This window comes from Drosophila suzukii, chromosome 2R (genome assembly GCF_043229965.1).
Source record: "Drosophila suzukii chromosome 2R, CBGP_Dsuzu_IsoJpt1.0, whole genome shotgun sequence".
Lineage (NCBI taxonomy): Eukaryota > Metazoa > Arthropoda > Insecta > Diptera > Drosophilidae > Drosophila > Drosophila suzukii.
This window is the reverse complement of record NC_092081.1, coordinates 12756313-12828401: the sequence shown is the minus strand read 5'-3', so window position 1 is coordinate 12828401 and position 72089 is coordinate 12756313. Positions and strand designations below refer to the sequence as shown.

At 40.7% G+C, this 72089-nt stretch overlaps 2 protein-coding genes, 1 long non-coding RNA gene and 2 other non-coding genes across 8 annotated transcripts; 2 read left to right on the top strand and 3 right to left on the bottom strand.

Moving 5' to 3' along the window:
- Positions 1 to 4723: 4723 nt before the first annotated feature.
- LOC108018783 (organic cation transporter protein) lies at positions 4724 to 10743 on the top strand. 4 transcript variants are annotated; one of them, XR_001767884.4, is made up of 5 exons: positions 4724 to 4799; positions 7872 to 8276; positions 8901 to 9044; positions 9115 to 10296; positions 10361 to 10743. XR_001767884.4 is itself a non-coding variant. In XM_017086368.4 (4 exons), exons 2-4 carry the CDS (start codon positions 7882 to 7884, stop codon positions 10082 to 10084), a joined length of 1509 nt encoding a protein of 502 aa, XP_016941857.1. In that variant the 5' UTR covers positions 4724 to 4799; positions 7872 to 7881; the 3' UTR covers positions 10085 to 10743. The 4 variants fall into 4 exon arrangements, 3 of the variants coding, with proteins under 3 accessions (XP_016941857.1, XP_016941859.1, XP_036669966.1); XM_017086368.4 differs by having other exon boundaries at positions 9115 to 10743; XM_017086370.4 differs by lacking the exon at positions 4724 to 4799 and adding an exon at positions 6605 to 6810 and having other exon boundaries at positions 9115 to 10743.
- Positions 10744 to 30536: 19793 nt separating this feature from the next.
- On the bottom strand, positions 30537 to 30609 carry TRNAR-CCU (transfer RNA arginine (anticodon CCU)). The gene has a single exon. It is a non-coding gene; the product is annotated as a tRNA-Arg (tRNA).
- A 434-nt stretch (positions 30610 to 31043) lies between these two features.
- TRNAR-CCU (transfer RNA arginine (anticodon CCU)) lies at positions 31044 to 31116 on the top strand. The gene has a single exon. It is a non-coding gene; the product is annotated as a tRNA-Arg (tRNA).
- Positions 31117 to 34119: 3003 nt separating this feature from the next.
- On the bottom strand, positions 34120 to 35474 carry LOC108017874 (uncharacterized). Its single transcript, XM_017085035.4, has 2 exons — positions 34410 to 35474; positions 34120 to 34352 (listed from the first exon to the last, which is right to left on the bottom strand). The coding sequence occupies exons 1-2, from the start codon at positions 35437 to 35439 to the stop codon at positions 34156 to 34158; spliced, it is 1227 nt and encodes a 408-aa protein (XP_016940524.3). The 5' UTR covers positions 35440 to 35474; the 3' UTR covers positions 34120 to 34155.
- Positions 35475 to 41821: 6347 nt separating this feature from the next.
- LOC108017895 (uncharacterized) lies at positions 41822 to 43093 on the bottom strand. Its single transcript, XR_001767835.4, has 4 exons — positions 42940 to 43093; positions 42750 to 42877; positions 42592 to 42666; positions 41822 to 42531 (listed from the first exon to the last, which is right to left on the bottom strand). It is a non-coding gene; the product is annotated as an uncharacterized lncRNA (long non-coding RNA).
- Positions 43094 to 72089: the final 28996 nt, after the last annotated feature.

The following is a 72089-nucleotide window of genomic DNA, read 5'->3' as shown; positions in this document are numbered from 1 at the left end:
AATAGCAGAGAAGGTGGAAAAATGAACATGGATCCAGAAAAGGATTTTTATTGCTAAAATATAAGTAACCGAATATCTTGGTTAGGTATTATAAAATGAGATAGACATAAGTGAAAATATGAATATTTAACATACTTTATGTAGCTAGAAATATTTAACAGTAATTAATCTTGTCTATTTAAAATAAATAGTAAATGATAGTTAATGTTAAATACTTAAAGCAAGATCGTTCAAAAACGTAAGTAATAAAAAGCTTTTCGGATTATCTAAAAAACAATTCAAAGGTAAATAAAATAGCTTCCTATTATTTTATTTGATATTGAAAAAATATTAATAATATGATTACTATGTAAAGTAAATATCTAAAGTAAGGACAAATAAACATCAAAGTTTCACCACTTCTCCGATATGAATATGATAATTTAAAATTGATTTAGTGGAACATTAATCACAAAGTAAACTTATTAGTTTTTATATTATTAGTTATTTTATATGAGAGTACCCCAGCACAATCTTATAATTATGGCCATTTACTCAATGATTGAGTATTTACAGGCTGACTGAATGTTTAAGTGGCTAAAAGCAACCCCTTCTCCAAAATCACCATTACCCTTGGCATTTGAGCTGGTTTCTTTGCTGCAAGCGACCATGTAGTTCGAATTTTTGCCAAAAAAAATACCAAATACAGGTGGGGCCAGCACTCACGTATGGAGAAAAGGGGCAAGAGTTTCTGGGCCGTTCACAATATTTGGCTGCATTTGCATAAAGTGCTGCTGCAGCTCCAAAGCAGCAAAGGCAGGGCAAAAATGTCAGGTGCAAAATGGGCAGCCACGGCAAACGCGGCGTATACGCAATGCGGAGCTGAGCAGCAGCGAAAACAAACTGGGGAGTAAACAAGGCTGTGAAGTTGCACACTCGGGGCAGCAGAATGCAGAATGAAGTATGCAGAATGTATGCATATATAGAGGGGTCTATCGAGGGGATCGGCATTCGAGGGGTCCATAAACTGAACGACTGATTGAACAGCAAACATGTCGCCCAGTCGCCCGGCTCCAGTTCGCTCTCTCATGTAAAACACATGTTGCCCCTTATTTCTTTTGCCCTCGGCCGTCCCGCCCCGATATCGGTTAGTATCCCCTTGTGTCCAGGGCATAGCCAATTTTAAGCAAATATTATTGTTTGCATTTATGTTTGTGTCTGATATGGCACTGGCGATAATGCACTGAATGCGTATGCGGCCGACACAGTGACACTGATCTACAAACAAAAGGTTTAGAAAAGTTCCGTGAGTCGATGGTTTAAATATAGTCAGGAAATTTCTAAAGCATCATGTTAAAAAATTAACAAATTGAAATGTATTTTTAAAAATATAAACTTTTCCAACTGCTCAAAAAAAATTATCGATTGTATTTAACGACTTTCTGTCGGTTCTTTGGATAAATATCAAGTTAAGTATCAATACAATAATATTCTTTTTGATTCCATTCAAGTTTTAGAAAGGTTCTAATATAAATGTAATTGTATATATTAATTAATTGACGTACATCAAGCCATAATTTAAATGTTTATAACTATAATAACTCGGTTTATTTTTGATATTTTGAGTTTGCCCTTTCAGAATCCAAACATTTCACATGATTATGTCACAAAGTCACAGCACCAACAACTTGGTAAATTACATTTTGATAACATATTTATGAACAAACAAATTAAATGTAACTTTTCAACTGCATACGTTAGAAGCGTTTTAAATGCCAACTCACTTAGTCAGAGAAGTTTGTGTTGCCATGTGTAGGGTGGACCTGCTGATGCTGTTATTTCCGTTGTCCTAGGTCCTGTTCTTATTATTGTTTCTGTTGCTGTAGTTGTAGATCCTGCTGCCGTGTTGTGTGACTTGAAGCGTGGCACAGAGCAGAATGTAAACACAACCTCAAATTAAAATATGTTTGCTTATGCAGTATGTAGAGCAAACTGTAGGGCAAACTATAACCGAAGCCGGGCCTCAGTTCCCTACCCCGCTGCCAACCTCCTAGGCATAAATTAAAAGTTTGCAACATTTGCACGGATCCGAAGTTTTGCTCGGCAAAAGCTAATTATGCATAAAGCTGCGGCCCTGACAAGGGGTTTATTTACCTTCTGGTCTGCTGCTATTCGAGTCGTAACCGCTTCTCCAGGCCCGAGAATCGGTAATCGAGGGTCGTAGGTCGTGGGTCGTGGGTCGCAGGTCGTGGGCTGTGGGTTATGAATCGCGGCTGCCACAGCGGTATTATGACAGCTGCCCAGCTGACTGACAGGCTGCGGTGAGAACGGCTGTCGGCAGCGGAAATTAAACGCCTCGATTTGCGTGTCCGTCACGCGTAAATCAGGTAACATAAGGCCGCTCGGTACGCTGGCCCTTTAAATCGATGCCTCAATGGAACAATGAAATTCAACTAAGGGTAACGAACACGATTCAATAATTCTTACATTTGGCCTTGAAAATTTGTTAGTATTTTTAAGTCAATAAACTAGCTTAAAAAAGAAAGAAATATTCAAACACATAGTTCTTGAATTAAGAACATTTGTTCTTAAAAACCGTGTAAGTATATTTTGGTATCAATGTTCTCAAATGGTGCGAAGAGAACAGTTATATTGAGTTTACTTAAGAACTTTTTAATAAGTAAACACTACCGACTGGACCAATATTTTATCTGTTGAGATATACAATGTAAATACCGCAAATTCAACTTCAACAATGTTATATTTATAAGAACATTTTCAACTCAGATGAGAACGTCAGAATTTTCTCGGTGTATTATTCAAATTCCGCCAAAAGTTAAATAAATATTTATATTTATTATTTTTAGAATTTAATTTTAATCAGTTCATTAGCGAAATGAGTTTAACAAGTCCCTTAGCTACAAAATTGTTTTCCCCTCAAATTACTAATGTATTACCAAAATTCTCCCTCCAATCAACTTTAAATCTGGCCCTTAATAAGGTAGCTTAAGATTAACAAGCTTTAATAAATCTAAATACATACCTTTAACGATCTTCTTCGAAGTGATTTTCAAATAAATGACTTAAGTGAGCAACTTAGGGGGAGATAAAAGCGCTAATTTCGATTGTTCGAGCGCAGATTGCAAGAAAGTAGGGAGCAGAGGTCTTCTCGGCTTGGAGCATCTGACTCATCAATCTCGGAAGTGTTGGCAGGCCGCTCATCATCATTTCCACCGGCTTCTGGGATTAGTCCCTGGCCCCAAAACCACCGAAATGGGCAACCGCAGTGGATGAGCCGACCGTTGATTTATGTGACACACATTAGGACGTCCGTCTAGGGCAAATTGAAAGGGGCCCGGCTTAACTGCAACATATTGCCGCGTTTTATTATGCTTCGAAATTAACAATTTTAGCTGCCCGCAGCGGCAGCCGCATTCCATGTTAATGCACTTTATCGCCCCCGGCCAGGCGAAATTACTCAAAAAACGGCGCACAAATTGCAAACAGGGCGCGCATAAATTAATCGAAGCCTAGGCCAGCGAAATTAAAACATTAATCTAGGCGCCCGGCCAAGCAGCATAATAATTAATGCCGGCTTAAATTTATTAATTTATTTATAAAGCCAAAAAGGGAGGACAAAAAAGGAAAGGTACTGAAAAAGAGGTGCGAATCGCAGGCCGAATGCGAGTTCTAGAGGAAATGGCCATGATGGAAGTGGCCAAGTGCCGTCCGACAATAAAAACCAAAGACATCTCCAAATGGCCCGGGATGAAGTGGACGGCCATGAGGCAGCTTCTTTGGCTCTGCTCTGCTGAGCTGTGCGCAGTTTTAAAAAATTTCAGTACGCCCTCTAGGGACAGATTAGCGATTAATCTACGGGGCATGGTCACATGCACGCCCTTCGGACCTCGGTCCTGGTCATCCTGCCCCCTGCATCACCCCTTTTTAGCCGAGAGGACGAGGTAACGATTAAAAAATCTCCACATAAAAGACTGAGCACTTAATCAAAGAGGATTTAGAGAGGAATAGGGCGACTGCAGAGGTCGGGGTAGAAAGCCAAGGCAACCAGGGCCAAAAGCGTTGATGCGGCGCTTTGTTTCTAGCTGGTTCTTCAAGCAGTCCATACCCTGCAGTCCAATTTGGGGCATTACTAATAACGGAAAGTATTTGCTTTTCATTAAGGTACAAGTAAGAAATTATTTTTAATATTTACCATTGTTCCTGACACTTATATAATAAAATATTCCCCAGTTTATGTAAATGTGACATCAAACATTATATTATTTAATCAGCCTTAAATATATAAAATATTAAAAATATTAAAATATATATTCACTTTTGTTTTCTAATATACTGATGATAATATTATGCCATTTTGGTTTTATATTTGGAAAGCCACACAAATCACCAGGGATTTGTAATCACTTATATTGTTTATAAATCTTAAAACCGTCGTGATTTATTTGACAACTTTGTATAAAGGACTTACCCAACTTATTTCATTTCAGCTTTTTATACCCCATTCAATAATATTACTTTCTCTCTAAAATAACGTGTTGTCATAGGCCATGCCTCTCCATTAAATTCAACGTATTTGAAGTTATATCTGTCTTTTTCCGAACAGGTAGCTAATTGCACGAGACAGACAGGCAGATGCTCGATAAGTAAACAGGAAGGTTAAGGTGTGTTGTTGCTCCAAGGGTGGTTTAGCAATTTTTCCCTATATATAGTAAGGTCAGTTTATTGATTTTTCGCAGTTGCAAACGAACACTTGGCAGGTGTGAAGTGCTGATCCAGGAAGGGAGCGAGTTTTAGAACAGGTAAGTTTTTACTAGAATTATGTATCTGCCTTGTAACTTGGTATTCTTGGCCTAAACAAAGCTGAATTCTTTGAAAATATATTGTTATAAGTAGAGTATCACCTAGGCGTACTGCCATTATCGTCTTACTTGGACTTTAACTTCATATTACAAGCACTTTTATTTCGCTAAGCGTTGCTCATAGTTTTCGGTGCGCTTTTTCATTCCGATGCTCCCAGCCAGGACCATCCTCATCCACATCCAGCTCCACCTCCACCTCCGCCTGAGATCCCCTCGAGAAAGACCTTAAATAGTGGCAAAGACATCTCACAGACTTGGCCCGCTGCATTTGTCAATTTACTACGAGCTGAAAGGGGCGTGGCCGCGCATAAAGATGATATATGTGAGCGCTGAGTTAGCAATTTTCGTATGAATTGGCAGAGTTGCAGTTGCTGCCGTTCGCTTTATGAATTTCTTTATGGCCAACCTATAAAATATTTTGATTGCGCCCTGGTGTGTGGATGGGGGGCAGTTTGAAATTAAATGCCTGCTGCTTGATTTGCTCGCTGGCTCACAAGTGGATTCCTCGCAATCCGGCGGCCAGGGCCACTCGTCCACTCGTCCAATGGTCCACTCGACCACTGTCCACTTCAGTTCAGCTCAGTTCAGTTCGGTTCGGTTCGGTTTGGTTCAGTGCTGGCCAGCAATTATGGAAGAAAAACCGCAAAGCGCTCCAAAGCCAGCCCAAAACATTTGTTGGCCTTGCCAAGTGCCGAATGCTCCTCTGTGCAGCGCCAGAATTTTGGCATTTCCCCTGTAATCCTTTTGTGTGCTAATTGGAGTGTTGCCGGGCCATAAATACCGCTCCCCCGCTCGGGGACTGCGAGTATCTGGCCTAAACAGTACGGGGCCCAACCCATTTAGGACACTGCAATCGGCTTAGGCCACTTGTCAGGCCACCGAATGTAAATATTAAACGGGGCTCTTTAATTGGATTTAGTTTTTGGGATTCATGGCAGATCACACGTGCATTGATTCCTTTCATTCTGAACAATTTAAAATGTTTTTTGCTTCAATAAGTTTACCAAAGTTATAAGCGATTGAATATTCAGTTAAATAAATATCGAATAAATAGCAATAGTTAATCATGATTTTTGTTAAGTATTCCATTATCCTTATTATCTAAAATATATGTGTATATCGCTAATGTTATATTATGTAAATAAACATCAAACCTTTTTCAAAGATTTATCATGAATGCGTTGAATGATCTTTTTAAAGACAATTTATTATCTTCACACATTAATTAGTTGCTTAGCTGAAAGCATAAAAAAACGTTATTTATAGCAGTTGGTTAAATGCTAAAAAGATTAAACACAATTATCGAACCGCCAAATAAATCAACATCCCGATTCATTTGAATGTTATTTTGGATTTTAAAATATTATGTGAACACATTAACAATTTTGGACAACGCGTGCGCTTCTGCTGAACACTGCGTGCTTATTTTTGAGTTTTATGTTGCTCTAATATCGAGATGTCTCTATTAATTAACGAAAGACCGTAGTGGTATAATTTTAAGTACAGAAGCTATAAGGAAGGCTAAGCCAAATGTTTACTTAAGCAATTAGATGGAAGTCTTACCAAAGGTGAGATATTATTGTAAACATCTATAGACGTCTGTTATCTCCCCTGGACACAAGTTCATATTGTCATATTCCCGACGCTTGTCGAACGCCTCTTATCATCTGGGATTAAAGTGCACGCGACTTTATCGCCGTCTCAGTAGCTTTTCTCCATCGACGAGACGAGTCGAGACGAGATGCTTTTGCCATTGATTGTGGAGCGCTGAAGCCTTCCAGACGTGGTTCAAAAAGTGCGAGATTACGCAGACGGCATTATCAATTGACTGCCTGTGTTATATAAGATTGGCCCCCGACAAGCCCCCGTAAAACTTTGATTAATAATTATTAATAGAATTTGCTGAGCAAATAATTATAAATAAAAGTGATTTTTTGTGTGAAATTGTTGGGTAAGTGCAAATAGACTTAGAAAATACAATTCGAATGGTAATAAAATCTAAAAAAAAACTACAATGAACAGGAGCTACAAATGCTTTAAGGCAAAGGCAAGCCTCCAAACAAAGGCATTACCATAAAAATGTGTTCCTTTTTTTTACACCCAAGTGGGTGCTTTGTATCTTGCCAGATTTATCATGTGGCGATCGTATTATAACGCTGAGTTTTCTCAATGGTAACTCCATTGATTGGCCATCCAATTTGCATATATAATTTATTTTCAATTGTTGTGACATTTTGCCAGCCGCTGACGATTGTGCAAAATGCCTGCGCCAGACAGGTTGTCGTTGCCGTGGGAACCCGTCTCGGAATCTCAGACCAGAAATCTCTGGCCCGCGATTCTCTTTCTCCCTGCTCTACGGCTCAACTTTCACTGAGACAGTGCTTCCTTAATTAAGCCATCTTAATGGGTAACTGGGACTCGCGGTTATCTGCGGGCAGACAATGGCTTAATCTGCCAGCTAGATCCCAGCATCATCGGGCCGGGTCCCCGGGCGCACCTTCCTCCAATTAACCAGGCAGCCGACTTCATTTACCTACTTAAAGAGTAAAAGTTTAGCCCCAGTCTCTTGGCCTTTCGGGCTGACAAACTGCAGCGGCCATGGAGGCCGTACTCCTATTTCCAAATGCCATTTTGGCGGTGGATCCGCGGCCAAGTGCTAATGCCCCCGACCCACCGACTTCCGTATCTCCGAGCTGCGACTTGTCACGCTGCCCCAGACTGAGTCCGCGAAGCTCTCTCTTGGCCAAAAAACCGGTTCCTCGGTGGCGGTGGCCAGTTGCTGGCAAATGAAATCTCTATCTGCCCGGGTTCCATAATTTCACGCCAGTCTGCACTGAGCCGCACCGCTCGATATGTCCAATTTGCGCTGGGGCCGGCAAATATTTGAGAAAGTCCACCCACTGTGAAACCAGTCGGCTCGGTAGGCCTCTGCACTCAAAGAAACAAATTTTGATTACTTTTAGAAAATTCAGATGTTTCGCTTCCATAGCCTGACAAACCAAAATTCTATAGTTTTAGCGAGATGGCCGACAGACCGCAGAATGCGAGGGAGCCAAAACCGTTGAAGCCCCCGACGAAGACGGCCGATCCAATAATCTCGCAGATCGGCGACTTCCGGCGCTATCAGCTGTTCTTCTTCTTCATCATAATGCTGTGCAAGTTCGGAACCGGATGGCACACCCTGGGCCACATTTTCCTAGCCGCCCCCACGCCCCTTTCCTGCACCACGACCAACGTCACGGATCCCTGCAGTGATGAGTGCTCGGAGACCGAGTTCGACACCAGCGTCTTCAAGTCCACGATTATCACCGAGTGGGACCTCACCTGCGATAAGAAGCAGCTGGCCAGCATATCCCAGTCCCTCGTAATGCTGGGCATTTTGGTCGGCAGCCTGGTTTTCGGCATGCTAGCCGATCGGTGAGTACTTTAATCAGAAGCAAGTTTACTGACGTAGAAGCTTAGTATTAGGCATTCATAGGTGTCACTAGGGGGTTACATAACGTACGAAATGTACGAAATTGATTTATTTTGACATATAACGAAAAAGATTATTTTTACCTTTACAATACATACAGACTCCTTAGAACTAGGTTAGTTACTAATTATACTTATTATACCTTTTATTAAAAACCGGAAAAATAACTCGAACTTCCTTTTTTTCATAAAATACTTTCTATCGAAAGTCGAACTTCCATAGCTCGAATTTTTTTATAATTGGAACCCAACTTCAGTCTACAGTAATTTTTTTTTTGAGCGTTACATTGGAAACGGGATACAAATATTATAGTTTTTTTGAATGACAAAATAATAATAATTTATTGAAAAAATGATTAGTTAAAGTTCTTGAGAAGCGTGCGATAATAGGAATACATATTGATTATCCTAAGAAATTAACCAAAACAGTAAGAAGAAAAAATATTTTTCTCTTATTCGATGTCTATGAAACTCAAAATTTTTACCTTCCAGAGTTATGACAGTTCTTCTTAATATTATTATAAATTGGTTTTCTATTTTTTTAATAAACCAATTTGTAACCCCCAGATTTGGACGCCGCCCGGCTTTCCTGCTTAGCTGTTTCTTGCAGCTGTTCAGTGGACTAATCGTCTGCGTATCGCCCTATTTTTGGTTCTACTGCATCTTTCGATTCCTAGTGGCTGTGGCCACGGCGGGTACGATGACCACCAGGTGGGTTCGAAGGCACATCCTTAAAGATTCAAATCCTTATATATCCCCAAATAACTTATCCCTCCCGCAGCTTCGTCTTGCTCATGGAGATCGTGGGGCCCAAGAAGCGCGAAGTGGTGGCCATTTTGTACCAACTACCCTTCAACATCGGCCACGCCTCCCTGGCCGTTTTCGCCTACTTTATCCGGGAGTGGCGATGGTATCAGTTCAGCATCACGATCTTCTCGGCCGTATTCGTGATCTACATTTGGCTGGTGCCGGAGTCTCCGCGATGGCTCTTCACCACCGGCAGGCTGGACAAGTCCATTAAGATTCTGGAGAAGATCGCCAAGTGCAACAGGGCGCCGACGGAAACGATCCGGCCGGAAATTGAGGCGGCTTATGCAACCCTGGCCGCCCGGCAGCCGGTGAAGAAGGGCACCATGCTGGACCTCTTCCGGACACCCTACCTGCGGATCAAGACCATCTGCATGGCCAACAACTGGCTGGTGGTCTGCATGGTCTACTACGGCACGGCCCAGTATGTCTCCAAGCTGGGGGGGGACATCTTCATCAGCAACCTGATCGCCGCCGTGGTGGGTATTCCGGGCACCTGTCTCTGCGTGATCATGACCAAGTACCTGGGTCGCAAGAAGACGCTGCTGCTCTCCAACGGCTGCAGTGCCGTGGGCCTGCTCCTCCTGGCCGCCCTCTCCACCCAGGGTGAGGTGGTCCAAGTGGCCTGCGCCACCATTGGCCTCTTCGGGGCCTCGGTCACCTTCCCGAATGTCTATCTATACGGCGCAGAGCTCTTTCCCACGGTGGTGCGGTCCAGTGGAGTGGGTCTCTGCTCCATGATCGGCAGGGTGGGCTCCATTGTGGCCCCCCTGATCTGCGACCTGGATGCCTATGCCTTGTGGATAGCGCCACTCATCTTCGGGCTGTTCTCCGTACTGTCCATGGTGGGCACTATTTTCATACCGGAGACACGAGGAACTCTGCTGCCGGAGACCCTGGAGGATGGCGAGAATTTCGGTCGGAAGAAGAAGGCGGTGGCATAGGGCTTTTCGCGCAGTGTAGCATATCGGCGGCTAAACGGGAATTCATAATTTTCGGGCCCAACCAAAACGCCACCGCCTGGGCTCTAAAATTATTAAGTTTCGACTTTGGCTGCGATTTATACGATGCGATATGTCAGTCACCGCCGAACTGCCGTTCGTGCCGCAAAGTAAAGGCGAAACAAAAAAATTGAAAAATCTAGCGAATGCAAAAGGTAATTACCGCGGAGTAACTTCCACTTCGTGATTATTAAAACTGGGTTAACCGTCTGAATCCAGCTCGGCTGCAGTTCTCCAACTGGCTTAATGTCGAGGTGCAAGGCAGCCAAATAGTTAACTGGCAAACCCGCCAAGTGACTGGGAATGCTGTTAACTTCGCATGTGAACCCAATCGATAGCACCATTGAAATTATAAAGTAGAACCCATGGAGGATGTGGGAAATAAGTTTAATTGCATCTTTTAAATTATCTGTACCCAAAACCGAGGCTCCTACCCTGGAACATCCCTCATCTGTCGCTAAAGGCCTGCAAAATCTGGAATATAACATTAATTGTTTTGTAGCATTTATAGCTTATATGAAAAACAGAAAAAACATTCCCTTGTAACGTCAGTAATTTAAAAACGAATAAATGGCATCTCAGCGATTCATTTAATAAAACAACTCAGCTGCAGAATCGATTACACACATCAGACCCAATGACATTCACCGCGATTCCATTAGGTTGAATCCAGTCGATGCCCGTGGCAATTATCGGCAACCATCTCATCACACCATCTCCACATCCTCTGGATTCGAGATGGGATAGGATATGATGGTATGACCTTGGCCAGGCAAAAACCGGCTGGAGCACCACTCAAGGTTAATATTCATTGTCAACATTGGGTACGCCTCATTTGTATGCGGCTCTCGGCTGGGATCCTCGCTCCCCATCCTCATTCCTTTTTACACGCAGAGAAATTAGGTATAACTTAAAGTTTTTACATACGAAAAATGGATTTAAAATTGTAAGTAATTTTTAATGAGTCTTGAATCATCAAAAGAAAATTGTAGTTCAATAAAATGTTTACTTTCAAACTTAAATATAGAGCATATCATTTGGAATATACATAGGTAAGGTAAAGTAAAGGATTCCTATTGATTCTTGGCGTACTCCTTATTATTATAGAAGGGAAAAATATTCCTCACTTTCTTTTTTAAATAAATAATAATGATATTGTTCACCATTGCTTTTTCTTAACAAATTCCTAGTTTTACCAGATCTTAATTGTTTTCAGTGCACCTAGCCGTCAGTTGTCGGCACTTGGCAACATGATGCGGCTCACCATCCTTCGAAGTTCCATCGCCACTCGGCCGGAGCTGCAATTGCAGTTGGGGACTCGGACTGGGGCTGAAATCAAGGCCCAGAATGGGCCAAGTTTTTAGCGTCATCGGCGCTGGCAGCTTGTCATGTCAGCCGTACGCAAACTGTCAGAATTCGAGAGGAGCTCCTAGTGGAATGGTTCGCCGAACCGACTGGCGGTGTCGCATACTTAATCAGCGGCGGCGCGTCTTAGTGATAATTACCGGGCATTTTTGCAGCTCCCCAAAGCCGCCCGCTGGTGCTGTGAGATGGGGCCAAATGAATGGCCAGAGCGGCTCCACTGTAGTCACTCGATGATTATTCATTGGGCCCAGCTCGAGAGTCCCCGATGCTCCTCCTACAACGACTGTGGCAATTTGTAGATTTTCTGGTAGCCATTAAGGAGCAACAGGCGACAAACGCCACAGAGGGCAATGCCATAAAAGTTAATTGCTTTGGTAACAAAATAAAAATACTTCTCTTTGGGGCAACAGAAATCCGAGCATGTTAAATAAAACCATGTTGAATTTTTTCTCATGCAAATAACAATCTAAATATATCATCACATTAACTGTGACAACATATATTTTAAATAAGCCAAGCCTTTACTTTAAATTGTATTTTTTTGCTATTTAGCTATGTGGGCAATTAATATTAGGAATTTATTTTCCAATTATTAGGTATTATAGGAATTTAATTATATACATGATATTTATCGTCATTTATTCGTGCATTAAAAAAATACATATTTGATATTTATTGACTTTTGATTTGTTTTAAATGTGTCAATGTGTTTTTAACTCCCGAGGCATTTATGCGGCTTACGCATTGATAATAAAATGCATAAATATTTATTTTTTCCAATTGGCTTCATTATGAAATAGTTCCAAATACTTTGGCATTATTGAAGCTTAAGAGAAACAGTTTTTAAAATTTTTATAATTTCCATTTTAATGAATTATAAGGAAACACAAAGTATATTTGCAGTGTCCTGCAGAGCCCAATAAAATACATTTTTTAAAGGGAAATAGTTTGGGAAAATGACTCATTTTAGGGACTAACAAAGGGGCTGTCAGCCCAAACAGGGCTATGGATGGCCATATTCCGGCATTCAAAAACGCGACACTTGAGCACAGTTGTAAAGGTAAAACTGCCACTCAAAAATGCACAGGCAGCCGACCAACCTTTTGGCCAACACATGGCAAATTTACCGGGCCAAAACCGCAGACAGGCCAAGGCGGCAGAAGCAGCAGCACGGAGACAAAACCCATTTAAGTTCAAAGCAAGCCAACCGACAAGACGATCATTATCTGAGCCGCATATCTATTTGCGATTACCGAGGAGCTCAGTTTGAGCCAGAGTTTGAGCCTGAGCCTGAGCTGGAGATGATGATGATGATGAGGATGAGGATGAGGATGAGGATGAGGATGGAGCTGGGAGCTGGCCTGAATCGTGGGAGTTTGGGATCGCAGACTCCAAATGGTGGCGGTGTGGTGGCAATGGCAACGTGGGCGCATAAAACAGGCAAATGTCAAAATGACGCGCTTTGTTGTTTATCATATTTACCGCAAGCCGGGAAAAAGAGATTGGCGGACTGTGAGCCGGGCCAAATGCAATTAGTATTCAAATGTGGACGCGCCAGCGAGCACGACGCCAAAACGAGTCATCATCATCTGCCAGGGAACGACACTTGGACTTGGACTTGGGATGGGATGGGATGGTACCTGGATGGGGCCAACTTCTTTGGCCACAAAGGAGCCGAGCCAAGCGGGCTCTTTACATGCTGAAAAATGCCTAGGCTTTTGTGGCTCACAGTTCGCCGTAATTTAGCGCACGCATTTTGCATTTTAAATGCGAGCAGCGAACGGCGACGACTTCTGATTAATTCCTCAGCTGGGCGCTACAAATTCGTTTGACTAATTGCGACTGGGAATGGGGATGGTAATGGTAATAGTGATGGCCATGGGAGTGGGGAGCCCAGCCGGAGGATTCCGCGGAACACCTTATCGGCCGCAATTAAACGTGCCGTCGTCCAGGGCAGCGATTTAATGTATGATTTCTTTCAAATCATATCTACGTGACTGTGACTCAGCCTTATCAGCATGGTCATTTCCCCAGATACAAGTTTAGGCAAGCACTCCAAAAAAAATAGTATAAAAAACATTGATATTACGAATTTATCAATGTTTTTTATACTATTTTTTTGCAGTGCTTGCCTAAACTTGTATCTGGGGAAATGACCAAAAGTTACAAAAATTATAAAAATATTTCTGGTGCCCCAGAAATCTAAAAAGAAACACAGAGAGATATATTCAAGTGCATTGTTCTTGAATTAAGAACATTCGTTCTTAAAAACCAAGTAAGTTCATTTTTTTTAAATATCATAACAAAATGGTGAGAAAAGAAAAGTTAAACTGAGTTTGGCAAACATCTTTTTGATAAGAATACACTACTGGCTGGACCAATAGTTTGGTTTTTAAGATAAACTAGGTAAATACCGCCAATTCAACATGATTCAAGAACATTAAAAAAATTTTCATATATTTTCTTCTATTCTTAAAAACATTTTCAACTTAGATAAGAACGTCAGAGTTTATGTATCATAAAATAGCTCTTAAATTGATTTTCATATATTATTATTGACCAGGATTTTGTTCGATTTTTCCCCCTGCATAAATGCAAACTCATTAATGACAGAAACCCCGGGCGGCCAGTCTCTCAGATGATTCAATATGGCCGCAAGTTGCATATTAAGCAGCCAGGCTTCATCATCGAATATGGCCACAGCCTCGCCGATTCCGAAGCTTTCTGTTATATAACCATAAAAAAAAACGGCAAGGCAAACAGACAAAAAGTAGAAACAAGAAACACAAAATGTGTCGTGGGCGCTATCAAGTGACAGCTCTGTGGATCCAAACAGTTGTAAAATTAACAACCGAGTTATGACAACGGCCAGCAATTAAAATTGACAATTGATATGACATGCTGTTGGTCCGCGGGGAGCGGGAAAGGGAATAAAAAATTGCCAATAAAAATGAATTCGTCTGGGAGTTTTGGATGAATGTCCTGGGAGTGGCTAGATTCTGAATGGGGAAGGTTTATCTACCATACAATGGCACCAGAGATGTGTTGATCTATGAAAAATATTAGGATAAATGTTTCTTTAGAAGTATTGTCTTCAAAACTAACAGATAAATTTATATATAAACGTAACAAATACAAATAAATACCGAAGACTTTACATTAGCTTTGGGTAGGAATCAAAACGTTCCACATTAGCCAAAGGGTAATCATAGTTTCCCCACGGCTTTTACCTTAATGTTCAGTGCAGACCTGCTAGGACCAAACGAATGCGATTACTGTTCCATAGCTTTTAATTGCGAACCCCGTCTGGCAATGTTGGCCAAAAGTAATTGCTGCAATTTCGGGAAAAGCGACAGATCGCGTACTGCGGCCAGATCCGTTGCAGAGACAATCTTTTTGGCTGCACAAATATGACAATTGTCGGCATTATTAAAATGTGCTACGTGCGCTAAATCTGCCGACATCAAAAAGCGTCCGAAAAGGGCACTGCGACACACGACAGGGCCAAAACAGGTGGGCCACGATGTTGGCCAGGCCAAAAGCCATTTTTTTTCCGAGGGGGAAGGCACCAACCGACAGTTGCTGATAGCACACTCAATTTACATTCGAGTGGGGCAGGAGAACCTTGGCCGAAATCAAGTGGAATGACTGCCAGCCAATTACTTTTTATAACTTTCTAGCTGGCACTTCAATCTCGGCCAGTAATTAGTTGGCCAAAGAGTTGACGACAGGTGGTCCAGGTGCGTGGGCGACAAAGGGAACCGCACACATTAACATAATGTTATGAGAGGGCTTTAATTAAAAAACCCAAAGCACAACCCTATTATTTTGCTCCTCTACATACATTTTTTTTTGCCTGCCAGCAATTCTCGACAAAGTCGTTGGCCATTCCATGTGTGTGCCCTCCTTGAAGCATTTAAGACTGGCCATCCGGCACAGACAATTAAAAACCCTCTCCAGCTCTGCCATTTGCCATTTTATAAGCACAGATTACAGCTTTACGTATACGTAGCGCAAGGGTTTGGGGGTTAAGGGTGGAAAGTGAGGGCTGACTGAAAAGTGGACGGGGACATCTAGCCAGGACACACAATGCGGTCCGATAAGCGGGGAGTACTAGGTGGACTACTCTCCAAACGCCAGTGGTGCCATCTAAAAATACACTACAAAGATTATCCTAAATTAAATGTACAAATGTAAAGTGAATGCTAAAGATTTAAAATGTTATATTTATTAATACCAGAAACAACGTCATTTGGATTGGGAACTAATAGGACCAAGTAAAATACTAATCATATATTTTATAGATATATATTTTGCTAGCTGTATTCCCTTGCAGACGACATTATAATATCACTTAGAAATTTACTTGGATTTGAACAAAAATATAAAATAATAATACTATTTTAGCTATGACTGCCTATCCCTGTTTCTTTAGTTTTTAACTTTAAGCAAGTAGTATGTAACTGAATAAATAAATAATAATATTTGAATCCCATACTTTGATTTGGTTTTATAAATTGGAATTTAGCTATATATACTTAGCTGACATAAAAACTATAAATATACATATTTCTATACGAGTCTGTGGTATACATTTGGCATCTACGGTCTCTGTAATATTCATACAATTTTAATTTAACAATATGGCCTTGGATGTAAGCTACATAAACTTTGGCTTGCTGAAGCTAGATTTCTTCCTTGCTTATAGCAACATTTATTGTTGAATACCCTTTATTGAATGTTATTTTTAAATTTTATAGCGTTTAATGGTCCATAAACTTATCTTATTTTATAATAAACCTTCTTAGTATACTCTTATTGCAATTATCATCTTTAAAAAGTTTAAAATAACAATTGACAGAAAGTAGCCAAGTTGGCATTACTAGCTCGACCGTCTCCCGTATCTGCAGTGTTGTGATTTTATGTCGGCCATAGTCGTCCTGGACGTCCTGTTCGCTGTTCCCAGTTCTCGGTTCCCAGTTCCATTCTACCGCTCATTGTCTGCTCGCCTTCTTTAATGACATTGCACTGCACTTATTTCGTTTTTGGCTCTTTATACTTTTGCTTTTTTTCTGGCGGAGGAGACACCACCTTGTTCTCCATGTTGATGGCCGGCTGTAAAACCTTATGATAGCTTAATTTTAGAGGTTTTAGATCGTTTTTGCATTTTCTTCTCTTCCGACACACTCACATGACAATGTGATTTGGCCCGAAATCAGTTGCGAATTTGCATGGACGAGCTCAAAATGAAGTCATTCCAATGCCACGCCGAAAATGACAAAACTTGAGGGAGCTGTGGAAGGCATAATGGGAAAAATCGTTGTGGAAAAGCGTGGAAAAGTGGGAGGAAGCTGTTCAATATGCAGTGCACAGCTTATAAGGTGGATAATCAAGGGGTTGTAATATCAGATTTTTTGCATGCTTTGCATTAGCTGTAAAATGCAAAATGAGAAGGTGGCTTGATAAAATTCGATTTTTCAGAAGAAGACCATTAGGTTTGCTCTCAGTTCAAAAATGATCTCTCCTTAAAATATATAAAACTTTAAAAACCATGCTTAGACGCATTACAATTAAAGGGGAATAAGCATTTTCAAAATATACTTGCTTATCTAGGCAAACCATAACCTGGTCATCAATTTGAATACGCAAATGAATTCGTAATAGAAATGGAGCTGTAAAATTACAAGTATTCAGAAGGGGATCCTCATATCACTACCAGCTGAGACCCCAATATAACGAAACGTGTCCGAAATTGGGGTTGAATCTGAGTCGTTATCATTTGCAAAGGCGCCCCGTATAATATGATACTTCATCAATTCAAAGGAAAACCATTTAATATGGAAATGACTCCAAAACAAGGGAAAATTCAGACGGGCAATCAAATTGGGAGAGCACATGATGTGATATGAAATCGAGACCGCTTATGGAAATTGACACACGGAAAAAAATGACGCGATATTCGCTGGTCAATCTTAAACTAACTAATGTAGTCTTGTTAGATTCACTTCAATTCATTGAAGAAAAATTATACCATTTGTTTTGTTTCTATTAGTGACACTTGTATCTGTTATCGGCCAGAAAGAAAAATGTGCCAAGTTCTTGAGCGATAGCATTTTTTCTTTCTGTAAGGAAGAACAATTGTGAGATGTAAATTTGCATGTGTCGAAAATGTACGACAGACATCGTAAAATCTGAGAGTAGTCCAGATATGGCCGCGAGTTACAAGCCGGCGACAAATGAGCAGCGGAAGTGCATAAGCGGCAACCGGAAGTGGAAGTATTTCTGGCCCGGGCGAAGACGAATCGAGGGCTGTTAACGCATTTACAAGCCTCGGCGACGACAATGAAATATCGCCAAAGATTATCAAGGCCATGGAGTCCACAGTCCGGAATCCGGCGCATTTACTTTGCATAATAAGCCGGATTATGGCGGCCCTGGAGCTCCAAGAGACGGAGTGGGATGACGTTGACAATTGATTGCTGGCAATGGAAATGGCACGGAAAAATATTTGCCGGATTTCATCAAGCGTCGCGGAAATGGGCGAGTGAAAAATTTGATTTAGGCACTTGCTGCCTGTTCGAAGGCAGTTCATCAGTGGCCGGGGGCTTGGCACACCACTCCATCCGAATTGAGGTAATGTTTTTATGTCAGAAATCACTTAGACCTTTGGTCAGCGGAAGTGGCCATAAAATAGCCATGGCGCATCCGCATCCGCAGCGAGAGAGGCTCGCATCTCTGGCCATAAATTCGACTGTGAAATTGAAACTTAAAATGCGTAAAGTATACGCCCCATTCGCCGTCCGCCAAGTCCGGAGTTTGCCCGAAGAGCAGTTTCAATTTTTATGTGTATTTTATATGCCTACTGTAAATTGCCGGCCATCTTGTCTGCTGGCTCAAAGCTCAAAGGCCAGAGGCTCGCAAATGTTGCCGCCGTTTCTTTCCTGCCACTTTGGTGTCTATTCAAGGACCTCCCCTCGAAAATTCCACGTTCACGTTCGCAATCGTCATAAATCTTATGGCCACATCTTGAATTTATGTGCCCCCCATCTCCCCTAAACCCCGGCAAATTCCAGCCGGAGTTCGAGGCCCCCCATTCTGCGGCTGTGTTTTGTGGCTTAGATTAGCAATGCTGGCATCTGGTGGCGATTTTCTATTGATTTTCGCAGCGCCACTTATTGAATTTGTTTGGCTATGCTCGGACCCGAAAGTTTTTTAATCAAAAGTCCTGCTCGAAAATAGTTCGCTTAAAGTGTTTAGCCAAATGACAGACAGTGGAGTCCGGCAGCTTGCACTTTGACTGGCAACAATCCGAAACGTTTCAATTTCGCCCAAGACAAAGGCGGAGCAACAAAAGCCACAGTGGCAGAGGCAGAGGCATTTCCAGCTAAAATATTTACAGCAGAAATGTTTTGTGCAGAGATGGCCAACAAAGGGCTGGCCAAGAGGCAACTTCCCAACCCTTCGCGCCCGAGCAGAAGGGCAGATTTCATTACTGGCTGACCAGCATGCCGCTCTAAGACAATCAAAGGTGAGCTGGCATCGCCGACGACAGTTGGTTGGGTGGGGTCTGCTTACTTGGGTTTCTTTTATTTTCCGCCTGGTTGGATCAGGAGGTGGAGCCCGAGTCACGTGGAATCCACCAGATTTGCTGCCCTGGGAAGAAAACGACTACCAGCAGACCAACCTGCAGACGCAGCTGAGCTGCATCCACCGCCATGAAAATTGGCGTCTGCCAAACATAAATAAAAAGGGGAAAGGTAGACAAATCCGGAATAAATAACAGCGTTTGTCTGGCCCGTCCTGCGGCGGTCTGCTATCCGGAATGGGATCGGGTCTGGAGGATTGGGTTTGGGATTGGGTTGGGATTGGGATTGGGACTGGATCCGGGCGTGGGTAGTGCCACGTCAGCACGGGCGTTATGGCAACCGACGGCGTCGAGACACCTGCCCATTGTGGCTCTTCCAGGCACTTTGCCCCCGCGTTGCGTATACGCTCAGTTGCACCGCAAAATGAGCGAAAGTCGCTGCGTCTATTTGCCATGGCAATAGCAACGGCAATGGCATTGGCATTGCCAGCACCATTGGCAAAGGCAATGTGTCTTTTGTAGCGCGCTTTTAATAAAATATAACCATTTAATTGGTGTGGCAACCGGAGGCAGTCGGCCCCTCTGCCTTTCTTTCCACCCACTTAAAGTTTTCATTTAATAAAGAAAGAAAATTGCAAGAATGCTTTTTGTACCAGTCTGCAAAAATAGGGGTTCATATTTGCAAAACTGAATCCTGAAGCTGACAATATTTTGGGTATTTTATTCCGGGGTAAAATATTTTGAATTGTAAATAAAAGATTGCGGACTCGCGTTTGATATACTCCCTGAAAAATACCTCTATAAAAAGTATAGTTGCCGGTGGTTCCGAACTCCCTTATAAAGAAATTCCAACTAATAATATACATACAAATTTAATTTGATTTCGATCAATTAAAAATCTTGTTTTTTCTGAAGGCTATTGCCATTACCATTTTATTTGGATTTCAGAACTTATCAGCTTTCTCCAAAAAAACACTTAATGTTTAGGTGGTATAGATGGGTATAAAACTGATTTATAATTTACCTAAAAAAGTGATAGGGAACACAAACAATTTAAGACCTAAGATATTATATATTTTATTATTATGTATATAAATCTAATTTTGTGCTGACCTTCCGACTAAGTGTGTATATGCAAAGATATAGAATACACTCCCTCTATTTTAAAAGTTAGAAAAAATCTATACTCAAGAACAAAAGTTTTTTGAGTAAAGGAGATTTACTAAATGAAACCATTTGTTCTAAAACTTAAAAAAAACGACCTTGTCTGAAATTTTTTACAAATTCATGGCAAAGAAATTCAGTTCTTTGAAGTCTTAAAATAAAATGTACAATGCGCCTTGATATATTTGAATACCTAACTAAACAACAAAACTTCGCATGCTATTTATAGGCGAGTCTTTTGTATAAACTATTTATAATGGGACAATCTGTAGTGCCAATTCGAAATACTTGTGTAAATTCTTGACTCGTTAGACAATTTCCATAACTTTCGTCTGGTGGCAACTGCTTGCCAACAGCCTGACTTCAAAACACGCTCTTTAATTAATTCAAAGACAAGTGCAAAGATTCACACCACCAGGATGAGGATGGTGATGGTGATGGGGATTGGGATGGGGTATGGTATGGGGATGACTCTGGGATTGAGGGGAGCGATGCCTAAATGGCTGCAATCAATTAAGAGCCAACAAAGTCAGCCGTCGCCGTATCGATGTCAACCAAGCAGCTGTGATGACATCCCGGAATCCCGGTATCCAGCTCTTCCCCAGTCAGCAAATTAATGAACAACGCACCCGATTGAAGGAAATGGGAAAGCGACGAGTACAACGGGAATGGAAATGAGCTGGATGACAGCCTCATATTTGCATATTCATGCGATCCTGCACTTGTGTGCGCTTAGCTATTGCTTCCGCCCATCTGGTCAACGAATTTTCTGGCTAAATGCCTTCGGTTTACTTTAATTAGTTGTTTAGTTTGTCTAGCTAAGTGAGAGCCGTAAAAAAACAAGTGACAAGCATCGGAATGGATCCAGTCAAAGCCAGACTGCGCTCTAATGGAACTAAACTAAGAGAAAATGCGTTCCCCGGTTAATGGACGGGACGCACTTCATTAGATATTCTCTTTCCAATGCTAATATGCATGCACTCAATGTGCAAATAGTTTGAGAGCAGGAATCCGACAACAGCGAATAGAAACAGATACAGCAGAGTCCCCACAGGGACTTCCCCTGAAGGGAAGGGCTGCCCCACCCGACCGAACTATTCACTTTGGCTCGTCAGCCATCAACTTGAAAGGGCCAGACTCTGCGGCAAGAGCAGCCTTTCTGTGTAATTTAATAGGAAGTTAAATCAAAATAAAACCGTTTTGTTATCATAAAATTATTATTTAATTCTCGGATCAATTAGGGGTCTTACTTGAGGTTAGAAACCGTTTGCAATCCCAAAAAAGGGGGCTCAAAATTTGTATGTCGCACTTTTGAATAAGTAAAAATGATATAATATTGTATTAGATAAGAAATCCAAGCAATGTAAGTAAATAATCCCAATAATATTCTTCTAAATGGGCCGTTCTTTTAAAAACCGAATGGATTTATCCTAGAAATGTAAGTAAGTAATCCCAATAATAATTATATGTACATATGTACATATATGGGCCGTACTTTTAAAAACCGAATGGATTTAGAAAAAAATATTTTTTACATTTTAGACTTGTCTGAAACTTTTTTACCTATACTTTCAGTAAATAAGTAGACAAGTGTATAAGAATTCAATCAAAGAAATTTTTTTTTATTTTAAATTGTTTAAAGTTATTTTAAAAACGTCAAAATTTACAAAATACCATCTGCTTAAACATTTATATCTCCAGCTGTGGTTATCCGATTCACATCGTTTCTTTAGTACTTATTTCCCTGAAGAAGATGTCTTCTATCAAAATACAATTTTTTAAATACACAAATTAATTTGTTAAAAATAAACACCAATTATGATTAAAAAAAAAAGATTATACATATATGGAGCTTGGAAATATCATATTACTATTTATTGAACATAGCTCGAAGCTAATACTTAAAAGTTAACTACAAATTTAATAACATTTTTTCACAGTCTGATTGACATTTGAACTCCAAAGACGAGGGACGAAATGTCAGCACCTACACATTTTAAACTTATTATTTGGCAGAATATTTGTCTGCCTTTCAATTTTGCCTTTTCGTCAACAATATTGACGTGTGAAGACTTCAAAACAACGGCAAATTAGCTGCTGATTCGACACCCACGACCGAAACTTGCCAAACTCAGTGTCATGACAACGAAATTAATAAAAGCAAAGCACAAGCACGAGCAAGAAGCAGCAAAAATCAAAAGCACGAGCAACAAATATTGTCGCATGCATAAAAAGGGCCTCCACAATTTAACGCTCGAATGTTCCGACAGACGTCGACATATGTTGGCGCACACGTGTGTCAGAATGTCCCTGTGCGGTGTGTGGAACTGCCGGCGTTGCGTATATGAAAGTTTTTAATAATACTTGGCTAAAATACCAAAGGAAAAACTTTTATTAATAAAGTTTCTTTCTTTCTGTCCCCCTTGCAACGAACACGAAGCGTCCTCCGGAAGGGAAAAATACATTGAAGACTACGGGAAGGCTGTTCCTGGGGCTTCTTTGCCTCTTTGCTCAGCCAGCTACTAAGGTTTAATTATGCCCAGAAGAAAGTAGTGGACTGCAAGAGTGGCAAATAGTTTTACTTTCCTTATTTTGATTTCTTTGCCACACATACGCAGTTAGACGCAGAAGGAAGAGATGGAAGGTTTATGCGCAAATATTCAAATTATTAGGAAACTCAAGATAAACAGCACAAAAAAAAGTTCAGAAGTCGAAATTGTAATTCTGTAATTGATAAACATTAAAAGATATATTCAAGTTTTACTGCCTTGCTAAACTAATATCATTATTATAATAATAATATAATTTCTACAGATATTTGGGAAGAAAACGATCAATGGATTCGTACCTTATAGTATATATGATATTATATTGATGATATTATAATATATATGATAATAATTATACAATTTTTACAAATTTTTTTTTGTTTCGAACCTGTTTTTTATAATATTCTTTTTATTTATATTTAACAAAATAAAGTATGTTAAATTTTTTATTGAAAATGAGAACAGGAATTTTTTTCTAAAAATGTACTAAAAGTATGTCAAAATCAGAGTTTGCGATAAGTATCATAATTGATTATATTTAAAATATATAAAAAAATCTAAGAGTTATTGAAAATAGTAATACTTTCACAGGCCATATCTTTATTTTAGTTTCGTTTTCGATACAATAGTAGATAATACAAATTATTTTCGAGTTATTCCCTAACGCATAAACGATCCCATGGATGAAATGAGCAGTGAAGCCCTTTTAAGGGGGACACTTGTCGCATCGGCAACAATTGCAACTTTCATTCCCCTCGCCTCTTGCAAATCTCAGCTGCATGTTCAAGTGCACAATTTTTGCCTTCGGCGGCAATATTAAAATTTAAGCTGAAATGCCATCGAGCAGGCCAGGCTGAAAGCAGGCCCGGAAATAGTTCCCTCCGAGTTCCAAGCCTTGCCAATTCCGCTCGTGATTTCGCTTATTCGTTTTTTGTGTTTTTGATTTTGTCGTATTTGTCTGGCGATAGAAAAGCAGAGCCGCTGGCAGAGCAGCAACTTTTCCCCAAATACTTTTAATTAAAATTTCAAATTATTTTCGCCTTTCGCAGACGTCGACAGATGGAAGTGGGCGGGGCAGGGAAAGGGGCAGGAGGAGGCATCTGGAGACAAAGATGAGCACAAGTGCAGTTAGCGAGTGCAATGGCGCACAAGATGGCGGAAGGATCCGCATCCGGAGGATCCGCAGCGCTGAAATATTCAAAGCGCATTTTCAATTTAAAAGTTTCGCACTCGGGCATATTTATTTATTTTATTTCGCAATTTTTGTTTTCTGCTCATCATTGAGTCCAAAACTGTGTAGGAGTTGGGCTGGTCTCTTTGACCAAAGTTTGGCTCCTCCAAGTAGGCAATGTCATTGAGATTGGGCGGTGGGTGGTGGATATGAATGCCCTACAAGCGGCAACTTAATGCAATTTCGCTCTGGCAGATTTCATTTGTGTGACAAATGGGGGGCGTGGCCATGCAAATCGCAAATAAAAAGAACTCATTAAAAGTTTATGCCACAAAGTTTGGCACCCGACCCAGTGCCACGCCCACCGCCCACTAGCCAATACCCACCGCCCACCGCAATCCAATTCAAGCCAAGCCAAAACTGCAACTTGTTTTGACCAAGAGAAAAGGAGAGGGCAACTTCCGCTGATTGCATTTATTTCCTTTAGCTGGAATGGGCTGGCTTTTGTTTTTCGGCTGTTGTGCAATAGTTCTAAAAGCAAGTTTATGGTATAACTATCAATTGCCAGGCAGCCTACACTGAAAACTTTTGCAAGAGGCTTTAGTCGCAAGTTTGATCGGAAAGTACTTTAGAAGTTCCTGCCATCCTGCTGAGTTGGATTATATGAGTATTTTAGTTACATTTATAAAAGTGTGCAGAACTTTTTGGTCGCGGCTTTTGCTTTTTGAATTATATTTCTTTACATTTCTATACTTTATTTGCCCAGAAAAAATATGATGTTATTGAAAACATTTCTTAATAGAATTTATAATTTTACAGAAGTAATTGCATAATGGTTTAAGTTATACAAAGTGCTATAAGTTGAATCAAACCACCATTTACTTACCGCTTGAAAAAATCCAATTAAGTAATGCCCATTATCAGAAATCTATATCTGTGCCAGCCGATCAATCATTAACTTACGATAACCGGTAATTCGAGTGTGCTTTATCAACTTTGTGGGTCTTTAGAGACTTGTTATCTTCGAGTAACTCCACTCTTTTGCTGCCCGCGATCCCAATAATCGAAATGACAGTTGACAATCCCTACACCAATAATCGAATAAAATATCACAGGGGGCGGTGGGCAGCACGTGCGACACGTTTCCCAGTTTCCCAGCCAGTTCAAAAAGTCAATTCGAATTAAACAACGCATTTGATTGCCATAAAAATGGGCGGTCGCCCGTATTTATTGTCCGCTCGATTCGCGGTTTGCATGCTCACAAATGCATTTTTTCTATCTCAGTTTTTAGCTTGTCTCGTTGCTGGGTTTGGGCCCCAAAAGCAAAACGTGTCTGGCCATGGCCGCTCCCAAGACAGGTAAATAAAATTGAAATTATTCTGTGCAGCCTCAAAAAACCAGCGAAAATAATGAAAAAATCAAGCAATCTAGTAAAAAACAGTTTGCACCCCGCACACACACACTGAAATTACTCAGAGTGGACCTTGAAAAAAAAGAGAACAGAATCTGGTAAAAACACAGGCGGGCGGCGTTTCAATTAGCCGTCCTCCAGCGACTTGTCCGGCAATTAGGTGTGTTTTAGTCGGCCAAAACGATTCTAATCGCTTGTGTTTTAACATAGATTTCGCCTTTGCTTTATTTGCCCGGCTTTGTTTAATTTCAGACCGCTCCGAACACTTTTTGCTGTCATGTTGTCGACTGTCATGTTGCCGGTGACATTAGCCGGGAGTTCTAGACCCGCTTCGGAGTCCGGGCTGAACCCAAAGCCAAAGAGAGCTGCCCGGCCACACACAAGCTACGATCATACACCTCAGATATGACAAATTTAATTAAGGTTAATTTTCAGTTCGCCTTTTCATTTTTTACCCGCCCGCAGTTCGGTTCACATAACATTTCCAGGCGATGGTGGTCTATTGACTGCAGAGGTTATTCCGAGTTCAAAGGTGAGATTGATGTGGGTTTGCAAGGTTTTTTTTATCGCAGAGTTCTAGAAAATCAAAATGTTCTCCAATTCTTTTATTTTTACTTGTAGAAAAACCATTTTAATATAATATTTTATTCCAATTTAGTGAAAATGTTAAGTTCAGTTCTTATAGACTCTATAATATCACAGTTTTTACTTATATTTCCCTTTTAGGGTTATTTTGAGACCATTTAGATTTCCCTGATCGATCACCAAACAGAATTTTCCCAATTCTTGTTCAGCCCTTGCTCAGCAGAGGGCGCCACTCACTCGCAGCTGCCTCCTCTGCCCGCTAGGTGGCTGCCTCATAGGGTGTTCCCCATTTCGACTTGAATCGAATGGCAAAGGTTCTTGGCTGGCTGCTTTATCTGAAATTGCCAATCGAATGCAATGAAATGCACTTCGAAGGCAAAGGAAGGAGTGAAGGGCTGTGTGAAAAGGTCAAAGGCATTCGATTAACTTTAATTTGCGCGGCTCTTTTCGATCCGTATACGTATATATATATGGCATGGCATGGTATATGTATATCCCCTCCATTGTTCCACGCTGTTGATTTAGTTAGCGGGTCGCGTTGACTGGCTGATGGCCCCGTAGTTCAGGTGTGCCCCTTGCATTCGGCGTGAAAGCCAAACCTACTCCTCGAGACCGAATCGTCTTCCCGGCGCATCTTCGCGATGATGTGCCTCCTAGACGACTTACAATGGCCCCAAACTGCGCTTTGATTTATGCCAGCTGCGGTCATGTCATAGTTCAGCCCACAGTTCGGCATTGTTGCAATGTCACGGGGGCGGGGCCTAACGGTGAGGCCATCCCAGTGCATTCCCAAAAAATACCCATACCGATTTATATCCATGAAACTAGGCAAGCCAATGACTTTGTTTAAACAAACTATATTTTTAGTAAATAAATATACAGCAAACTCTTAAATCAGGGTTCGGAAAAATCATTTCGTGTGAGTTATATTTTCATAAATTGAAAAGAACACAAGTCTCTATTTACATTCGTTGACAGTGTTTCTAAAAATCAACCAAATTGGAAAAATAAATGCAATGAAATCGTAGTGGGTCAACCAAAATAAATTTTAATGATTATTTTCGCTTACCAAAAAATTATGATTTACAAAATATATGCAGCAAATAAAACAGGAACAGAGTTGTCTAAATTTTTATATGCGGTGATTTTTGGTATTTAACATTTATTATTTAAATTAAATAAATAATAAAATAGTAGTGGATCAACAAAAATAAAATTTAATGATTATTTTCGCTTTCTAAAAAAATGATTTACAAAAATATGCAGCAAATAAAACAGGAACAGAGTTGTCTAAATTTTTATATGTGGTGATTTTTGGTATTTTACAATTATTTGTTAAATTAAATAAATAATAAAATAAAATTAAATGATTTTTTTCGCATCCTTAAAAAATGATTTACAAAATATATGAAGCAAATAAAACAAGAAAAAAGTTGTCTGAATTTATATGTGGTGATTTTTGGTATCATAAATTTATTATTTAAATTAGATAAATAATAAAATAGTAGTGGATCAACAAAAATAAAATTTAATGATTATTTTCGCTTTCTAAAAAAATGATTTACAAAAATATGCAGCAAATAAAACAGGAACAGAGTTGTCTAAATTTTTATATGTGGTTATTTTTGGTAGTTTACATTTATAATTTAAATTAAATAAATAATAAAATAAAGTTTAATGATTTTTTCGATTCCTAAAAATATGATTTACAAAATATATGAAGCAAATATAACAAGAACCGAGTTGTCTGAAATTATATGTGGTGATTTTTGGTATCATAAATTAATTATTTAAATTAAATAAATAAACTTCAAAGGAAACTTACTAATATTTTTATATTTTTGGGTTACAAATGTGCTTTGGGGCCAAGCTCTAATTGCGGTTGTCGAAGGCACGCGTTGGCCAAGCGAAAATGTCACTGCCACAGGAGAACGGTGGCCGAAATTTGGCCAAATTGATAGCCAAATTTGGCGGCCAGGTGACGGGCCGTCGGCCAGGTGGGCGGGGTACCCCAAGCCGCTCATAAAATATATACATATATACACAGCCAATGCTGGCCGGCAATCGAATGCCGTTCGAGAGACCCGGCTAGTCTGTCAGTTAGTTGAAATTAATTTGCACAGCCAGGCAAAATAATTTACGGTCTGCACAGCGGCCGAGTAATTGAGGTGGATTCGAAGATGTGGGCTGGTTTATGGCTGCAACTTTTCATATGCTCATTGCCCGGCGCGTGACATATCACGAAATTCTGTTAACGGCTTTTTCCAATCGAACTGGAAGCTGTCAATTAGTTGTAGGTACATCAAGCGAACACGTCTACCGAGTCTCCAGCGGCTAACCTGTTTGACGAGCCGAGAAAATTTGAATTTCGGTGGAGGTAATCAAGTAAAATCGATCCTAGCCATAATCGAATCGAAATTGAAATTGAGGTCCGATTGTATTGGTGCAAAATCTCCTGCTAACCAAATTCGAAATGAGCTTCTGCGATGTCAATTTGTCTTTTCAACGGATTTTGATGAGGGAATAGGCCTCACTTTATAAGCTTTTGTTTAAACACATGGAATTTTATTTGAAGACCACATACATAGAACTAGCTGTAAACATGAAACTACAAAAAGAAACGTGGCCAAAAACATTTTACACGATACCAAAAAAAGTTGGGTTGCCTGTTTTAGCTATAATATAAAATATAGAAGATTTTTTAATTCGGTAATGTTTTTTTAAGTATTAAAATATACTAATAAACAAAATCCCATCAATTTTATACTTACACTTGAAGAACTCAAATTCTTCTACTTTTTTTCTATTTTCTAATCATAATTATCTTGTTGGAATATTTATTATACGTAGATCCTACTTAGTATCATAATTATCTTGTTGGAACATTTATTATATATTTTTTTTATTCTGATCAATATTTTTAAATGCGAAAATATAAAAATTACCAGTACCTTATTAGGATTAATTATTATAATATCTGAGATCTGAAATTTTTCTACTTCTTTCCTATGGAGATCTTTAATTGATAGGTATCATAATTATCTTGTTGGAATATTTATTATGTATTTTCTTATTCTGATTTAATTTTTTTAAATATAAATTATATAAAAATTACCACAAATCTATTAAGATTAACTAACTTGAAGAACTGAAATTCTTCTATGTCTTTCCTATGCAGATCTTTAATTAGTATCATAATTATATTGTTGGAACTTTTATTATATTTCTCATTCTGATCCCATTTTTTCTGGTCTATCTGAAGTGTTTTTGAAGTATGTTCTTGGCAGCGATGTCGAGCTTGTTAATTGCGGGCCGGCAGCTACTTGCCTCGCTCCGATTTGCAGCTGGGGGCTCACAAATCTTGTCACCGGCGCGATTCAGCGATGCAAATATCTACGCAGCATGCAACGAACCCGTCATCTGGGTTCTGCGTCGGCGACATCCATTTCTCATTTGATCTTTATCGCCGGGCAACATGCAACCAGGTACCACCTCCCTGGCAAAAACCACTCCCACCGCCCCAGAAGTCCTTGGACAGCCTGATATCCGTATTGATTGTAATCAAGATTGGCTTTTTGCATGCGCCCGGCTGCCAAAGCGATTTGTGGTCTGGAAAACTGTTTCGCCCAGCGACATTTCAAGGTTTTCTGTCACAGCAGCCGCTCCCCCGATTTTTCCCTTCTTCCGCCCCTTTGCAATTTGCCAGTTTTTAATTTCCTCCGGGTCTCTCATTAGCGGTCCGCTTTTCAGGTGGCCAACCAGGCCCCAGATGCCAAAAGTAGGTCGAAACGGGTCGCTTCTCGAAATTGTGGCACACGCACCGCTCAGACACCTTAGTGGATTTTGGTTTTTTCGCTATTTCCAGCTGACTTTTTGCCCCGACAATTTAGGAAAACAGACAATGGATGGGTGTAAATCATGTTTGCACTGTCTGTCTGTTTGTCTGGCACTGGCTTTTTGGCCCAGACTTGACTTGACTTTACTTGACTTGTGGTCAATGGCTTGTACATAATGGCTGCCCCAAAACAACAACTACAATCGGCTCTTTGGGGCATTTGCAAACAATGACATTATGCTGACGTTTATTAATCGCATTTGCGAAATTAATGTCGTGACATTTTCGGTTTAATGTAGTTGTAATAAATAAATGCGCCGTTTACCCATAGACTAACAGAAGAACAACAATAAATATGTATGGTATAAAAAAATCAATACAATAGTCGCAGAGACAGACGGCAGACACCGCAGACAGTTGCGGCTGTCAGTGCTCCAGATTATGTAATTCCAATTTGCATATAACAAATGAGCCAAGTGGTAGCTACTTTATTTATTTTCCAACATGTCAGGGATCGCAGTAGCACTTTCTTTCACTGGTAAAGAATATGGATAGTCAATATGAATTAAATATAAAATATTGAATTTTACCACCCTTTTTTGCCAGTGTCATCACAATAATCATAACATGGCTCATAACATATTTCAATATTTTTAATTAAATGTTTTGTACAACTAAGTTTTCTAAAAACAAATTAAAATAAAAAATTGAAAAAAAAAGTACTTTACTTTACCCCAGATGGGACTCGAACCCACAATCCCCGGCTTAGGAGGCCGATGCCTTATCCATTAGGCCACTGGGGCATGTGCTAGCGGCCGGCAAAATGCTATTTTCAGTTTACGACGCAACGTCATGGGTGGTGACTCACTAAGAGAACGAAATTTTCAGAAGTGAGCGCAAAACGTGTTTGTTTATTGAACACCTTTCGGGGTGGAAATATACCATGATGAAATTACCTGTGTTGATATTTCAGCAAGAACATAGGTACTTGGATCCAGAATATTCTTTATTAAGAACCTCAAACCTTTGTTAGCAACGAGAAACACTTGAGCGGCAGAGTAAACATAACCCAAATATTTAGTACGTTATGCACATACATATGTATGTTTCTTTAAACAGTTGCTTCACCACAAAATTAAATTCAAAACACCAAAAAAATATTCTTACTTTTTTTCTTGTTTGCTGATTCTTTAACGCCCTGAGTTTCATGTGGGCATTTTGACAGCCACAAGCACATGCCCCAGTGGCCTAATGGATAAGGCATCGGCCTCCTAAGCCGGGGATTGTGGGTTCGAGTCCCATCTGGGGTAAAGTGAAGTACTTTTTTTTTCTTTTTTAATTTTTTCACATAAGAGCTATAGATAAGGAACTCTTATCGCTCTATGGTAGCTAATTGATAAGAAATAAATTTAATTTACGCTAATATTTTGATTAAAAGTTTTTAGAGCCTTATCTCAAGAAAAAATTCTAATTTTAATTCCATTCACCATAAACTTATAATGGTAATAAAGAGTGCTACAGCTCTGTTCCAAATTACTGTTAAGTTCCATTGATTAGCTACAGTATGGAACAAAAATGTAAGGAATGTTTGAAATTTTCCCGTGGGTGTCGGTGAAAGTGTGTGACTATTTCGCAAGCTATTGGCAGTGTTCCATCAAACCAGATTATCGAAGTGCCGCTCCCAAATGCCGGCCCCCCCAAGCCGAACATAAACCATGGAAACTCGTCACAGCAGTTGACATTTCGCTGTGCCACTTCCACTTAATTTAACAACTTTACGAGTGCCAGCCATCGTCTTCTAATATCGTTTTCAGGCATTTTCACCCCGGCTCTTAAATGGCAATCAGCTTTCTGATGAGTTGTCAAAAACGGCGTCGCCTGGCGTTTAGGTGGATGCATCGCCAGTGGGCGTGGGAGTGGGTGGGTGTGGCCTGGCCCCGGATGAAATCCATCCACTTTAAAAGTTTGCCAAAAATTGCGGCTCATAATTTCACTTTCGCTATCTGAAATATGCATGGTCGTAAAATTTGCCAACGCCGTCCAAATGGCCACCCAGGGAGCCAAGGATGCACAGGCATCGCCGGATTGGGACTGAGTTGGCTGGGAAGGCTGGGAGGTGGTTAGATGGAAGCTTCGGCCATAAGCATTAAAATTGCATACAGGCTGGCAGGCCAAAAAAATACTAAAAAATAAAACTGTGCCTCGCATAGTTTCATTTGCTTTACGATTCAGCAAAACTTTGGCTGAGGATGCACGGAAGTTGGGATCCGGGGTTCGAGGAGGGATAACAGCGGGCTGTAAGGCAGTCTCATCATTAATGTAAATTCATTGTTGCATGTTGCTGGAGGGGGAGGGGGGTTTCAGGGGTTGCCCCACTGCCTGCATTATAACAATTCATACTGAATTTTTGATACGAATTCAACTTTCCCGCGTACGCATAATCCATTAAGTAAAAAATGGGGAGCTTTCGACTTGGAAGTATCTCTCTATTATTTTGTGAAATGGAATACTTTACTTTGGTATTAGACACTAGTTCCTGAATAAAACAAATTGTGCTTCTCATAATAAATAATAAAAGTAATAATACGTAAAGGTGTATCAAAGAATGTCATAAAAGACTGTACAGTTGATTTTCATTTATAATATATTTCTAGAAGAAAAATTTAATAGTTACAGGATAAAGTCTTTTCGATTCGAAATAGTTCTTATAAGTACAATTAATTTAGTTGGATATGTTTTGAACTAGGGCTGCCATTGCATACCCATTAGGACAAGAATTCCTGCAGCAAGGGAAAGAATTCCTCTCGCCCCTATACACCCATACGCCCCACCTCAGAGTGAAAACTTTTTGCAGAATTAATGGCAAGGGTACTTTAGCACCCCGCGGAAACTAGGCCAAAGTCCGGGTGCTCTTCTATATAGAGCGGGGAAACGAAATGGTTTGGTAGATGGGGGGATGGGGCAAAAAGGCATTCTGCGAGGTTTATGGAATGCTCCGCAGATTGCATTTGTTGCATTTTACTTAATTGAAAAAGGCCAGCAATGTGGGGGAAGGCCGTAAAAGGACAATATCGCTGTCCCTAGCCCTCTATGGGCTGCCTGCGCACTTCATAAAGCTGACAGGGCCCGGATCGCACTGGGCCGGCTATAAAAGAACATGACCAAAGAAGCGGCTGCCGAGGAGGCAAACACACACCAAAATAGACCGCCAGCGGATTGCCACAAACGGGCAACAAACGGGCCAAAAGCAAAAGCAACAAAGCCATGGCATCTGCAACAAGCAACGGCAAACAAACAACGAGCGGCAGAAATTATCTACTCAGATTATGTCGAGATTAATTACATACGCTGAGCGCCATTGTCTTGTCAATAAATTGTCGTTGTCGTCGACGTCGCCTGGCATCGTGTGGCTTAAAGATAAGAGGGCCTCCGACGCCGACTACCGAAATGTTAACTGGCTTTTCCTTTCTTCTCTTTATATTTGCTGCCACTTTTTTGCCATTTTTTGCCATTTTTTTCCATTTTTTTTTGGCTGATGCTGTCAAAATTGGTTGCTCAACCCGGGAGCCGCAGCCAAGCCCCTCGTCCTCGGCTAATTAATTTAGAAATGTTGCCAACATCAGCGCGACGAGCCCACCAAAGGGAGCGCCCCATGGACCACCGTTAGCGGGCAAATAATAATGAAATGATATAGGTTTAATCCCCCGATAAGCATCGTGCCGCATCTCTCTAAGCCAAAGTGCTCGCCAAGTGCGCGTAAATTAATTGGCCAGCAGGCTGTAGAGAGGGCCATATGCATATGGGCAGTTCCCGGCTCAGAAGACTGCCGGCCAAGATTATGTGGCTTCGTCTTTGGCCAAGGGGCACTGCTGAATTTAGTGCTTGCTAAGCGCCGAATGGCCAATGTAAATTTCCAGCGTCTGTGTGCCTTCTTGGCCCGGCCTAAATGTGCCAGAGGATCGAGGGCTAAGGCGGCCGAATGATGGCCCACGAGCATGGGCAGGGCTAATTAGAATGGATAACACGATATTGGCAGCGCTGCACCTGGAAAATACTGCCCACCATAACTCCGGATGAGTGTTTGGCCATGTAAAAGATGCGGTTCGAGATTGCGGAGTCTGAAAAAATATTGAGATGGGAAAATATAACCCATCTCTAAGAAAAAGACTAGGGGAAAAGCAACGAACTTGAATAATATATTATAAATATTCTACCTAAGGGTATTTTAACTAATTTAGCTTAAGTGATCTATAATAAAAGATTGCCTTAAAAGTCTAAAGAAATAATCTTTCTTATTCTCAGTATTTTATTAAAGCAAACATCTATTTATAATTAATAATTGGCTTAGCCTACTGCAGATCCAAGAGACCCTTGCCATCAAGAATGGCTAGCAATCTAGTTGAACTTCTGATCACAATTTCGCTGGCATGGATGGACTTCTGAAACCTCAGTCCCTCTTCGGTTTCTTTATACAGACTCGAAAAGTCTGAGGTCACTTCACTGCCATTGTAGATAATAACAGGTTTGAAGAGATGAGACAGCAGGGCTGTAAAGTGATAATGGTAAAGTAATACGATTCACCAACAAGTTTCACTTTACTTACTCATGAATCGGCGACGTTCGAACTGTAGCCGGAAATCCTGAAGGCTGGGGAATAAACCCGTATACGAAAGCTTTTCCAAATTTGCTTTCAGATCGCTATAATATTTGTCAACGAGTTCTGCCTCCATGTCCTGAAACTCCTCCCTGAGGGAGACGGTGAAGAAGTGGTGCAAGTCGATGGCGGGGGAGGTGCAGTTGCTGAATTGAAAGTCTATAGCAACTGCTGTTTTGGGATTACCCGCATCATCGTACTGAAACATAATATTGGTGGTCCAGCAATCACCATGGATCAACGTTAACAGTTCTTCTTCTTTATTCACTTCAAATGTCCTAGCCACATACTCCATAATGAAACTCTGCAATTTCTCCAATTTGTTGCCATAGTTTTGCTTTAAATCTGGCTGTTCATCTATAAACCTTAAGAAGGCCCCAAACACACCAGTGTATACCTCGGTATAGCCCTGTTTGTCACGCGAAAAAAAATGGGTATAAAAACACTTGGAGAGGACTTCCGAATGGCGCTGCCTCAGGACTATGGATGCGGCATGAAACTTGGCCAACATTTCCAAAGTAAGTTTGGTATGAGCCAGGTCTAGCTGCTTTACTCTATCCGCATTAACGTAGTTATACTCTGATAGATCTTCCAGTATCATGGTGCTATATTCCCGGTCCACGGCGATGGCATCTGCAGTTATCTTTTCCTTTAAGCCAGCTTCCTGGAGCAGCTCCTTCACTTTCGGTAGGACGAACTCGTACATGTATATTTCCCGGTTGTACACATCGTACTCCACGAAAACCTTGGCTTGCGGAACATTTTCGGATAGGGCTTGCTTGACGATATAGGACGTTTTCTGAACCAGTCCGTCACTTAGCTGATACTCCACGTGGATCCGGGTCATAAGACTCATATAGTTCTGACCTTTTTCCGTCGCCGGCTTGGCCCAGATTTTGAGGACCTTGAGCTGATCATCTTTGTAATATGTCCTCAACCTTGGTTCTAGGTACTCCTCGGTTAGCCAAGTGGGTAGCATTGTTTACGTGATGGGGTTACTCGACTTCTAACGCTTTCGCTCTAGGGTGCACTTTTATATTTGGAAGAAATGGGTTCTTATCGGTCACAATTAAAAGCGCGATTAGATTTGTAATAGCAGATAACGCTTTCGCTCTGGATTACACTTTTATATATGGAAGAAATTGGTTCTTATCGGCTAAAATTAAAAGCGCGATTAGGTTAGTAATAGCAAATTGTAAGCTATCTAACAATGAAATCTACATTGTTCATTCTGCTTTTCACTGATTAGTTGACCTGCGCCACATCATGCTATTCCACATGAATTACAAGTCTAGAAAGATTTCTTAGGTAAATGTTAACTGAAATAATATAACAGGTTTGTTAGATAAAACAATTAGTGATTTATTTCACCGTAACTAAATATATATTTGCCTATAGATCTATTCTGTTAGAGATTTTATATCAGTAATGATTTTATTGCAATTGTTGACTTGCTTGAATTTGCTCATTAGTAGTACTTCATCCATTGGAGGAATTTGTTTGATAAGAGGTGACAAGTGAGAGGTTTAAAGTAATACTTAAATGTGGAAGGTCTTAAGAGAATTTCACACATCCGATCTAGTCGCCCGGCAATACTAATTTCATTAACAAATATTTACTGCCGCATTACTCATCATTAATAACACTTGCCCAGAGGATGGTGTGAAATATCCCTCATCCTCTCTATAAACGAGTGCATTTCTGTCCCAACTCCGACCCCATGTAATTATTTATAATTAAAGTTCCTGCTGTGTCTGTGCTTTGGATGACCAAATGAATGCATTATACAACTGAGAGTTTACTGCCAACAACAAGGGCACAAACAAGCTGTCGTACATAAGGGAAATACATGCCAAATGTATGAAGATGACGACTGCAAAGTGAAAGTTCCCAGGTTCACTCTATTTTCTGTTTGTTTACTGTAAAGTTTCCCTATGCTGTGCATATAGAAATTCCATTACTTGGGAAATCATTTCGCAAGTGCATATGGGATGATGTTACTTTGCTGTTGATATTTGGCACACTGGGAGGAAAGGCACAGTATGTCTTGTATATTTTGTATAATAAGTGATAACTAAATATAATGGAGTCTTCCGCAAAAGTGACAACGTTTTTTAAATCGCCCAAAAAGTATGCTACCAGCCATAAAAGTATGCAACAATATATTTTTATCCGAAAATTCCCATGGCTTCCATTAAAGGCAATGCCTTGATTTCCACTGCATACTTTTAGGTACTAATTTAAATGATTTTTAAAACATTTGAAATCATTTATGTGACACTTCCAAATTTATTCATTAAAAATATACAAAAATGAATAAAGAATAGTTTTAACAAATATTTGAAGATGTAAAAATGATGAAAGTCCCACACTCGGAGTTAGTTTTTCCTCTGTACTGCCATCTGTGGACAGTGTGGATCAAAGTTTTGGGGCTTTCTAGCTATTTGCAAGGCACGCACTTGATCCACCCACTCATACTACCACACTCTCGTAATTTCCCAGGCGGTCCAACGGTACTTTGACGGCAGTGACGCCATTTTACCGGCGGCCATTTTCCGTCTGCCACTTCCGCCGTAGCGTGCCGCCTGAATAATTGATGCCGCGATGGGCCGTAATGGGTTAAGGGCTGATCCAGCGACTGAGTCGCTATTAATGAGTTCCCACCGCCTATATGCATAATGTATAAAATATGTACGGCGCTGCCATTGACTCAGCCCACCCACGAAGCAGTTGACAAATAAGCGCTTAAGAAATTTGCCACCGTTTGCCAACAGAGTGGGGACTTCACAAGTGAATATTAAATAAATTTTCCAGTTATTGCCTGCGTCTGTGCGCGGCCTCAACGGTTTAACCAAAGACCGGCGACGAGGGCTGCATTCAACTTGTAATTAATGTCAAATATTTACACATTTGCCGGAGATCAAAGGTCTGCCAGTGAGTCTCACAGCAGCCGGGCTAATTAAATGAGTATTTATATTTAAATTACACAAAACTACTTAAAGGCTTTACCCTGGAGCCAGAAGGCTGACGAAGTGGGTGGATTTTTACCTAAGAATACAGCTGGAGGCAATGGATGTCTTCCGCCTCCAAGAAGGGCGGAAAATCAACCCTTGCCGGTAAGCACCATATGGTGGGTGTAGCTTATTTCCCGAATAAATAATCATGCTGGAAAAAACTGTCACTTAATTAGCTCAAATTAGTTAGCTTATCATTATAATGAATATAAATAAATCATTGCAAGTAGCTCCAAACAATTTACATGTACTTTTAAGTCAGTAGACAGATCTTATTGAAACTTATTATAGTAACCAATATTATTATAATCAATTGCTTCTTCTGATTCTATTAATCAATTGCTTTTTAGATATATATATTGAAGGCATTTATTAGACTATAAAGTAAGGTAAGTAAAGAAATTATAAGATTATGAAGTAGACTACATATTGTTACGTATGTAACAAAGGGAATTTTTTTTAAGTGAAGTTCAAGTCCTAGTTTTGAACCCCCTACTAACATTTACTTTCACACTTTTTATGAATATAAGAAAAGCACTACATAATGTTTTGTAGCCCCTTGCTTCCATCATGTCAATTGAGCTTAACGCAAAGTGGCCTTATCCGAACCGATGTTACTGCTAATTTCGCTAAACTTATCCCTTTTACTTGCTGCTCCTGTCGAAAACTTTTGCTGCAGCCGAGAATATGCACAAAGTTGAAAGGTGAACTTGCCGCGTTCGTTATCCTTCACCGGCAATTTGTCGCACAATTTAGCCGGCATTCAATTTGCTTCGAACTCGCTCGTCAAAGGCTTTCAGCTTGTTAGCGCTGCACTCAATTGGAGGCATTCAAATGCCGAGCGGTCGAGTGGCAATAGAGGGTTAAGGTTGTGGGCGGGCTGGGGGCACAAGGCGCAGGGCGGGGCTGCTGCAATTTGAAAATGCAGTCGCGCCCTAGCGGGGACAAGAACCCGTGGAGCAACCAGTTCCAAGCTCGCAACAGCAGCAGCTCGTGTGTGATATTCGGTATACGACATGTGGGAAATGCGTGTGCTGTGTGCTCTGCAATCTTGGTCCTTCCGCGGAAAACCAGTGTCCGTGTCCGGGTTTCGGCTCCGGCTCTCGGGAATCCGGTTCTCCAGTTCTCCAGGTTTCCGATTCTCCGATTCTCCGTCGCTGTTGCGGCTCTGTTAGCCGGAAATGTTACGGCGCACACACGAAATGCATTTTGTAACCCAATTTCCTACTTCCGGTGTCTTTTCGGCAGCCACACCACCCACTGCACCACCCACTGCTCCTCCCACCGCCCGCTGAGAGTCGTGAGCACGTGGGAGAGTGGGCGGAAATGAGCTTGGCCGGAAAATTAACCCACTGGTTCTCTCGCACACATGGGAGCTTTTCCACACATGCTCGAGTCGGGAAATTCCGAGCTGCTTCGTGGAGCTTTTCCGAGCTTTACCAGCTTTCCGCCCAACGTTCTGACCCCCTCAATTTCTTCTTGTTTTTTGTTGTCGTTGTTTTCCTTATTTAATGCCGGTGTGCAGCTGTTTTGACCAAGTGACGTATTGTAATGCCGCCAGTCGTGTTGCCACTTTGATTGATTGGGTAATGAAGTTATTAGATAGGTGTGATTGTCAGGCCGTGCGAGATTTCGATTCCGATTTCGAGTGTGGCAGCGGCGAATTAAGTGCCTCATTAGATTGTTATGATAGGTGTGCGGCATTGTGGGCGGAGCTGCAAGTCGCGAAATGCAATTAATATGCAAACGAATGAGTGATTGAGTCGTAAACATAAGATTTTCCCATGATTTATGGTGGTTATTAAAGGTGATTTAAATGCCCCCGGAAAACAGCAATAAGAATAAAACGAAATGTTAAAGAACAAATCAAAATATGACATTGAATCCAATCTCTCAAAGCCATCACTGTTAATAACTCGAATTATTGCTGAGATAATTAATTTTGGAAATCTTTGAGGGCAATACAAAGCTTAAAATCTTTTTTTTTTAATATTTGCATAAATTAAAATGTTTTTTTTTTTATCCAACTCTACCAGGAACTACCATATTTTCATATATTTACCATATATTCGATTTCAGACGACTCTATGATTCGAATCATCGATTCGACTCTATGGTTCAAATTATTGATTAGACTCCATGATTCAAATCATTGATTCGACTCTATGATTCGAATATATGATTCGACTCGATGATTGATTCGACTCTATGAGTCAAATCATTGATTCGACTCTATGAATCAAATCATTGATTCGACTCTAAGATTCAAATCATTGATTCGACCCTATGATTCGAATATATGATTCGACTCAATGATTCGACTCAATGATTCGACTCTATGATTCGAATTTATGATTCGATTTCATCCGGCTCTATGATTTGACTCTATGATTCGACTTAATGATTCGATGCTATGATTCGACTCTATAATTCGAATCATTGATTCGACTCTATGAATCGATTCTATGATTCGACTCTATGATTCGATTCTGTGATTAGATTCTATGATTCGAATCTACTATTAGATTTTATTCGACTCTATGATTCGAATTTATGATTCGATTTCATCCGGCTCTATGATTTGACTCTATGATTCGACTTAATGATTCGATGCTATGATTCGACTCTATAATTCGAATCATTGATTCGACTCTATGAATCGATTCTATGATTCGACTCTATGATTCGATTCTGTGATTAGATTCTATGATTCGAATCTACTATTCGATTTTATTCGACTCTATGATTCGACTTTTTGATTCGACTGTATGGTTCGACTCTATGATTTGATTCTATGTTTCGATGCTATAATTCGACTCTATGACTCGATTCTATGGTTCGACTCTATGATTCGACTCTATGATTCGATTGTACGGTTCGATTTATTGATTCGATTCTAAGATTCGATTCAATTATTTGATTTCATTGGGCTCTATAATTCGACTCTATGATTCAATGATTCGATTCTAAGATTCGATTCAATGATTCGAATAATACAATTTCGTCCCAAGGGTTTATATCAGAGCTTTGGTATGTTGAAGGTGCAATCGTCACTAGTTTTTTACTTCGATTAGTGGTGTTTTTGTTTGATAGATTTAGAGCAAAACAAGGAAGAACGCTGTAGTCGAGTACCTCGACTATCAGATACCCGCTACTCAGCTAAAGGGACCAAAGGGAAATGGAGATATGCAAGCAGCAAAGCGAGATTGAAATGCGACACCTACCCGCGATCTCAATATATGGCTATGTTGGTAGACTGATTTAAGCGTTATGGGTGCAAGAGTGGGCGTGGAAAACTTTTTTTTTTTTGGGTCAATCGGTAGGTATTGACGAGACCAATACATTTCAGTTGAAATTTTTTATATAGCATAAAAATTGTGGGCGTCACAGGTTTTCAAAATTTTTTTTCTAGCATGAAAATTGTGTGCGCCATAGGCTTTGGCGGTTTAACTGAAATGTATTGGTCTTGTCAATACCTATCGATTGACCCAAAAAAAAGTTTGCCACATAACCATATTTTGAGATCACGGGTAGATGGCGCATTTCCATTTCGCTTTGCTGTTTGCATATCTGCATTTCCCTTTGGTCCCTTTAGCTGAGTAACGGCTATCTGATAGTCGAGGTACTCGACTATGGCGTTCTTCCTTGTTTTGACTAAAATCGGAGTACCAAAAAAACTGATGTGATATTTTCATATTATCAATAAATCTACTCAGAATTTGAAAAAGAATGGTTTATTAAACTGTGTAAACATTGAACAATATTTTTTTGTGTGTGTGGCCAGCTATCGGATGCCCCAAATCACTCAGAAATCGAAGTAAAGAAGACCAAAATTCTTTACTTCGATTTCTGATTGATTTGATGATCAGAAGTCGAACTAAAGAATTTTAGTCTTCTTTTCTTCCATTTCTGATTGATTTGGGGCATAATTTCCTCACTTCTTTCGTTCATGAGCATCATCGAGCCATTCATGATGCCCAAATGAACCCAAATTTGGATCTTGATATGGATGTAAAAAGAATGGACATTGCCGTCTTCAACAGCGACATAGGAGTGATCGAAGTTCGATTTGGGGCCTCGCAGGCATAATTTGGAGGAGCTTGTGGGAGGGATCGACCTTGAAATTCAGCGTCCCTATGTCTTGGCCACGATATTGCTTATGGTGTCGGTCATCATTTTCCCACTTCTTCCGTTTATAATCATTAACGTGCAATTGATGATGACCAATGGCACGTTGATGATTATGAACGGAAGAAGTGAGGAAATGGTGAACGAAACCCGAAGCGATATCGTGGCCAAAACCATAAGGACGGATTTCAAAGTCGATCGCTTTTAAAGACGTTATTATCTATTCTCTTTGCAGTCATCTCAAAATACAACTTTGTGTTCACTTGAAGAGTGAAACAGTTTACAGCACTTAATTTCAAAGCGCAGGCGCAAGGGCTCACTTTGAGGTTTGGCAGGACTTCTGAGGATCCGGATCTTCTGGGGCACTGCTCCTGACGAACTGGTATGGGCGTAGTTTAACCCGTTCTGCGTAATTGCTCCGCCGACTTGAGGCTCTCCTCACTTATTAGTTGCAGTTGCTGGGAGATGGTCTTTCTACATTGCTGTATCCACTTCTGAATCTCTGGCTCATCTTGGGGCTTTGGCTGGATTGATCCCAAGCCAACTTCCTCAGAACCAGGAGCTAGCCAAGGAGCTGATGAGCCCCAATGTTCAGGAAAGTCAGGAATTAGAGTATCTGGTGGTCTACGCTCGTTCATTTGCATTTCTTCAACTGGCTCTACAGCCGAAGTCTCTGGAAGTTTCCAGAAACACTTCATCGTGCACACATTTTCCGAAATCCGGCTCCACAGCATCAACTTTGCGAAGTTTTACTTGTTCTGGGTTGGTAATCGTCCGGTTTTGAGTACCCTAGATGATCTTGTAGGTGGCATTAGCTGCTCGACGGATCTACATAAGTAGATGGGTTCAGAGCTCCTCTGGTTGGCAAACTTCAAAACGACGCCCTGCACAAAAAACTTACTCAAAACGATGGTTCTCAGATCGGAGCACTGAAATGGTTTTAATGAAGTGGCTTTAATTTTTTGCTTAATTTACTAAACATGGCTTACCAGGAAGGAGTTCGGACAAAGGTGTCTGATCTTGAAGTTTCGTTTATTTTTGAATCTTCTACAGGCATTTGGGACCTAAATAGAAGAAAACCCATTTTAATGTACGGAAAACATTTTAGCAGCTCAGCTATAAATTAAATTATTTGTTCCGTTCCTACCTGTCAAAAAACTTGGAAATCCTTCTGCTCTTTTTTCTTTTTTCTGATCCCTCGTGGTCGTCATATTCTTGCGGCTTTATCAGGGCCCTTCACCGTCATTCGAAAGAATCTTCTGGAGCATTTCGTTGCTAAACAAGAGATTCGTGAATTGCGTGTCCTCCTGGTCCTAAGAATCTGAGGCAAGTCTCACCTGTTTCGACGGAGTAAACAATTCGACTTTCGACGGAATTGGAATCGCACGAGGGAAAATAACTTATGCAGGACAAGTGCGCACAGCCTGAAATCAATTTAACTAATATCAAATGTCGTTCTGAATTGTCGGACGTCAAATTTTTTCACAAGTCTATCGGGTTGCTGCGATTGCAATTTTCTTTCGATAAAACCTATCTACTGGAAACAGAGCTGTCACCCTATTTCCCTTAAAAGCCATGGCAACTCTGTAACATTTAAGTATCGCCAGTAAGCAATATTTATTATACCCGTTACTCGTAGAGTAAAAGGGTATATTAGATTCGTCGGCAAGTATGTAACAGGCAGAAGGAGCGTTTCCGACCCCATAAAGTATATATATTCTTGATCAGGATCACTAGCCGAGTCGACCATGTCCGGCTGTCCGTCTGTCCGTATGAACGCTGAGATCTTGGAAACTATAAGAGCTACAATACTGGGATTAGGCATGCAGATTCCTGAGATTCCTGCGCATCGCAAGTTTGTTTACTCTTCGGAATATCAATTCTTAAATATGTCAGAATTACGAATAAAATTAAAAAAAAAAATCGGACGACTTTAGAGTAGTTTCACAACATTGCCTAAGGGAATAACATGAAACTCGTTTGATTTGGACAATAAAATTAAGCTTATTTTAACATGGATTTTGTCCAAATATGGCTTTTTTGGTTTGTATAGAAGGTTAGTTTAAAGTGTTTCGAGTTTTTCTTACGTCAACAGACGCCTTACAGTCACTAAATTCTTAAAAAAATCCATATTTTCAAACAATCACATTGAAAAATTAAAACTTATATTTCAGAGTAATTATTTCTTTTCACCCAATCTTCTCAACTGTACAACTTTCTCGCTTGACTTAAAAAAGTAGATGGCCCATTACCACTGATGGGGTCGCTTTCCCATCCGTTCACCTGAGAGACCAGAGCAATCCAATTCCGCGATGGAAAATATGATAACAGCTCTGGCCGCTTGTCACTAATGCTGACAAGGTCACATTGTCAACGTCACTGCGCGTGCGTAAACCAATAAAATTTGTCCAAAACGGCCAAGACAATAGCCAAATAAACAAAGGCTAAGCGAGGGGTTTCTGGCGGATAGAGCCGCGGTAATGGGGCAGATACTCGTACGTACAGCCGCAGCTAAACTGGCTTTAATGATTCAATCCCAAATATGGGTGTCAATAAGTTAACAGACAGACAATGTTGCACTTGCCGCGGCCAAAAGCGTGGTCTTGGCCAAAAGCAGATGACTGGGAGCTGCAGTTCGAGCTTGAGCTGTACTTTGGAGGAAGATCTGGAGGTAAGCCTGGACCCAGACCCAGACACCGCCACAGAAATTATGAAATGCATTTAATTTCGTTGCACACTTTTTGTGCGGTCCGGCGGATTCAGCTGCACAGCTCCGCAGCTCTTAGGGGTCTTTGGAAAATCTATAAAAATTCCATTGCCCATAATTTAAGCCGTTGGCATTGCACTTGGACTTGGACTTGGCCGTGGTCCTCTTCGACCGACCGACTGTTTAAGGAAGCAAATGTTTCCGTGCAGCTGCCAACTGGTTGACAACTTGTGTGGACCCGTGTTTTATGTGCCATCGGCCGCTGCAGTCGGGTTTATATTGCAATCTGTCCGCAATCATGTCACATCGTTCTGCAACTGGTTCTGCCAGAGGCTTACCTCCCTTCCTCCCATCCAGCCCATCTAATGAGCTCCGAGGGCTTTCTTTCATATATATAAAAAGGTTTATTGCTGGGAAATGGTAAATGGCAAATGGCAAATGGAAGGAGGACCTTGGCTACACATAAATCTCAAGTGAATGCCGGTCGAGGATGCATAAAACTTCTGACATTAAGAGCCAGACGCCCGCGCTTAAGTCCAGCAGGACATCAAAAGTTGCTCCTGGCTGGCCGTAAACAAATAAACAACAAGCTGCAGAACAACTGGCCAAGAATTTGCCGCCAAACAAAGCCAAGGAGCTGAAAAAGAAGCAAACAAAAAAAAATTGTAACGCAGTCAACAAGGACACTGTCATAACTTTTTTAATGTCCTGGACAGGGGCGGTCGGACAGCTGACAGTAGATAAATTCTAAGCAAGCAACTTTTGCAGCCAACTTGCACTGACATTCCTCTTGGCCACGTTGCACTCCCTGACAAATCGCAAAGTGCTCCCCAGTCAGCCAAAAAAATGGAGACTCCAAACAGGTCGGGTCCAAAGGAAGCTGGCCAAAAAACTGCTTTGCCTCGCTTAAGATTTCCTTTGTCTCTTTGGCGAATCGCATAAATCTCCCCGAGCTACTTAATTTTTCAGTACGAACTGCATACAACTTTGGAATCATTCTCTAGCAGACTTTATTGGGTTACTGGCACCGCAGCGAGATAAAGTATGTATTGCCCAACCCCTTGTAATTGACAGTTGACACAGTTGGCCAACTTTGACAGGCAAACACAACCGGCCAGATTGAACTGAACCCGATGTTTGACTGAACTGAATTGCCAGTTGCATTGCATAATTGATTCCTTTTGTCTGTACTTAAAATTGGCTTCATTGGGTTCGTTCAAATATTAAAAGTACCCTATGGACAAAAAGCTAGTTTTTTTCCCAAGCTTCATTTAAGAAAAAAATGAAAATTATTGTAAACACATAAATTTAATGAATTTAGCACACAAAAAGCCATTACCAAGGCCACCTCGCTACCCAGAACACTTTTGTGTTTGCATTTAATTTTATATTCCTACGCACTGTTTGCCAATCCTAAATCTATTTAATATTTATTTACCATGTTCGTTGGCATTGAGTAAAGAGCATTAAAATTATCTAATTGTTTGCACTTATTTATTTCGTTTAATTATTGTGAAATGCCAGACAAACTAATTAAAAATTAAAAATGAATCGACTGTGGGTTACTTAATTAACAGTTTGATTGATTGGTCTTATTGTATTACTGAAACAATCGTGCCCGTACACCCTGGATGTCATGAATGGACGACCTGCCCCCTTTAACCCCCATTTTTGACCCCTGGGACCTGATGGAATTGTTTTCAACCGAAAATCACGCACGCAATAATTACAAAATGCAGACACCGGTATGCAAATGCCCATATTTGTATTTATATATTTTAATTACTGGAACAAATATTGCGGCCGGCTTATTATTTTGCATTTTGTGATGCGGCAGCAAACTCTGGGAATGAAATAGCAAAGCTGCCAACAAAAGCTAGGATTTGCATTTCAATTTAAATATTGTGTGACAATGCCTATAATGGCAATCCATCAAACGAGGGTAAACCAGGTCAGAAAACTGTCATTCAAAAGCCATATATGTACAGAGTACATTGTACATGGGTCAATCAATCTGTTGTACGAATAAATTTCAGTTGAACACGGGAAGTAGGGAGTGTAATATAACATATGACTATAAATGATCTATCGTTTGTAATTAAATTTTAAAATAACATAGTTAGTTTGGCATAAATTCCTGGTAAAACCTTTAAGGTTAAGTAATGTCGTTAGAACCCTACTACCTCAAACGCTATCTAATGATGTAATATATATTTTAACAATAAATTTTGTTCCCTCCTTATTATCTTTATGGATCACATTATATTTCTAAATATATTTGACTTATTGCCAATTAACCACGACCGTTTCCCTTTAGGTTCTGAAAGATGCCAGCAATTTTGATGAGCAAGCAGAGGCTGTCCTCCTTCCCTTTATGGGTGCCAAAGATCTTTGAGTTATTTGAGCAGGAATGGCGAGCGAGAACACCTGAACAGGGCTATAAAGATGCTGTCGGGATGTTGTCATTAGCATTGAAAAGAAATAAAATATAATTTATTATCAGCTGGTTGTCACAGCGACGAACGGAGTGGTCGGTCGCCTTGCCAATTGGGTGTCGATGCGAAATTATTAATTTTCTCGCAATGCCAGACCCTCCTCCTTTTACCTTTTCCCTTTTCCCTGCCGTATCTCTTGGCCAGATTTTCCTTTCCAGGACGGCGTGTGAATGCCATGGTGAGTGTGGAATGCGTTGGCCGTGGGTTTCCTTTTCCTCCGAACGCATCATTACGATAACAATCGCAGCTAAACGGCAGCAGACCGTCTCGGTCTTCATTTAAGATTCCTGGCGTTGCTTAATAATGCAAGATTCATGTCGATATGTCAATGCGTTTGCGCGCAATCGATCATTTTGGCGAGAGAAGCGGCCCAAGGAGCCGTGTTGGAAGGCCCAGCCAGAGGACCCAGTAGATTCCGAACATCCAGAAGATTCAGACAGACCCACAACCATTCACCAGAGTGGCCTGTCCTTGTTTGACATAATGTCGCCAGATTAACAGCGGCGATAAACCAGCGGACAGTTGTTTAGTCGAAGGCATTATCTTGGCGTAGTTGGCAATTTTATGGGCCGGCTTATTACACGATTTGGTCACGGCTAACCATACATCACGCAGCGGTGATAGCGATAAGGCTGCGGACCAGTGTCACCGAAGACCAGGTCACCGAGGCAACTTATCAATTAAGCAGTTGGTGATCTCTCATTACACGATCGCTACTGTCAAATATCCCATAATTTATAGTACACTCCGATCGTTCCAGCCAGCGATCAATCGACCATCGACCATCCACCATCGAGCTTCGAGTACGTCAAGCGATCGGCGAGGAACATTGATTTATGCCAGCCCGTCCAGCACCACTTTTTGTGGCAGTCGGACAGAGTTGTCATAAGGACAACTGCAGACGTCGAACAACTTGCTGCCGCGGACACATCCCTTTTGCAGCGTTTTATAGTTATTTTATGATAATTCCCCTGGACAAAAGTATTTCCAAATGTAGCCCACTCCGAGGGATATACGCTTCGAGCATGTCTATTTCCCATCCATCATCAGTTGCTGCGATTATTTCTTCGAATATTTATTGAACACTCTTATTGCTATGCGGCGCTGGTATTCCAAATATATATGTATTTTGGGTAAGAAAAGGCTCTCATCGTTATTTTCAAGGTGTCAAAACATAATTGTGGACAAGGCAGATTTGAATGGGTCTATTCCTATTAATCGTTTTGTAGTTTCTCCTCTGCATAATGAATTGATTCCTGGGTAATTACCATTTGAATGTGTGATGCGTATACTAAGCATATTCATTTAAAAGAGAAGATTTTGTGTATACTTAGAGTGTTAAACGACAAAAAATTAGCTTATATTGATTGAATAACTTTTCATCTAAGTCCAAAAACATATGATAACTTTTTAGGTAAATTTCCATCAAAGTTTGTGAAGCTGATGATATAGTTAAGAAACGTAATTCTTTTATAGCGTCGAATAAACTTTTTCTCCCTGTAGCAAGCATTTTTTATAGCTAAGTTAAAAGTGTGCACTGCATAAATATAAACAAATCTCAATAATCTAGTAGCTGTACAAAAAAAAGAGTTGAGTTAATCATGAGCCTTTTAAAAAAAATGTATAACACATTTATGAAAATGTAACGAGCTGCAATGACCGCCATTAATCATACCCGTGAAAACGATCTAGTGAAATGAGTGCTACCCACTCTGATTACATTTTCAATCTAACTCGCCTTAGCCAAAGTGCCCATTAAATGTCATTTGCAAGGCGCGATACATTTTTCTGTAAAATCATTTCTGGTGGCAGTCTGAGAGTGTTTCGCATATAAATTCACACATAAAAAATTTTGGACCCGCTTAGCCGCTGACAGGGCACAATTCATAAAAAGGCTCGTATGTGGCATAAATTTCAACCCGTTCGCTGGGCGTGGCACTTGGGGGGCGCAATCTCCGTTCCCCGGCCGACATTTATTATGTTTCAAACAAAGGCCCCAAAGTAAAAAACGATTGCAATATATAAAATGCCGGTCGACAGACTTCTCTACTTCTTGCTCCGCAGCAACTGCCGGCGACAATTGCAAATGAAATATAATTTTAATATTTTACAGACATGCTGGCACACACAGCCTTAGAATTTTCGAACCGGGGGCATTATGAATGCCAGCCGGATTCTTACTCTTTCAACATTCGTTTATATTTCTTGGGTCTATGACAAGTCTTCGTTTTTTGGTAATTTATGATCGAAATTAATATGCAAGGCCGCTGCCTTTTTGGGTAGGGCCAAAATCGCAGGCTGACGGGAGTGATTAGTGAATAAATGTGGAAATTATGCAAACCATACAAATTAATACGCCAATGATACGCCTCAGAAATTTGTCAGCACGTCGCCGTTTTGACACTTGGCTAAAGAGGTGACAGAACTGAGCTGGACTCACGTTTAAAAGCCCAATTGGGGTTATGGCTACGCAGCTGCTGAAATCGATAATGCTGAAAGTATTGGAAGGTAATCAAAATAGCTGAGCATTCAGGCCATTGGTTTTTGGTTTATGTAATTACAACTATTTGATTTGTAAATACTTTGCGGTCCCTTTGAAAGAAATGATGGAATTTTGAGGGGCAGTAAAACCAAAAAAGTCGATATTGGTTTGGCCAAATACAAGATTTATAATAAATAAATAAATGAATAAATCTTTTATTCAATCGGATTTTATATTGTCAGTCTTATTATTTAAATATTTCGTATTAATTTTGATATTTTGTTACTATTAATCGATAATTTTTCGATTAATTATGTTCGATATTTGTAAGGAATCACTTTTCATATGAAGTGAAGGACCGACAAACTTGTTAGAAGTAAAACATTTTAAAAATTCTCAAAAGAAATGAGAATTTGGATGTGAAACTCCATTACAGAAAATGGTTTTATTTAAAAATGTTGGGAAATTCCTTTAAATCTGTAAATGACGTATCAAGCCCAGAAACCTTGTAGATATATTTTTAAACAAACTAAATCGATGACCCAACTTTCTCGAAATAGTTAACCACTTGCCTTTGGTTTATTCTGATTGCTATTCAATTCAATTATGTTTGTTTTGAAATGCACATCAATGGAAATTGAATTACCCATCGCATTAGCTATCTCGCATGTTTATCTTAAATCGCCATTCATCAATCCGATGAATGGCTCTGCAAATGGGTTATTCATTGCGCGGGCTTGGCCAGCAAGCAGTTCCACCTGATTGGCATATGTTATTGGTGCGATTAACTGTTCGTTTACCCTAGATAATGGGAGCCATAAATTTGGCGTCTATTCGGTACCAAAGAGCGGGCGGCTCAGCTCACTTTCACTTTGGGAGCTTGTTTGCCAAATGCCAAATGGCCAACCAGACGATTTTCATTTTCAATCAGACCCAAAAAGTACGCGAAAAAGTCACGGCACAGTGGGCCAAAACGGGAGACACCTGATCAGATGCCCATTAGTCGACACCTGCCGACGTTTCGACCGTTTCTTAACACGTCAGTGGAGCCGGGGCGATCAATTAATTTGACATGCAAGCGGGCCTCAACTCGACCAAACTCCTCGACTCAATCAAGTGGAAAAGGGTAACGAAAGCCGAACGGGCAATAAAACGCTGGGCCACCTTAGCCATGTAAATCCTTTCACTTTCCAGCCAGACCGCAGCGAATAAATCTGTATCTGCCGGGGGCCAAATGGAGCGGGGGATTTCGCAGATCTGAGCGGGCGATTACTGCACTCGGCTGGCTGATGATGATGATGGCGATGGCTGGGCACGATTGGAAAACGCGGAAAATGCGGAAAATCTAAGGGGTGTGGGGATTGTGCAGGGGTAGGCGGTGAAATACCGGTAATCGGCGGTGGATCACCTGGCGGATCAATCAAATGCCAGGCAATTTTCGGTAGCAAATAAATTCGGATTCAGGCCGAAAATGCAGTTGATAAATCGCCAAGTATTCAATTAAAATGTGCGATTAGTGGAAAATCAAACAGCGGGGCTGGCTCATAATTGTGTTTGGCTAGCCAATTGCATTTTCAATAATTTCCCAACCCTTCCCCCCAACGGATCCCAAAATCGTAGAGGTAAATGTATAGAGCATTTTTGTGCGTTTCATGCCCATGTGGGTCAACGCGGCGAATGCGCAATTTCCTTTGGCCAAATCATGGCTACATGGTACATGGCATTTGCGATAGGCATTTATATGTTATTACCCCACGGTCCGGTTCTGGTTTTTGTCAGTTGATCGCCGTGCGGACAGCAACATTTGTAAAACATTTTAATAACCATTGACAATAACAATAATGGCAATGTTGCAGCTGCTGGGGGAATTGAATTTTTGAATTTTGAGTTTCGACTTCGATTTGATTTGTTATTGCTCGAGACCATTAAATAGAATGGGGATTTGTGAAGACAATGGCAGCACTAAGGTGCACCGTTTAAGCACGCTCGTCATTAAAATGTAATTCAAACTCAAATTTGAACGAGAGCACACTCATCCTGGAGTGGCTCATTAGCCTTTCAGATAACCCGCTGCCAACCTCGGAACTTGTGCCTCTTGATAATGTTACGAAAATGTTTTATTACTTCCACCTATGCCAACAATTAACATAAGAATTTCGACTGCTCCACAAACTGCAGGCGAAACTTTTGGCCAGACAAACGAAACTTCAGCATGCCAGACACGCACGAGTATCTGAGTGTATATATATAGAAGATATATCTTGGCAAAGTGGCATGCTATCCTGCCGGCTTTCTGTGGCTTGGCTATCATTTACATACGCATCTGTCGGGTCTTCTTCGCCGACTTCCGCCGGCATGCAGAGAACGCTTTTCACTTTCCCATTTTCCCATCCGCCTGCCGAGAATTTGTCAAGAAACACAATGCCCGAGGAGACTTGCCAAGGAGTTTTGAATTACATCATTTTGCGGATTCCTGGTTCTCGAGTGCCCACATTTCCCTGCCCCACCTTGTGGGCCTCATTAACCTGCCGGCTTTGCAGGTGACAGCAGGTGCACACAGACCGAGGAAAGGCATCTGGGCAATTGCCAATCAATTTGCATCCAATCAATAATTGCAACTTCAATTAGGCAAAACAAAAACTCTGATTTTTCCCTTAGCAAACAATTGGCAATTACCGAGGGGGGCCAGAGTTGGGGAATTGGCCGATTAATGCGAAAATTTCAATTGGCCAAACCGACGAATATTTAACGAGTTCACCACTGTCGATATTTGAGCTGTAACTGTAACTCATGTGGGCCCAGAGTGGCTCGGATCTCCAACTAAGGTGGGTCACTTGGAATATTCAAAAAACCTCAAGTCGAATAGGGACTACCCTTGATGGCCAACCAAATCTAATCTTATCTGATTTTTATGGCAATGCAGATAATACAACATTTTTTTATCTCCACCCAGAGTCAAGCTTTTTAAAGTGCACTACAAATAATGAAGTGATGGGCTTATCACAAGTGCCTTTATTAAGTAGAGCAAAATCCATCGAGTGAGCCAATTATGAACTTAATGTTATGTTAAAGCATATTTAATATTTATTACCACTCTATCGCACATTCCATGGGCCATCGCAAGTTATTGGACGGACATTACACAAATGTCATTCCACAAATCAAGTTTATAGGCTCTAAACAAGAATATCCCCGTCACGACTGCGTTCTGACAAATCAACTGAGAAAACCTTAGTGCCTCAGTTGGGATCTCGATGCAGGCTGCAACCCCCAAACAAATATTTTTTATGGCCTGCAGCATGATGGAAAAACCGTTGATGAAATACAGAAACAGAATCAGAAACACAGCCAAGTGGACTTTTGTTTTGGCCCAAAAGAGTGCTCGGAGCTGGATGGAGTTGGCTTTTGTTTGCCGGGCTGGTATTTGTATTTGTACTTTTATGTGTATTTGCGCTAGTTATAATTGGCATTTTAGAACGTCAAGGTTTCGGGCAGGCTCTGGGTTCAGAGTCGTTTCTCGTGTTCCCCGGCATTTCCATTTGAGTGTGCAAATTTTTGCACAATTTTTATATTCCTAGACGGTCTGTCATTGTTTGCTATTTCTATTTGCCATTTGTTTTCATTGGCTTGGCAGCGGCGGCAATCGAATGCAGTTCTTTTTTTATTTGGGTGGTCCCCGGGGTCTTGGCTGGGGTTAAGCGGCATTATTGCGGCAAATGGATAGGAAACTGGGGCGTGGTTGCGGCAATTTGCATTGCATTATGTAATTAGACAAAGGCCATAGCCGGTCGGCGGGTAATGGGGCCTTCATTATGTCCGCGGCAGTCCGCCACAGGAATCCGGCCAAGACAGTCCAAGTCGCGTTTCATCGCGGCGTCGGCATCTCTTTCACATCGCCACATGTGCTCCACTCCAGGTCCTCCTGCTCCTCCGGCTCCTTCTCTTAACCCCACTCTTAACCCACTGTGTCCTGTGGCCATGCATCATAATCAGCGGCGTTGATGGGCCGCCGCGGCTGCTACACTGCGCGAAACCGCACTGCTCAGTTAACACCTTTCAGCATTTATAAAGGCCTCAAATAGCCGCACTCTATGATTTCTTACTTGGCCGGGGCGACTTCAAGCTGTGCCGTGGCTGCATTTCAGCCATCGTTGTCCATTGGCCCGCAGGCAGAAGCGTCGCGCATGCGCACGCTGCGATCGCGATTGCCGGAGCAGTCCAGAGACCGCAGATCTGGAGTCAGTGGGAAGTTTTTATATAGCCTAAACGAATTATAAATACTCTTACAAAAAATTAAGAGTATTTTTTCCTAACATTTCAGAGATTTAAAACACTTAAAGAAATTAAGAAATACGAAAAAACTTCAAAATAGTGAATTACTTATCTAGGATAATATTTTTTTTCTTTGTTGGAAAGATATAAAATAAGGTCCTAACTTTTAAGTTCTAATATAATATCATATTAATGTCAATAGTAGATCTTCAATTAATATATTATGTTTTATTTTAGATACAATCATTATTAAAATACCTAATCTTTGTTATAATAATTATAAGGGATCCCATTTCTTGGGATGTTAAGAAGATAGCAATTAACCAACATGTATTTTGAATTCCCATATCCATTTCTACAAATATATTTGGTCTGTTTTTGTCTTTCTAACTTAATTATGCTGTCAAAATAAGTAGCGTTTTAAGTATTTTTCCCTATCCCCAGCCAATTTGCAAATCGTAAAATAAGTAATACTATATGTAGGCTAAGGATAATTCTTGAAAAGGGTATATACGATTGTAAGAGCCATAAACTGCATTTTAGTTTGGTGTTGGCTGCTCCCCCATCCGCCACCCACCGCAGCATCCTCCATCATCCCACTTTCATGGCCCACGTCCACTGCTTGGCCACGTTTTTGCTTCAAGTTCAAGGCGTTTGAACTCTTGACATTTGGCAGGCAGCTCTCGTCTCGGCGGTTGCCTGGATTGCCCGGTTCGCCTCGTAAATGTAACAACTCGATTAGCGCGAAACATTCAGCCGGCGGCAGTGCAAACTGGAGCGTTAGAGTGCTCGCCTACTGGCTGGATATTTGGATGAACCAGGGGTCCACGGGGGCGTAGGGCCATGGGTATCTGCATCTGCATCTGCCGGGAGGAGGCCTGGTATTAACGGCACGTTCACGTCGAGTTGGCACTTTTCGCCCGCTCTAATTGGCCTGCCCTGGCCTGAACCACGCCGAACCCACTGCCCATCGCAGCCCAAACGAAGTAAGCCAACTCATTTTTTACTGCATATTGGACGGGGCTCTATTCCACCCCGACCGCTTAGATCCCAGCCACGCTATATGCCATATGTGGCATTTACCGTTGTGATGCGCTTATGACTCTCGAGTCCGAGTCCGGAAAGCCTCTCCAGTTGCGGAGCCACCCAAAAATGACCAGCCGCAATCCAAATTCCGGAACTGAAGCAGCTGCACAGAGGAAAAATAAGTCTCAATTTATCGCCAAATTGAATCATAGAAAATATCTATCTATCTTATCTTACCTTATGTATCTTGGTTTCCGTCCAGTTTGCTTCAAATATATTACTTTTCCAAAGATTGAGAACTTATTCTTACTAAAGATATGTTGGTACAGTATTAATTTAAGTTACTTTATACCAATGTATTTTTACTAATATTTCCACCTTATACATACAAATGTCAGATTCAGAACCTTAAATACCATTCGAGAATTTTAAAGAACTAAAACAACTGCAAAAACTTTTTAAGAATAAATCTTTCTCGAATCGATGAACAGTTTATTAAGAGAGTAAATGAAAATTTGTAAGGTTCTAAGCTGAAAAAAATATTTAATTTTGTTTTTTGGAGAAGAGTATTAACTTGTATCTCAAAATAACACAAAATAAGTACCTTTCTAGTTTCAATATATGAATTTATATACCTATTTTAAATGACCAACTAACCTTTCATTTAATATAGATTTCTAAATTTAAATAATTGATACCAAAACAAAAAAAAATCCAGTATACAAATTAAAGTAACAGTTTAAAAAAGAAAATTGATGGATATGAAATTTTTCCAACAGTGCTGCTACTGCAGTGGTTTGGTTTGAATTGTTCACGTGGCCGATTGCTGCAGTCGGCCAAATAACAGGATTACATTGCGACCCCCTTGTTAGTTGCCTCTTTTCGACCTTCCAATGCAGCCAGACCAGCAAAACAAGTGGGCGAAAGCCTATTGTGCGCGAGTTGAGGTGCCACGGCACGCAGCAAGGCAAATAAAAATCCTTTATGCTTACGTGCGCTTCCTGCTCCTGTGAAGTGACGGCTCCTCGAGCGGATTGTGCCAGGATATGCGATTGGAATGCCGAGTGGTTCTTTTCGCCAGCATTGATGACTTCATCGACCGGTAAGCTGTTCATTTGGCTGGGTTTCGAAGAGATCAAAGTATGTGGTTGGTTGCCGCAGCAACTTATCGAATACTAAAAACTATAAAATGCTTAATATTTTCAAGGAATCTAGCAATTTGTTTCTTATCTATAGGATTTAAATAAAATAAATATCTTAAAACTTTAGATTTCTTGAATTTAAGAACCTAAAAAATACCAATGCGTTGTTTGAGTTCGTTATACTTCTGTACACTTAACTTTCCATCTATCAAGTTATTTATAATAAAATGTGCAAGTAAATGTACAACTAATTTTTTAGATTTTTATTTATTACCTTGGTTTATGTATTTAGTTACAGTATGCATTGAAATATATTACGTATAGATTAGTAATAGATTAAACTGTACAATGATATAATGAAGTATTATACCAAATTATTTAAATGTAGTGCTTAATTATACCAAATATTCTGAGTTTAAGAGTTGTTTAAAGTATTTAATACCACTAATTGCATTAACACCTTATATTGTAACAATACAATAATTCGTTTTTTAATTGCACCCAACATTTCATTAATTTTTATGAAGTATTAAACAGCAAAACACTCGGCTCACTCTGTGTATAACTGGCGGTTTAATGTTGTCGCCAGCTAGTTGTGCAACTGCGAATCGAATACAGGTAGCTGGTCCACTCGAGGAGCTAAATACCAGTGGGTGGGTGAGGCCACCTACACCTGGAGCCCCCCAAGCCGGGTTAATTGTCTCGGCTTAGAGCGGACACAAAACAGAAGGCGACGATGGGGCTCAAGGGAGGGCCACTTCATCATCTGGAGTAGCTGCCATTGCAGCAGCAAGCCGGATCGGCGGGGACTAAGTTATGACCACCAACGTCCCCGCTGCGGACTAATTTCGTAAACGTGGCCAATCAACGACGGGACAGGACGTGGCCGGTAGCCTGGAAAGCCATTTGCAAATTAACTTGGGGCTAGACTATGCAGCATCTAAATTGTATTTAAAGTCGCTGGGGATCCGCACACAACCCATTGACTGACTGACTGGCTGGCTGGCTGGGGCAGCGAATTAAATCACGTACTAGATTAAAAATTGCCCATGAAATTATTAATTTTTCAGCGGCAGTGTCGGTGGAAACTGGTATTGGCCCAGTCCTACCTTTGTCACTTCATAAATCGCCTGGCAGCGCTGAAATTGGAGCCCGCATGAGGGGAGAGATATATTTATGCAATTGTCAGCAGGTCTCAAGCTGCGCCCCATTTCAATAAAAATCAATCAGGGAAATTTATAGAACACCAGTCACCAGGCGGACAGCTGTTTAACACCCCGCTCTCCAAAAAGGTTGAGGGGGTACGAGAGCCACGCCCCACGCCTGTCACCGCGTAGGTGTTATGTAATGCATTCAAAAGACGCCAAGAAACAAAGGCCGCCAGATCCGGAGAGCTTGTCTCCCCCAGCAGGCGGTCCCCAGAACTGACTCAGAGCCAAAAGTCCCTCGGCGGAACCCCTTTATTCCTACGGAACGCCTTGCAGAAATCCCAATCTTTTTATATGCACAAATATTTATTTATACTCATATCTGGCGAATGAATATTGGACGCTTGTCACAAGTATGCAGCCGCACAGATATTGATTTATCATATTTCCCGGGCGCTGCAATTGACAGCCCATTGCTCTGGGGCATTAATGGTCCACCCCACTCCAGTTTTTGGGTGGTTGGGCAATTTGGATGGTGCTCAGCGGGGCAAAGGATCCACGGTCGCACTCCATGACGCTTAATTGGTGTAAATGGGGCAATCCTTACAAGGACACGGAGAAAGTAAAGGAAGAAACTATACACGTTCAAGGGGTTATTAATAAGGGAAATCACTAATACAATTTTTGGTATGAGAGTACCTATAAATATGTTTCACAATACCAATTATTAAAGTACTTACTTGTGTTGAAGGAAATGGTTAAAAATGTATCTTTGAGAAAATGGTTACCCGAACAAGTACACCCTAAGCTAATGATAAGATAACCAATATTATTTCAAGCTCAAAAAGCTTATAAAGATTAGATATTATATACAAAAATATCACATAACTGGTGGTTATGAGTTTAAAACGGGAGCCTAATAGCTGCTTTAATGATAACTGGTCTCACACATTTAATTAAATAAAGCGCGATCATAAAGTCAGTTAATTATCATATCGCAATTATCTGCCCCATCACGATATGCCAGTCGTGTCAGCAATAAGTCTCCGTCGCATTACGTCCACTTGGCCGATCGCCATGTACAATGCATCGAGGTATTAATATCGTTTTATGGCCAATGCTGAAAACAATAAAAAATTTGTCAAATTGCCACTGTTCGCGACGACAATTGCTGGCCATTTAATGCGATTGGCAAATTGCATTTCCAATTACGAATAACCGAATAATGGGTGTGGCCCAGACTCCCGCGGAGCGTTGGTGGCCCATTGATCTGGCAGTCACCTCAGCCCGTAGACACGGCTTCCACGCGGCCAATAATCTATTTTAAATGGCTCGTGTTCCGGACTCTGAATCCCGGCCCACACATCCTGGCCCACTTGAAAAAAAAGTGTTCCTTCTCGCTGGCCGAGCGCATAATGAAAACATTCCACAAACCAATCCAATATTTCCGATTCGAAGGCGAAAATTCGAAATGTTTTTTTCCCCCGTCCTTTACACAGAATTTTATCTTCGGCCTGGCCATTTTCAATTTACGAAAATTTGGGGAAAATGAGGCCATCACATCCATTCCGCCTGGCCCTCGGGCCGTCTCATCTAAAATGCACATGATAGGGGTACGCTTCATGTTTGGAATTCGTTATCAATGCGGCCCACTGTTCGGGCAAAAGGGTGCCCATCCATAATGGTCGGCCAGTCGGGCATAAATTGTTTAAAGGCGGCTATAAAAATCGAGCCCACAGCAAACGACCCACTATTAATTAGAGCAGCCTCTGACTCGGCCAGTCAAATTATGGCGCAACAAATGGCCAGCAAATGTGATAGCGGCAGCTGGAAATGGCCAACCATCCAGGGCCAACCAAAACTGACCCACCGCCACCCACAAAATGACACACACAGCAGCTCGCAGATGCAGATGCAGATGGAGGCCTCATTTGCCCGTCGTCGCGGCCAGTGGGACAGGAAAATGACGCAGAGCTGCGGATATCTAGAGGAACAATTGCAACTGGTTTGCGGGGAATCGAGTTCTCCAGGGAATACTCTTTATTGGGGTCTTGGTGATATATGGCAACCCATAAAGAAATTATAGAAATTCAAAGTTATCTAACACATTTTCTATTAAATCTTTCAGATCTTAGCATTAAAATAATTTTTGAAAATTAAATATATAAATTATAAAGGAAATTGGTGAACGATTTTAAAAAGTTTACACAATTAGCAAACGGCGTTTTCCAATCTCCTGAATTTTTGCATAAATTGTATAAATAGTTCTTCTGGGAATGCTCTTCCTTGGGGTCTTGGTGTTATGGAAGAACACCCTTTCAGATATTGTAAGAATTTAAAGTTATCTAATACATTGACTATCAGATCTTTGAGATTTAAATAATACAATTCTTTTTGAAAATTAAATATAATATTAAAAAGAAAATTGGTAAACGATCTTAAGAAGTTAAGAGGTATACAAATTTACAGAACGGTGTTCCAATCTCCTGAACTTTTCTTTAAATTGTATAAAGTCTCTAAAATTAAAAGGAATACAATTAAGTTCGCTAATTTACTATAAATAATTTATTAAAGAAATAAAAGTTGCATTAAATTTAAATTTTTTCCTTTATTTGAAGAGCATTTGCCTAGACACCCTCTTCCATTTCGCCTAGCAATTCGAACTGTTTGCTTGGCGACTTTCAGTTTCATATTGCAGTTCCATATCATGGATCCTTCCGTGGACCCGGCTCCGTAATTAAACTGAAGTCCACACCCCGTGCAAGTAATTTCGTGGACCACGCTGTGCCCCATTTGAGGTGGCTGTTTTGTTTCGTTTTCGATTTATCAGCCTCCCTGGCCGCTGCTCTTTGCTGGGTTTGTCACTCGAAGCCCGGCCAAGCAATTTGCATATCAGTTGTCTTGGCCGGGTCTTGTGGCGATAGCCAGGCTATCCACGACCGGGGAACGGCATTTCACGTCTGTCGCTGCCCAGTTGCCAACCGACTGCCCATTGTCGTTCGAGCCGCCCATATTTCGGCCCAAGTTTATTGTGGGCCCCGTTTGCCAGACCGTTTTATACTGACCAGAAAAAGAGACTAGGACAGACAGCCGACTGAAAAGCGCTAAATGAAAACGGCCAGACTCCAAATGCAAAACCGCAATGATATTGATGGCAAGCTAGTTGTTACGCATAATTTCAAAATGTCCGCCCTACCAAATGGGGAGTATGGGGAAATGATAAAGAGGTTGGTTCAGATTAAACTTCTTATTATAAAATACCATCTTGCTGTCGTAGATGTATGAGAGATATTCTTGATTTCTTTGTTTAAGCAAAGATTTCCTTGGCTGCATAATATTGATTCTTATTTTACTGTTCAAATTCCAAATACTTTATCCCTAAAATACTTTAAAAAAATATTTCCCTTAAACAACATTTCAAAATCTAAAAAAACCCAAACATTTGAATGATTGAGAGATACAAAATAAATATGTTTCTGAGATCTCAAACCCCCATTATCAATAACTATCGTGGACCCAAAAGTGCATTCCGTTTTCGAGGCAGCATTCCAGTGACTTCAAGCCAGCTCATTTTTCTTGTCAACAGCCAAGCGGCAAAGCAGAGAGACTGCCTCATTGCCACTTTTGCAGCTTTGACACATAATTCTCGGTTACATAAATCGCATAACTGTGTCATGTCCGAGCCCAGTGGCCCAAAGTCCTTGGCCAAGCTTCGCACGCAACTGGCGGCTGTTGATTCTGGCCGAGATGCTGATTCCTATGCTGATTCCAATGGTCGGAGCACGTAAATGGCTGCGCGTGACTAAAATGCGTGTAACACTCGCGTTGCCGTTTGCTCTTTATGATACTTTGTACTTTTGGGTTATTCTTTTTGATTTCGCGAAATCCCCCCCGCCAATTGGCCAAGCCGACATTCAGCTCGAGTTGACCTGGCCCTGAGATTGAGTGCTCCGCAGAGAGCTGCACTTTCTTCGAGCGTTGGCCTTTGGCTTTTATTATGCTAATTTTATACCCCATTGTTTCGGGGCACGCATATCACTTTATTACGGGAGATGGATGCGGATCTGGCCACTGAAGAAGGTCTCTCATTTGCATGGCGGCTTCTGCCATTTTTGGTCAACCCAGAGCCCAGAGCCAAGATCCCAGCCTCGACTGTATGCAAATGCGCTTTTTGTTTGTCGGTCCAACTGCAACTCAACTCGAGCAGTAAGTCAAATCACAACGACCCCGGAGGAGGGGAAACTTGATACTGGGTACTGGGTACTGGATACTGGGGACTGGATACTGGAGTGCTTGAGGATAAGGGTAAGTTTCGAGCTGCCTTTGTGCTGTCAACAGCGAGAGCAATCATCAATAAAGCAGGTTCGCCGGAGAGATTGGACGGGCTGGGTTTTGGGTATTGGGTTTTGGGTTTCGGCCATAAGGTCGGGATGGATCCGTTGGCTTGGGGCGGGCCAGCTCCACATGGCCCACAAAACAATGTTGAAATCAAAAGCAAAACCATTAGCACAAAACCCACGACAGTAACAGAAACAGCAAGCGGTTGAAACAATCGGTCAATAAGTTAGGTCGAAGTACTCATGCTCTAAAAAAAAAGGAAAGAATTTATAAAATATTATAAAAATTATATATTGGCATTTATCAAACAATACATCTTCTTAACATGTGTGCACAACTAAAGTCAAGGGTATTGTTATTTTTTTGTCATATATACATTCTTAACTTAAGGATTTTAATAATGATCAAGGTTTTTGGAATGGTTATCACTTTAAAGCAATGCAGAATCTGTTAATTTATTTTGCTATTAATTCGATTATTATTAAAATGTATTTTATATGTTTAAATAATTTTCTGTATGAATTATCATAACATAATAACATCTTAAACTTTAATTTAACAAATCGTATTAGCATGAAAGCAAGGTTATTATTTATTTTTATTGTTATATTATATTTATTCCGTTATATAACGAATATTAACTAATATGGTTTTATCGAACATGGTTCTTTGAATAATGCTCAAAAATCTGTGAAGTTGGTCCCATTTTTCAATCCCCCGTTTATAAGAAGTGTATAATGTGGAAGTGAGAGGGAGGGCCAGAGAGAAGGAGAGAGTGCAAAACTTTACATACTTTGGCGGCAATACCGAACATTTGTTTTCATTCAGCGGAAAAGTTGCATTGAAAAGCATACCGAAAAGCAAAGTCAGGCAACCAAAGTGATTGATGTCGTTGTGCGCTGTGTGCCAATAAATTATCAAGCAAAATTGTTGGCGGACCGATCGACCATATGCTCGACTGGTCGAGTTAATGATTTGGCAATAATTTAACATTCGGAGGCCCCGAAACATTTAAGTGGCAAGCGGAAAATTGCACAGCGAATTCCTTGACGTTGCAAGCCGCGCACTTATGACTAATGCGAGTCCCAGCTCCCGACTTCCCGACTTGCAACTCCCGAGTCGAAATCCAACTGGAGACCCAAGGCAATTACAAGTTGCTGCGGTTGCAGCAACAGCACAGCAACACCAGCATTGGTAACAACTACAAATCAATTAAAAGCTTGCCAGGCCTTCCATCGTCTTTCAACGCCCACTAGGCCCAGCTTTGAGTTCAAAGTGTTCACAGGAAAGTCTTCGGTCGTCGGGAGAATTACACGATTTACGATGGCGATGGGGCGACAATTGTCTCTGTTCTTCCCTCCGTGGCGAAAGGTGCGCCTGCGCAATTTTCCCCAACTTCTGACACGAATCGCAATTGCCTGGTGTCTGGCTATTCGAGAGTTGCCACACAGTGAATTTTTGGATACCTTTATCCTTAATGTCGTACCAGAAGTCACAAAAATGTCTTGTCAACACCACAAATATTTACAAGCTTAGAAAAAATTCCGTTTAAAAAAAGGGGGAAAGTTCAATATTTTTTGAAAAATGTTAAGAACAATCGATTTTTTGATTAATTTCTGGGACGTTCTGTTCAAGCAACCACAAACTCTATCCTTTAATCTTTGGTCACTATCAGATTCAAGGCGAAATTCTTTTCATAAAGAAGGTAATCTGATGAATAATTTTTTAAACTTTTCCAGTTAAATGACTTCGACGACATCTTAAAATAAAACAACTAACATTGGGTTTAACCATTTAAGGGCAGTTTTCTCGTACGCATGTTAAACTAAATCAACCTTTAGTTTAAAAATCTGACAAAAAGGCTACCATAATTCTAGTTTCTGTAGATGGATATAATGTAATTATTTTAAAACATTTACATGACCTTTTAAATGTATGTATTTTATTTGCTTGCTCTATGTGGCATTGATAAAATTCCTCTTATGTACCCTTAAGGTATTAGAACATATTTCACATATTTATGGAAATATAATTATTTTTTAATTATTCCTATTAATTTTTCTCAGTGCATATTGCCTTACTCGTGTGTTGTTGGTTGCATGTCGTCGCTGCTGAATTTTTCCGTTACTTTCTCGCCCCGTTCGCCACATCCGCTTGGCTCTTTAGTCCCGACTGTCAGTTCGCCCAAATTGCGTATGGGATGGTCTAGGATTGGATGGGATTGGACTGGATAAAAGGTGCCATCGCAGCAGAAGTCGGTGCCTGAGATGTGGATGTGGATGTGGCTGTGGCTGTGGCTGAGACCGAGACTCCTGGAGACCGGCTGCAATCTATGTATGTGCATCTTAATTGTCAGCTGCGGTCTGTGTTAGTGGGTAACTGGGCACACAACCGGGACTGTCAGCACAGGGACCTAGTTTAGTGCCTTGGGATGGCACAGTCACAGCTACAGTCACATTCACAACGGCACCAGGACCAGCGACAATTTAGTTGTGGCTTAGTTCATGAGCTGTCATTAATCGAGACAGCAATGATATAGTGCCAAGATATTGCCCTGCAGCCAATTACAGATCAATACAAGTGAGAATCGGGAAATACAAATTTTCGGCACACAACTTTCGCACTGGGCTGCACCCTGGGAATGGGGTTAAAAGGATCGGAGAAATTATCACTAGAACGAACAAGTGGAAAGGCAGCTTAATTGTTTCTCAGGTTATCAGGAACTTCATTGAAAATAATAAATTAGGATCCATAAATTACATATTCCCGTTTCCTTCATAAATTGCTCAACTATATTAAGACAAATAAATAAGAGCAGGCTGGATACAAGTAAAATTTACCATTAATAATAGTTTTTTATTTAATTAAATGCTTTTTAGTTCTTATAAGTACATGGTTTAACCCAGCTTTTATAATAATTGTTAATAAATATTCATATGCTTGCCCCTCTTGCACATTTCAGCCCTAAACTTTAAGTGAAACAACTGCAGCACAGAGTTGCATGTCGACGGGCAGCTGCAACTTGAAGTTAAACTAAAATGCCTGCTCTTGCTGCAATTTCTGCCAACTGAAACTGGACAATGGCTCAAGTCTCGAGTGACGCGTTGCATTGGCCTTTGTGTATTGGCCAGTTAAGACATGTCACTGGTCAATGGGCACGCCCCTTCAACCCGCCACTCTGCAGTCTTCAGTCTTCAGCATTCTGCAAGTCCGCACTCCGAAAATTTCACGCATCAGTCGCTGGCAACATGGCAACTCAAAAAGAGGGGAAAACAAGGGAAAGGCAGTCAGCCTCACACTTGTGCAATTAGAACGCCATTAAAGGGGCTCTCACATCGCTATATTCAGTTGTACATATATACCTGGTGTCCCTGGTTTAACCGGCAACGCCCCCATTATTCACTCTTTGACTGCCCGCTAAATGGAGATCGATGGCTGAGCGTGGTCTCATTAATCAAATGACAAGTAAGCCCAAATGCGAATGCAACTGCAACGCCTCTCGGCCTCTTTTGGCCAAATTAAAGGTGCGCGCATGCGCAAGCGCTTTCCAATTGAATCGAATCACCAAAGCGGAAACATAATGGCTCCCGATTCCAACACTTCCCGCTCTTCAGCCGATCAATAATCGTGCTTGTAAAGCAATGCACTCAGGAAAATAGATCGCGGAATCCTCAATAATCTTAGTAATTCAATATAACTATAAGCACAGAAAATTACATTTTTTAAATGAAATTAAAACAAAATGTTTTCCGAAATGTCTTTAAATGGCTATAAGATTTCCATTAAAACTAAACAAAAATATTAAAAACAGTATTTTTCAATAGGTAAACGTACTTTGATTAAATTTAATAAAAAATGGATTTTCGTATGCCTAATTTTATTTGTTATACTTTTCTAATACTTAAAATAGTTCTCAAGAAAACAGCTTTTTTAAGCTGCTGTATGGAAATCAACCATGAAAGAAAAAAACTTAACCGAAAATGCTATTAAGAAAGCAAAGATTTCAGAATGTAAAGACGTATTATATAATACTTTAGATTTTGTAGGCATCTCCGACACCTTTGACGACATTTTCGTATGTTTATCCCAAATGATTTTCAGTGTTCTTTCGGATCACTCAAGCAGCAGAAATCGCCATCAGCGATAAGTGCATTTCACTTGCAGTCGCATGCAGTGGGTTGTTTGGCGCGACCAACGAAAAAATTCCCCAAAACGAATGACCTACGGGCAGGACTTCTTAGCCTGGCCTAATTAAATCCCTCGAGCCCCACACCCAAGAGTTCCAACCTGTCCATTACTGGGGCGTCGTTGAGTTGGCATTTACGCAGAATTCCTGCTGAGCCCCGGCCAACGCATTTCGCCTAGGGAGCATTCCGTCTGCAGCAGATCCATTAATTAGCCAAAGTAGCGAGTTTTACTTTGACAATTTGCAGGCATTCGCCGTGTTTTTATCCTGACTGATTGCCCAGGGCCATGGGGGTGGAGTTCTGGAAGTGCTTTTAAACGCGACAAGGAAGCAGTAAAAATGACTGCAAGGAAATGTACTGTGTTTTTATGTGTTTATTAAGTGAAAGAGGTAATTGGGGGCTTTGAGGTTGGCACAGTTTGCTCAATTGCTTGCTAGTCTCGATTTATTACTTCAACTTCAGTTGATGCTTATCAATGTGGAGTCTTACAATGGTTACTTGTATTCGTATCCCCTAAAATACGGGGAGCATCAAGTCTTTCGGCACAAACAAGACAAGTGATGAAATAAATCATTTCCATGCACGTGATGATGGAATGGAGATACACACTTTGCTCTTCCAAGTGCAAGTGTCAATTACAAACCGTGTCAAAAATGTCAAACTCAGTGAGTGACTGACTGACTGGCCAGGGACGGGGATTTCAGGGATTTCGGGGGTCTTTGGGGGTGGCTCTGTAGGCCGCAACGCATTGGATTTGCACCCCCACAGGGCAGCGTCATCGTCATCGTCATATCGTCATCGTCAGTCTCCCGTTCGACAAGTTTGTCCTGTCAGCGCCGCAGTCGCGTAGAGTTTATTACATCAATTTGTGTGCGATGCGCCCCTCCAGGTCCCCCCGCAGTCCCTTTTTCCCCTCCGCTCCACATATGGGAAATTTGATACAAATGAGTTTTCACACTTTGCGTGGACGAGCGCAGGGCTCTCGCTTCCACTGGGAAAAAAGCATAATCCAATTTAACCATTTTTATAATATTTATCGAAAAAAAAAAAAATATAAATATTTTTATTAGATAGATATATTTATTTAATTGATATAGATATACCTTTAGTAGATCTCTAATTTCTGATATTTTTCAGGGGCTGTCAATAATAATTATTGATCTGTTTTTTGAGTCAAAAATCACCCACTTAGGATCGAAATACTCGAAAAAGGAAAATACCAAAGTGATTTTCTTTGATTTAACTATCCATTTTTAAAATGATTTTTAAACTTGTGGTATTATTAAATATAATTTTTAGGCCTAAGATTTCTAACTACCCATGAAGATGATCAAACGGGTCTTGAGTTTAAGGATCAAAATATTTAATACCAAAAATATGTTAAGTGTTTAAAGTAACAATAGAATATTTCAAAACATGTTAATTCCTTAGGTCTATATGAATTATTTTAAATAGATCTTAACTAATTTTCCCAGTGCACTCCACCTCTCATCATCATCGCGTATCTGTATCTGTATCTGCATGAGCATCTGTATCTGTATTCTGTATTCCGTATTCCGTATCCCCAGTATCCTTTTCCATCAACGTGTAAATTGTGTGCTGTCAAACTTATGACACTCAGCCATGATATGGTTCCATGGCATTTGGTTGCCGCAGAAAGACACAAAATATGAAATAAGGGAAAAATAGAAAAATGGAGCACAGTTGCGGCAAAAAGGGAAATTCTTTTTTGTTTTGAAACAGCGACGAGCACGTTGTTACTGAAAATTAGATTTCGTTTAGAGCTGCACTGCGACTTGGCTGCAAATTGCTCTGAGTGTTCAGTTGGGACACTATACATATTTCCGGGGAGCGGGAAAGTAATATGCAGTACGCATATTAATTGCTGCTCATTTTCATGTCTGCGACTGCGACTCCTCGGGACTCATATGCAATTAATATTTGTCGTCCCCAAAATAGGGTTCCTACTTGTCGCCGCTCCATTTTTAATTATTTCTCACAAGGGGCCATTATGGTGCAGTCGCCTGGACGTTGGGGCCTTCATATATATGGTTTCTATTAGTCGAATTCCCCGATGACAGACAACAGCTGCGGGAGTCGTTGGATTTACCCTTCCCTTCTCATCATGCATCGTCCTATTTATTTGCCAAATGATTGGGACACCGATAGCCTTGCTAATTACTGGTAGAAGAAAACGGTTCCATATCGTGCAGCACAGATTATTCACGAGTTAGCACACGGAAGAACAAAAAAAGCTGAGTGCAGGCTGCAAGCAAACATGGCCTAGAACTCATAAATCAGTTGAATGAACCCTGGAAATGGGAAAAACAAAGTGCCACAAGAAACGAGAATCGGGGAAACACAAACGGAAAAGCATCCCAAGAGCTCCACGCACTTTCACACACAATTTTCTGCACGCACTCAGCCAAAAAGCGTTAATTACACTAATTATGTGTGTGTTGCTGCCTCCTCCGTGGTTGTTCTTGTTTTGTTTGCTGGCCAGCGGTTCAGAAAATAAATATGGAAAAATAACTAAAATATCGCCGCGTACTGTGGAGGATGAGCAACCAGCAGAGACAAAAGAGCGGAACACTTTGAAGTGCTCCAAATAAAAATTCAGACACACCTCGACGCAAACCCAAAAGCGAAAGGCCGAAAGAACCGAAAACCCAAAAACCAAAAACTGAAAACCCCTTTGGAAGCAATTATATGGCCAAAAAGAGAATCTTTGGGGGGACCGAAAAAAAATGAAAACATATTAAAAATTGAACTCGAACATAAATCTTGTTTAGACTTGGCTGCCAAGCGGGAATCTAAAAAGGTAATAACTAAACTTGGCCAAAGTCCGGAAGTTGAACTAGGAATGAGTGGGATATCAAATTAGCATAATGCCTAATTGCTTTATTCGTTGTCTAAACGTATTCCCCCCAAAAAAAAACCATCTTTCGGCTTTATGAAATTTTTACAACACTTTTGCATTCATTATTGTAAACGCCCCTAAACATTTTCAAAGGGTGACGGCAGAAGTTTTTAAGCCAAATGCTTTCGTTTGTCTATTATTCGCTTGGCTAATTAGCGCGTATTTTTTGTTCTGGCCCCCTAATGATTCAAATGTTTTTGTATTTCCCTATATATATCTATATTTTGTTTATGTTTTTTTGGCTGTGCATTCTTGTGCTCATCTACATCTACATCTGGCCGCGTGCCTAAGTCAACAAAGTCGGGAACGCCTCAGTTATTCGACTGTGCAAATAGTTGTCACCATTTGTGGCAGGCACATGTGCAATTGCAACGCCCCGCCCGTTTTGCTTGGCTTCAGCGATTTTACGTTCAATTATACGGTCTGACTGAAGTGATAAAATGCATGGCACAACTCAAGAGACACTTAAGAGTGTTATTCCCGGGAAATATAGTCTGGGAATTTGAAAATTAAAGAAAACGATTCTAGTTATCGATACAAGAACAACCTTTATCCGATTTCTGTAGAACCCACCACATTGCCTTTAAAAATCGAATTCAACTCATACAAGGCAGGTATAGAAAAAAATCGTAGTTCCGAAAATTTCCGCCAGGTTGCGCCTCCGTAAAACCAATTAGAAAAATCTCGATTGATGGGAATCTCTATTTTCCATTCCAATCCATTGCAATATATTAGTTATTTTATTCGAAAAAAATAAAAAAAAAGTTTATTTGTTTTTATTCTTTATAATTTCAATTTATATAATAGTTGATATATTCCGGGGAGCTCCAGAAATATTTTGTAACTTAGTTCAAAACGAAAACTTATGAATTCAGTAAGTTATTTTATATTATTATCAAATTCGAATGGAAAATATTGTATTAATTAACTTTATTCAACACTTTAATTACCCTTCTGTCGCCTCTAATTATCACCACTTCCCAGTTCGGTTACACCAACCAAAAACGGTCTCTAATTGCATTGTCAATTTCATTTGGCCCATTCCCACATCATATCGGATCATCATCATCAACAAACGAACATAGAGAACCAAGTTCACAGCTCAATTTCACAAAAACGATGCGATTATCATCAGGCAGAAAGCGTTCTCCTCCCCCAACCACCTTGAATATCAAACTAAGTAGAAAAACGCCGGGCATTTTCAAAACTAATCCATCATGTTACTGCCGCATCCATTGTTGTTGCGTTCGCTGTTGGCTTTCGGATACGTTTTATATATGGGGACCGCCCTTTAAATGAGAGCCCGGAATGAATGGAGCTTTTGAAAAATTTATGAACGCGCCCAAAGTTGTAAAGCAGCGGATGAGTTGACAGCTGACCAGCGGGATGGAGATGGGGATGGAAATGGTCGGGGAGGCTGGTCATCTGTCATAACTTAATTTCTGACATTTGAAAAGAACTCTACGGAATCGTTGTTCTGGTTCTGGTTCTGGTTCTGCTGCAGAACATTCAATAAGCCCAAAAATGTCGAAGAGCGGGTCATTTTTGTTTTGATGTTTTCACTCAGCTGTGAATTATGATTTATTATCTATTTGGGGGAGACTTCAACGCCCCTGCAACTGATGCACTTGGCCAATTGCACTTGCTGGGACATCTGTGTTTAAATTTGAATTTCGTGTATGTTGTATCTGAAGAGGCCCTGCTGTTTTGCATTTTTTCGGGACAAATTGGGGCGGATCATCAATCAAAAATAAAACCAAGCGTTGATGAAATAATTAAGCATACAAGACAGCAACAGTTTTCAACTTGAAGAGTTGGTTCTTCTGCTTGAAGAGCTATGACAAATCTTGTGAGCCCCTGAAACATGACCTAATCAGTGGAAATCAGCTTGATTGAATGCCAGACAATGTGGGTGGAGAAGTAATCAACTTCCAGCAAACAGAACCCTTGTCGAAGTTCATTAAAAAGGATTCGAACAGGGTCCTGCAGGTGCATTGGTCCACGGTAGCTGGAGCACCTGCGAAGTGAGCTGCCGAACGGTAGTGGTTCTCTCCATGGGAAGGACTACTGGCCAGCCAATTTGTACGACCCATTCCCCTAAGCCAGTGCCAACAATTTATTCGAGTCGAGATCATAACCGCCGATAGTCCTTGTCAACGCCCACAGTCTGTGGAGATGTCCAGTGGAGCCGGCGAGTGGATCTACCTAACTTCGGGTTCCTTGTTGGTCCAGTACACATCAGAATGTTAATGCCATTGTCCAGCGCCTAAGCATGTGCTTCAATTTATTTTGACAAGCATCCAAGTCGCAGTCCAGAGTCCTTGAAGGAGATCAAGATACGAAATGTGTGTCATCATTAGTACGCCGGCAGAGTTCAGTTCTGTTCGCTGAAGATGTCAGAGAGAGTCAAGGGCTCTGATGTCCTTATTACACGGACCACCACAAAGCGGTTATGCAATAAAATTCCATTCTGTTCTGTCCCATTCGGTCGTGGGTTTCATACTCGTATTATTTTGCCCCTTTGTTTGGCCCGCAGAACGACGGAGTGTAATAGTTGCGTACCTGCCCAAAAACCCCGCCTGCGAGCCATCTCAAGTGTCCTGGCATGCCACAGCATAGACACATATTTATTTATTATTGACGTCGCCACAAGCTGCCCGCTTCGAGAGTCATCTATGACATTGGCAGGTCCGCCGTTCCATAATGCCATTGCGTAAGAGCTTCGTTTGCGCTACTTACGAGATACTCCAGATACTGCAGATACTCCACTTTGGCCCAGAGCGTGCAGGCATTCTATTCGTTAGCCCGTGAAGATGGCCAGGAAGATGGTCAGGAAGATGGCCCACAGAGACAGGGGCCGGGGGCCGAGATGGTCACTCACTCGCTGGCATATTAACGCTAAAAACTTTCCTGGCTGGCCATAATTCATTCGAGCACGTGTTGCATGCTGCACGATACTGATACTTCACCACCACACATGCCGATATGGATGCAAGTAGTTGGCCGCACTAATGGTATCACTTTTCAATTCCCCAGTCCAACTCGAACCAAGTACAGTTAGGTCAGGGGCAGCACTTAAGAAGTTTGCTTAACAGTTTATCGGGCGAGCTGATAATTTGCATCGATTACACGCAAACGGTATCGAGTTTGGAGTGGTCTCTGCCTTTAAGAGTTCATTTGCCATAATATGTCAAAGAATAGTCCCTCCAGGAGGGGAACTTAAAACGAGTTCTCGGTCGGATAGTCAGACATTATCAAAAGATAAAGTTTCACGGTTAAACCGCGAGGAGAAGGTATTAGAAGTAACGTTAAAAATTAATTCGTTCCTAAAATATAAGAGAAGGTTAAATATAATCCTTTTTCTACAGTTCTACAGTTCTAATGTAAGATACAGACAATTCGTCTTAAAAAGATTTAAGAAGGCCTCGACTATTAAACAGCCGTTTCTCAACTTATGGAAATGTGAGAGAGATGGAGATATGCATGCAGGAATTCGGCTGTTTCGGAGATACCATCCTTTATCTATAACTTTTTATTGAATGGTCCAATTTAAACAATTCTTGGGATGCAAATTGGTATTGATAATCAGAACAAAGTTCAATTTACACTTTTAAAAAATATTAAAAAATTCGATTCGATTTTTTGGTGATTCAATGATTTTATGATTCATGCAAACTGTTGTAAAACACAGTTGACTGTTTCTATATGGGACCCTTTGAGCAAATAGTCAAATAGACATAAAGTTCACTTCGTTTCAAAAGGTTTCTGAA

Excerpts from the sequence above, each read along its gene's own strand:
- LOC108018783 (XM_017086368.4), top strand. The coding sequence starts at position 7,882 with ATGGCCGACAGACCGCAGAATGCGAGGGAGCCAAAACCGTTGAAGCCC. Across the intron at positions 8,277-8,900 it reads TTCGGCATGCTAGCCGATCG|ATTTGGACGCCGCCCGGCTT; the intron begins GTGAGTACTTTA and ends TGTAACCCCCAG. Across the intron at positions 9,045-9,114 it reads GCGGGTACGATGACCACCAG|CTTCGTCTTGCTCATGGAGA; the intron begins GTGGGTTCGAAG and ends TCCCTCCCGCAG.
- LOC108017874 (XM_017085035.4), bottom strand. The coding sequence starts at position 35,439 with ATGCTACCCACTTGGCTAACCGAGGAGTACCTAGAACCAAGGTTGAGG. Across the intron at positions 34,353-34,409 it reads CGAACGTCGCCGATTCATGA|CCCTGCTGTCTCATCTCTTC; the intron begins GTAAGTAAAGTG and ends ATCACTTTACAG.